Raw genomic sequence first — 71,176 nt, 5'->3', positions numbered from 1 at the left:
CAAAGAGGTTTTTTTCGCATTTAGTACCTCCTTTAACCTTTTAGTCACCCACCCAACCCACTTGTTGTTTGGATAAACTCTACTGGTCTTTGTTGGGATAACCACACCCACATAGTAGTCTGTGCAAAAGAATCCTCAAAAACGTTCCATGATGTGCATTCAAAACCCCCTTTCAGAGCCTCATCCCACACTCTGTAGGTGAGTCTAAGAAGGACAGTATTGTGGTCTGAGCCACTGTGTGTGTGTGTGGGGGGGGGGGGCTTGGCAATGGGTGAATATGCTTTAGGGATTGTGCCATAATTAACGCAGGTCAATTGTTTTATTTTTTTCTTGTAGGTCAGGTGACATACTGAGAATAAGTAGGCAGGGTGCCTTTGAGGGTGCCAATTATTAAAATCACCCATTATGAACTTGGGTTCATCTGGGGAGATTTCATCAAATTTTGGGTAATATTAAAAATATCTGCTGCTTTGTCAGTATGGATATAAACAATAGGGAGATTTTTGTGGGAACTCACGTGGACGATAGGAGGGGTGCAGAGACACTGATAAGAGTTCAATATCGGGGGTACAGATCTTCCTCACCACCATTGTTTTGCACCACCTGTCATTTGTCATGATGCACACGCCCCTTGCTCCTTGCCTGTGGTCTCTCTGCATCGGTCCATGCATGTGATAGTAAATCCATCTGGACAAATGTCAGTCTGGCACAGTCTCACTAAAGCGGGTTTCAGAAAAGGCGAGAACACAAGCTTCCCTGTATTCGAGTGTTTGCGCGAAGCTCGTCCACATTTCCTTTTAATTGATTGTTTGAGAAAATAATGGCCAGGAGCGGAACTTTTGTTTTCCTCCTTGGTTTCTCTCACACCCCTCCCTTCTTTCCTCTTTTCCTCTTGTGTCCATCATAAAAAAAACAACAACCTTGTAATCTCTGCAGGGATGTTTGCATCTGGCTGATTCCAATCACGAGCAGGAGCTAAGTTGTAGGGGGAAGTGTCTGCTGTAGCGTATGTGTGAATCCGATTTGCCAGCTGGTTCACTTGCAACGTTGACTCCAAACAAAATAACTCCTAGCAATAAAACTAATCCCCATACACTTGTCATGTTGCCTTGTTGTCCAATGCATGAACAAGCACCTCAACAAAAAAACAACAACTACCGAAGATTTGTAAAAACAAGAAACGATAACAAATGAGACTCGGGACAAACTGTGCCGCTGAACGCCGTGGTGCAGCGACCCTGAATGTAGTATGTGTATATCTCTAGCTTTTTATTATCGATGTTGGAGGGATTTTCATTTCCAATTGTATAACTGTGGCAGTGCCTTTTATTTAATCTGCATCAGGTGGGAAAAAAACTAGCCTCATATTTAAGGGTCAATGCCACACAGTTACAATATGAAGCACTTTATCGCAACAGACAGTAAATACACTGGTGTTAGTTTGATGACACTAGCTTAATTAAGAAATAGGTATACAGCAAAATGTAGGTGGCACACTGTCTTATGCTCCCATAGGCTGTTGAGTGACACGTCAGCCTTACCATCTGTCAAGGATTTTTCATGGATCATCATCCTGATGTAGTTTCTTGACCGGTCAAACGGTCGACGCGTTAATAACAGTCTGAGAGCATAACACGCCGTGAGCATTTTTGTGTTTTCACATTAACTTGTCTTTCTTGTCCCTAACCATTGTAATTGTGTGGGATGTGCGAGCTCTGACAACTTAAAGCAGCACCTGGTAAGTTTTTGCTTTAACATTTCATCATTAAATTCCTTCTGGTTGCGCAGTGTTATGGCTTGGGGAAATGACACTTGCAGTTCAGATCAGTTCCCCGGAAGCCTTGTTTTCACTATGCATTCTGTCTGCCAGCAGGCTGCAAACCTCCAGGGTAATATAGGCTTTGCTTTACAGCATGTAAGTATGGCAGTTTTGCCTTACCTCATTTGCGAACATGGCTGCTTTTTGTCCGCGACAGTCTTTTGAAAAGCAGCTTGTAAATAAACGCACGTCTTGTTGCTACGCTATCAAGGAAAACAGAAGTGCTTCGGTTGTTTGTGCAACAGTGACTTAAGACATTGCCAAAATCCGCCCAAAAATGACCTGGTTATGAAATAACCAGACAGATGGACAGATAGATGACTTTATTAATCCTCGGAGGGAAATTACAACATCATAGTAGTCGGATACATTAAGATACAAATGACAACGGGTATGTAAAGCAGAACGACTACAGAATGGATACGTATAAGACTAATAAATAATAAAGAATGTAAGGTCCAGTTAAAAGCTGTCCAGATATATTCAAGTATTCAGATATATTCAAGTGTTCTGGTAGTCCAGATGTGCAATGATAAAGGCAAGTTTAGTCCATGAGCAGTTCACTGTCAGCAGGCCTGGCAAAGGCAGATTAATTTTAGAGTCTGAAATCACCCGGCACAAATGACCCCCTGTATCGCTGCTGAAGACACCGGGGTTGAATGAGTCTGTTGCTGAAGGTGCTCTTTGGCTTGGTTAACATGTTGTGTAGGGGGTGGGAGGCATTGCCCGGGATTGCCAGCAATTTAGCCAGCATTCTGTCCTCCTCCACCACCTCCTCCAGTATGGCCAGCAAGGATCCAATGACAGACCCAGCCTTCTTTATAAGTTTACTCAGTCTGTTGGCATCTTTTGCTTTGATACCTTCATCCCAGCACACCGCAGAATAGGACATGGTGTTTGCAACAACAGACTGATTGAACATGTGAAGGATGTTGTTGAATACGTTGAAGACCCTGAGCCTTCTCAGGAAATAAAGCCGGCTCATGTGCTGCTTGTAGATGACCTCGGTGTTGGTGGACCATCCATTCCAGCTTGTCGTCCAGTTGAATGCACAGGTACTTGTAAGACTGGACAATCTCCACATCACTCACACTGATGCACACTGGAGAAGGTGGGGCCTTCCTCTTGCCGAAATCCACCACAGTCCCCTTTGTCTTGACATTCAGCAGTTGTGATAATAATCCACAATTGGCTGTGGCTTGCATATTTAAAAAAAAATACTTCCCATCTTTTCTTAAATCAGTAAGCACAGCCTCATTTTAAAACAGTGACATTGTAATAGAAAATACACAAGTTCAAATCATTTGCTTTTAAGCAAGCCAAAACATTAAAATCACCTGCCTAATAATGTGTAGGTCCCCCTCGTGCCACCCAAACAGCTCTGACCCGCCAAGGCATGGACTCCACAAGACCTCTGAACATGTCCTCTGGTATCTGGCACCAAGACGTTAGCAGCAGATCCTTCAAGTCCTGTCAGTTGTGAGGTGGGGCCTCCATGGATCAGACTTGTTTTTCCAGCACATCTCACGGATGCGCGATCAGATTGAGATCTGGAGAATCTGGAGGCCAGTGCAACACCTTGAGCTCTTTGTCATGTGCCTCAAACCATTCCTGAACAATTTTTGCCAGATTGTCAATGTTAGATTATCATACTGGAGGCTTAAAATTATCATATTTTGAGGAAAATTATTGTATGCAAGTCATAACCAATAGAATAGATATGTGTAAATGTATAATTTCAGCAAATGTATATTTATTGAGACGAACAACTTTTTGAGTTGCCACTAGCTGTAGAGCTAAAGCTAGCTGAGGTGAGCTAGCTAATTTTGCTACGCTAACCTGGTAGTCCGGTGGAGTAGGTCGCCTGCAACTTTGGCAGACTAATGTACGATACTGTATGGTGTGGAGTTTGCATGTTCTCCCCGTGTCTGTCTGGGTTTCCTCCGGGGGCTCCGGTTTCCTCCCACAGTCCAAAGACCATGTAGGTCAGGTGAATCGGCCGTACTAAATTGTCCCTAGGTGTGTGTGTGTATGTGTGCGTCAGCCCTGTGATGGCCTGGCGACCTGTCCAGGGTGTCTCCCTGCCTGCTGCCCAATGACTGCTGGGATAGGCTCCAGCGTCCCGCGACCCTGAGAGCAGGATAAGCGGCTTGGATAATGGATGGACGGATGGAACTTTTTGACACCGCCTAAAAAATCTAGCCACATTGTTTGAAAAGAAATTTCTTATGCAGTTGTATGATGTGTGGAAAGGTCTTTCGGGACTCAATCAAATAAAAATATCCCAACATTGAAAGCAAAAGCATAGCTGTTCAATAAAGGAAAGGCTGTAATAGTAAACTATAACAACACAAGTTGTAGCTTCTTAAGCATCTACATGGAAATTAAATAAATAACATGCTTACCTTATCAGCTCAAGTTCCGCATAGCCTACCATTGTGCATTCTTCAACAAGGCTATTCTGGGTTCCTCCCACCACTCGTCGCTCATTTGATGAGCTCATTTAACTTGTTATATTATAACGATAACTGCATTGCACAGGGTATATATAGTACTCGCCCGAAAGTTACTGCACTCAATATAGAATACCACAAATTTCTGATTCGTAAAGAGGATTTGATTAATGGTTAAGTTAATGACGGCCGTGCTTGTGAGTCACGTTCCTCATCACAACAAACATGATCGGCGGGAAAGACTTCACGTGAGAAGAGATGCGGAAACGCAGGATCCATACTTTACTATCCTGATGGTTTCGAGAAGTGAGATAGCCTAGACTGATTACAGCTACTAATACTAATACTAATAAGTGTCACAAAATGGTCAAATTATCGTGCATTATGGAACTTTTGGCATTATTGATGGATGATACATAGTACAGAGGGCAAAATTATTGTACAAATACGATTGTTATCGTACATCTGGCAACGCTGGCTGAGTTTAACGAGCCTGATGTCAGGCAACATGGCGGAGCATTCCGAGAGAAGGGGAAGTGTATTATATATGTAGTGAATTCAGGGGCAGCCGGGAATCCATCGCAGCCAGGGAATCAGACCCTGATAGCCCGGACCATGGGCGACTGCACTAACCAGTCAACTTAAGGGTCCAACCCCCTCCTTTGGGAAGCACACCCCTGCGCTTCAGCATACCAGCTCCCTCACACCTCTGGGCGCACGCCAAAGGAAGGGGTCGGACCCTTTAGTTGACTGGTTAGCGTGGTCACCCGTGGTCTGGGCTACCCGGGTTCGGTTCCCGGCTGCAGCGGATTCCCGGCTGCCCCTGAATTCGCTATGTTGGCGTCAGATGTGGGATGCTGAGACTGTGAGGCCATCAGAAGCATGTGCGGCCAGAGGGGTGAGGGAGCTGATATGCTGAAGCGCGGGGATGCGGGGACGCGTTTCCCGAAGGAGGGGGGTAGTGTAACGACCATGGATGACTAGACTCGCTAGCCCTTAGCTAACGAGGTCGGACCCTTTAGTTAACTGGTTAGCACAGTCACCCGTGGTCTGCGCTACCCGGGTTCGATTCCTGGCTGCCCCGTGAATTTGCTACATATACTACATGAAACCATATAAATCTATTCTGCCGTATTAATTAAATATAATACAGTTTCTTAATTCAATATCTCTAATTCGTCAACAATAATAAACCATTACTCAAAATACAAAATCACAATATTAAACTTAATGCCATTTCTCGCAAAAGGTGGCTTTTACGCCATATTTTTGCAACTTTTATTTCTAAAATAAAAGCTTTTTGTGATGTTTGTATGGCTAGACGGTGTAAAACCATGTTTGCAGCCTAAATTCCCTCTCGTGGACTACTTTTTCTCCCCTTCCCTCACCAGTTAACCTATTTACGCACACTCGGGTGATGAGACGAGTGCTGTGCGGCAGCCTGTAATTTCATTTCTGGTAATGAAAGGGTCAAATGCCAGTGAGCTATCCTCCCGGCCCAGGAATTCCCTGTGAACACACTCCTTGACATTGTTGTTAGTGTGTCGTACGGAAAAGATCTTCGGGGAGCCGTTGAGATGTTGAATTTTCATCTGACATTTTTGTCCCATTGGATAAACGGTTAATTGGTTCAAGATGGTTCAAACTTTCGTAAACTGAAGGATATATGAATGTCCACTCCTCGGAGTGTGGAGAAAGCGGCCAACTAAAATCCCACAAGTCAAAGAATCTCTGAAGAGATTCTCCTTTTTTGTCAGTCCAAGCTAATAAGACGAGTGTTTAAGCTGTTCTCTGCCTAAGAAGGAAGAAAGAGAGAAAACATGGAGGCCTGTCTCTCTGTTGGTCTCCTCAGACTTTGCATTTGTTGTCGCTTTCTCAGCCCTCACCAGCACAGTCAGAGGTGCTGCGATGCCTCGATCTTGCATGGAAGTTGCCCAGCACAAGCCCCGGTTGACGGATGAAGTCTAGTCGCCACGCCAGGATGACACACTGTGTTCATCATCCTCCGAGCCCCCCCGCGGACATATTTTGTCACCGTGGCCTGCTGCATGAGTCGATAGATGCAGCCGTGCCGCCAGGCTGTGTTGCTGTTTTTTTCTGTTTTTGCTTCCCCCCCCTCCAGCACATTAGTCACCTGCAGTATATTTCTTTGTATTCATTTTGGGTTTGATATTTTCACTTTGGTTCATGCCCTTTGACGTCCCAACTTGTATAATCCTGCAGTAGCTCCGAGCTCCATGTGAGATGCTCTTCTGTGTGTGTGCTTTGTCATATTGCAGGAGCTTCGGAGGTTGGAAAGCACCCAGGCCCATCTGTCATGATGCGTGCATTCTCTCTCTCTCTCGCTCTCTTGTCTCTCTCGTTCTTTGTCTCTCTTTCTTTCTCTCTCTTGTTCTTTCTCTCTCTCTGGCTCTCTCTGTCGCTCTCTCATTCTTTCTTTCTCTCTCTCGCTGTCTTTCTCGCTCTCTTTCTTTCTCTGTCTCTGCCTCTCGTTCTTTCGCTCTTTCTTTTTGTCTCTCTCTCTCTCTCTCTCTCTCTCTCTCTCTCTCTCTCTCTCTCTCTCTCTCTCTCTCTCTCTCTCTCTCTCTCTCTCTCTCTCTCTCTGTCTCTCTCTCTTTCCATCTCTGTGTTTCTTTATCACTCACACAACACATGCACACACACACATTGTGCAGAAGGAAGTGGTCCACATGGGAGTGTGTGCTCATGGCTTGTGCATTGGGCTATCATCACACAGAACTTGGCCGTCACATCATCCGCACATCAGTGCAGCATTATTTGTTCATGACAGGGCTCTGAATGCAAGGCAGCGCCAATGTCTTTCACCGCCAAGGCTGCGTATCACGGGGAATTTTCAATGTCAATATAGGCTGCAGCATGACTGTAATCCATTACAGTGCTCTCTCTCTCTCTCTCTCTCTCTCTCTCTCTCTCTCTCTCTCTCTCTCTCTCTCTCTCTCTCAGACGACAAATTGAAGGGTAGATGGATATAATTCTGGTGTTTGAAAGAAAAAAAAATCTTTCTTCTCCTGAAGGAGAATCATTTTATGCATGCGTAATTAATGTAAGTATTAAGATTCTTAAGTAGAGCCCCAACTGTTTTCCTTCATAACACCATTCTCTATCTTAAATTATTATTATTATTTTTTAGTATTTTTATTATGCATTTGAAAAGTGATGACAGTGGTGATTCTGTTGGATTAGTTAGTTAATATGACAGTAGAACATTGTGCAGATACAGTTGGATGTAGGAGCGAGAAGAAATAGACCTGTTTTGCAGCTGATATTCCCAGACTACAAACAAGATGTAGTTTCCCACCCTTGTAAAAATGGATTTTGGACCAAAGCTAAAACAAACAGTCTCATGTATTACGGACTATGTCATGCTACGTTGCAACATAGGTGTACAGTAATATTGATTGTCTAACAAAAGCATCGGCACATTGGCATCACAGTTCGATCTTTGCTCCTGCTGGAGTTGTTTCCCATATGTCTCTGCTGCTGCACCAGGGTTCCTCCTACCCGGTCCAAACATTTCAGCAGCGGTAGGGAGACTGGAGCGGGTCGCTAACCATGGGAAAGATACCCGTTGTTATATAACCCGACTCCACAGTCCAGATGGATGTAGTCCAGATGGATAAAGTAATGATTTATTAATGGGGAAAAAATAACAGATTTCAGTTTTGTGAACCCCAAATTACCCTAATTCCAAATAGATGATTTGGTCAGAAATCGGTGCCGCGTCGATAGGTACGGGCCTACAGCCACCTCTGCCCTCCGATGGGCAGAGAGACCTCGGGGCGGTTCAGTCATCCGACTGCAGATGAGGCATGATCCAAGGCTGCAACAGCTGCTCTCCCCACACAGCCCTGTCTGTGACTGTGCCTTTCCCAAGGCAGCTGCCTTCCTTTTGCTTCCCCACTGCTTCCACAGGGACCACCCCTCCTCCAAGTCATCCATGAAATCGGTTAATCATGGGAGGGGTAGTCCACAGTCAAACACATTGAACCACAGTCCCGTATGTGTGTGTGTGTGTGTGTGTGTTTGGGTCAGGTAGTCTGAGTCCCAGCAGAAGTGATGATTGCGGTGCTGCAGAGGTTCAGCTGCTGAACAACATCACCTCCAGAGGCCTGTGCCAGTTGCTGAATAGCAAGCAGTTCTTTGGAAAAAAAGCTGCATTCAGATTTGCACCACTCAGGTGTGAAGCTACTCTTTTCACCCTACATAGCGAGGCAGTTTTTTTTTTGCCGTGAAAGTAGGGCAACAAAGTATGACACAGAAAACATCCAGGTATGGATGTAATGGATGTCGTACAATGGAGGGTCTTACCCTAAAGAAGTGGGAGGGCTTTAGGTGATTACTGTGATCATCAATTGATCTCGTTTGCCTTAAGAGATTATACACGTTGTGTTAGCCGAAGAACCTTAATTTATGTTGTCCTCTTTCTTTTTAATTAGAAGGCGTATCCCAGACGGTGAAAGTAGAGTCGGTCTGACTCCTGATGGATGAGCAGACCCTGCACCCAGCCTGATCTTGTGAAAGTAAAACACTGACTTATTTCAGTTGCACCACAGTTCTAAATCTGTTCTGCAAATACCATCTTGTTTTCGTCATCTGCTCCATCTCTGTTCATCAAACTGTTTACAGACCTCCTGATTACCGACGGCGAGAGACAGATGGAATTAGGGCGAGGACGGGGCGGCTGCAGTTCTCAATCCAGTCGAGTCTGTGTTTTGTGCGCAATATGCCAACAGCAGAGTCGCCACACCATAGTATTCTGAAATCGACAAAACGCTAGTCACAAAACCTATGCACGGGGTCATTTTTAAGGAAACCGAAAAAAAAAATTACATTATTCCTGTCCTGCACTTAAGCCATCATAACCCTAAGCTAGCATTGTGCAGAAGTGTATTGACGTGGCTGAATAAAGAATATATTCTGTATCTTCTTCAGGCCGTGAGCGCTGATGTTGTCATAATGCTAACGTGACATTCAAGCTGCACATCCACCACCACGGTGATGATCTGCCATCTTCTGCACCTGCATGCTTATTTATGTCTTTATTAATTGATTAATTTATTCATGCTTGAATGCGAGTCATACCATGAAGTGCGAAGTCAGTTTTGTACGCCGCGTACCCATTTGCTTAATGGGCAGCATGGTGGCGCAGTGGTTAGCGCAGTCGTCTCACAGCAAGAAGGTCCTGGGTTCGAGCCCCGGGGTAGTCCAACCTTGGGGGTCGTCCTCTGTGTGCATGTTCTCCCCGTGTCTGTGTGGGTTTCCTCCAGGTGCTCCGGGTTCCTCCCACAGTCCAAAGACATGTAGGTCAGGTGGATCGGCCGTACTAAATTGTCCCTAGGTGTGTGTGTGTGTGTGTGTGTGTGTGTGTGTGTGTCTCTCGGCCCTGTGATGGCCTGGTGGTCTGTCCAGGGTGTCTCCCCGCCTGCCGCCCAATCACTGCTGGGACAGGCTCCAATATCCCCGCAACCCTGAGAGCAGGATAAGCGGTTTGGGTGACGGATGGATGGATTACCCATTTGCTCGTTAAATCTTCCTCGTGGACTTGACATACACAGAACAACAGCAAGTGAGAGGAGGTAGGCTTTTAGTATCTGACAGCAATATGACGAGGAAAATAATACTCGATCTTTTAAAGTCAGAATGGTGTATAATTTCAGAGAGTTATGTAGGTGCTATGCTCAGACCAGCATTTCTTGACAAAGACATAAGAATGTTATAGTATTGCAATTCTATTATCAAACCCAATTTTTGGAAGAACTACAAAAAAAACCCTACATTTTTGGTCTTTTTTATTTACAAAGAAATTATTTTACTTATCAAAAGCCATGTTGGATAACCGTTACTGTAGTGTTTTTGGTCAATTCTACAGCCCCACCTGAGAGGTGTTGCCTATCTGAGGCTGTGGTCTGGAAAAATACTCTTATTATAAAGACAGAGACCTTTTCTCTTGGCATGAGAGGGGGAAAAAAAATCAAAGAGCCATCCCCTGAATATTTCAGTCATTTGCGTAGATCCCTCTTGCTGCCTTGCCCCTCTGGGCCATATTAAAAATACAGGCTCTGTGGTCTCCCCGATTGCCCTCAAATCCTTCTGTTCCTCTCGGGTATCTGCCAGCCATCTCCATAGGCAGGCGGAAAACACCTAGCGCCATCATGGCAAACTCTACCAAGAAGGTGTAGTGATGTAGCCATTTCAGGGGGCAGCCGGGAATCCGCCGCAGCCGGGAATTGAACTCGGATAGCCCGGGCCACGGGCGACTGCACTAACCAGTCAGCTAAAGAGTCCGACCAATGTAGTGAATTCAGGGGGCAGCCAGGAATCCACCCCAGCCGGGAATCAAACCCGGGTAGCCCAGACCATGGGCAACCGCACTAACCAGTCAACCACAGGGTCTGACCCGTTAGCCAAGGGCTAGCGAGTCTAGGCATCTGTGGTCGTTACACTACCCCCCTCCTTCGGGAAGCGCATCCCTGCGCTTCAGCATATCAGCTCCCTCACGCCTCTGGGTGTATACACTTCCACTGGCCTCACAGTCGCATCATCCCACTTCTGACACCAATGTACCGAATTCAGGGGGCAGCTGGGAATCCGCTGCAACTGGAAATCGAACCCGGATATCCCGGACAACGGGCGACTGCGCTAACCGGTCAACTAAAGGGTCCGACCCCAGGCTGGGGGAGCCTGGGCTGCTGCGTCCGGTGGGCCCAGGGACCACGGCCCTGCCGGAGCTGTGCCCAAAGAGGAAACACCGAGGGCAGTCGGACAGGACGCAGAAGCGGGGCGGGTTAAGCTAACAGCTAGTCCATGCAGACCAGCAGTTCCGACAGTCATCCTGCCTTCGTTCTCTTGGACAGTGATTTTTTTGTAGTTTGATATATGTGTTCTTGTAATTTTTGGATATGTGTTGTTGTATTTGTGTTGCACTGCTGTGGGCTGGGGGAAATGATATTTCGTTAGAAATGACCAAGTGTTCCGGATTCCTGATGTTGTCTTGCTTCATGCCTGATGCCGTTCACTAGTTGCCCCTCATCTTGCCCCATCGTCCCAGATTTCTACTGAAACAACACCCTTTAATTGGATTCTGTCAAGTCCAAACCCATCTTATTTGGCTTTGCCTGTTTAGTTTCCAGCTTTCAAGCTCCTTTCTGAGCAGAGAGGCTGTTCAAACATTTATAGAGGTACTTATACCGTGATGTTTAGGGAAGGAGACTGTGGGAACTGGGAAATGGGGCCAGCTTCATCAGTCAGGCTGGTTCGGCTGTCTGGTGTCACCGGCTGGGCTCTAAACTCATCACCTACTGCTTGTTGTCCTTTGAACTTCAGATGGAGGGCTCCGTGCTGAGACCTGCTTGATGTAAACTGCTCGTTAATGCATGTGTGAGCACAGTAATGACATTTTTTAATGACTGCTCCCCTTGATCCATCCTATCCGTGAACACGTACAAAGGAGTGGATTCTTATTAGTTGGGCCATGCAATATTCATTTCTGTTATGGTTAAAATCCCTCTTAATTTGCAGCACATTTGACAGGTTCTGTGGCTACAAATCAAATTAACTGAGACTTGTATGCTAACAAGGACCGCTTTGTTCATAGGCAGCAGCAGTGTTGTGCTTGTTCTGTCATTACTTGCTCAGTAGTGCAAAAGGTTTTAATCTGGGTCATCAACTAGGCTGCGTATCAGCCTCTCACGTCCTGAAAGAGGAGCAAAGAACCCACCATTTCAAAATGTTGCAGAATTTTGGCCTATTAATGTTGAATAATATAGCACTGATTTTGACTAAGTAGGAGAGGATCTAATATATATATGTATATCCAAAGACCCCATTCGAAGGATTTTTTTCATCATGGAGTGAGTGAATTAGTGATGGGAAGAGTCTGACAGCCACAGGGCGTTTAAACCCGGAGTGATTGAATAACACAAGATTGGTCAGCGTCACGTCATCGGACGCAACGCAGACTTTGGACTGGAAAAGCACGTCACAAATCATATGTGAATTGCATTACCGAATAACGTTTAAAATGGGTTAATTCCTATTCCATTACAGTGCTTTAACGCAGCGCTTTGACTCGCTGTCCTGACCACACCACGTATCATTTGTTAGCATCAGCCCTAGATCCTGCCCTCGTGCACTCCGAGGATGTGAGAGTGAGCATATTATTTTCCATCCACCAGAGGAACATCAAAGGTACCCCCCCCAATACTGCAGTTAAGGTGCCTTTACCCATCGTCTTGGTATTTCATGACGGTGCAGCGAGTTGAAGGTAAAGCCAAGGGCATGCATCTCAAAGCTTGTGTGTGCATGTGCGCGTTTCTCCTGTGCTGCCTTTTCCCAACCAAACGAGTACAAATGGGCACCATGTTAACCTCCGGGGGTTTCCAAACCAACTGTCTCGCGGCATCCTGTCAGGTACTGATGACAGTATCCGCCCTTCCTCGTAAAGTGAGCCGGTGCCGTAAAGCTACAAGTGTGTACTGCTTTGAAGGAACTGCAGATTAGTGAGCCCCAAGCCACTATGGAGAGATGTAAGAGCAGGGCTCTAAATCGGAATGTGTATGACTCCAGATTAGGATTTGCGGCATTTGCCAGCGCCGTGTCCTTGGGGATCCCGGCGGCAATTAATCAAACTGGTCTGATAGGTGCCTCTGCGTCACTCCAAATCTCAGGCACACTGCAGACGAGTGAGGTGAGTTGAGTAAAGGCTCCCGCTGTCCCGAACGCCTTTGGAATTTGTAACGCACATTACGAGCCATTCAATAAATCTGTCAGTTGAATCCATTCATTTTCTGCAATCACAAGAGACCTTGGTCAATGTCAACTTCAGTCACCTTGTCTTCCCGTTTGGCTGCAGCCAATTTTTCTATTCCGTCAACATTTTTGGCATGGTGCCCTCCCTTCAGGAGCTCGTGCCCCACCTATATGTTTAACCCATTTATTGGCACTATAGCCCTCTCAGCTAGCTTAAATTATGTATTGGAGAGCAACTTGGCAATGTTCTTGGGGTTTTGAATGCCAAAGTAGCAGGGCGTCTGCTGAAGTTCTCTGCTCCTGGATGACCCAACTCTTCTTGACAAGACTGAGACAGGATGAGAATTGGTGGACTTTTTTTTTTTCCTTTCTATTTTAAACAAGGCGCTGTTGAACTGCTCTACACTATGCAAATAGAAGGTTATTTATGGAGCAGTGGTAATAGGCATGTGCCAGTTCTGTCTGCAATTGCTGTCAGTGAAAGTTGCTGGTTTGCAGACAGCCAGTAATATTGCTAGAGCAGTATCCATCTTCTCCCCTCTCTGGGCCGTTCACAGTAGGAATCCAGGTACAAGGGCCATGCTTCATGATGCTCCGTTTAGGAGGGGGCAGGGTGCATTCTCATCCTTGATTTTTTTTTTACCCCCCCCCCCCTTTTTTTTTTCTTCTCAATTATGCCCATCCAATTACCCTACTCTTCCGAGCCGTCCCAGTCGCTGCTCCACCCCCTCTGCTGATCCGCGGAGGGCTGCAGACTACCACATGCCTCTTCCGATACATGTGGAGTCGCCAGCCGCTTCTTTTCACCTGACAGTGAGGAGTTTCACCAGGGGGACGTAGCGCGTGGGAGGATCACGCTATTCCCCCCCCAGTTCCCCCTCCCCCCAGAACAGGCGCCCTGACCGACCAGAGGAGGCGCTAGTGCAGTGACCAGGACACACACCCACATCCGCCTTCCTACCCGCAGACACGGCCAATTGTGTCTGTAGGGACGCCCGACCAAGCCGGAGGTAACACGGGGATTTGAACCGACGATCCCCGCGTTGGTAAGCAACGGAATAGACTGCTATGCTACCCGGACACCTTTTACCAGGCTACCTGGACACCTTAAAAGACTCATCTTTTAGACACTAAATATCAAAATCACTACAAGGCTGTTAGTCCTCTCTGTATGTTGGCTGTGCCAGTCAGATAGAGGCAGGCAGTGGAGGGAATTCCTGTTTTTCACAGGGAAAAAAAAGTGAGTGAAAGATGGCAAATTTTTTTTTGTATTATGTTTCTTTTGGAGAGTGTTTAACTTAAATACGCAGGGGTAGAAGTTCCATGATCGCAGAGGGTCAGACTCGCCAGTAACCTGCTGAATAATTCTTCTGTCACTTCACAGAATTTCTGGCTCATCAAGAAAGCTCCTCTGTTTGCCAAGGAAAACATGAGTTCCACAACGTTTTATCTCTCATCTCTGGGGCTGTGTCGTTCTCAGCTGCCACTTTATCAAGTCTCTGTGTTGTGGCTTCAGTTGTGTATTTGATAAGACCCGTTTGGCATTTGGCTTATCTATCTGTTAACATCCTCAGGGCATGTGTTGTGGCATGATAACTTGAGTTCGGAGAGCAGCCTGGCTGTTTGATGTCTGGTTCACAGCTGGTCTGTTGGACAATAGAAATTGGTGCTGAAATTTCCCTTTTTATTTCCATTTGATTTGCCAGTGAAGTTTACCTATGTTTGACGATGCCAGCTATCTTCCAAGATCATTTTTGGTTGTGCGCTCCCCATATGTCCAAGTCTGAATTGTTCTTTAATCCATTCTTTAAAGATGTATACTCATGAGAAATGTAGTTCTTCAATTTTGCTGCATTTGTCAAGCATTTCTCACATTTGCTAAGCCATTTAAGGTGAACATGCCCTCACGAGAAATATTATCTTTTAAAGTAAAATTAAGTTTGGAAAGATAGATTTTGATATAAATTAATGATTCATGCTAATGGTTGAAACTGGAGAGCTTATACAACTAAGATATCAATCTCCTAAAGGTCTGCTTTAAAGCAGAATTGATGATTTCATGGGCACCACCGTTGAAACCATTTTAACCACTGAGAGAAATCCTCCTTGCATAAATTCTGATGTCATAACAGCTCTGCACATGGCAAGTAAAACTTGAAGCAAAAGGGGGGCGTCCGGGTAGCGTGGCGTTCTATTCCGTTGCCTACCAACACGGGTATCGCCGGTTCGAATCCCCGTGTTACCTCCGGCTTGGACGGGCATCCTTACAGACACAATTGGCCATGTCTGTGGGTGGGAAGCCGGATGTGGGTATGTGTCCTGGTCACTACACTAGTGCCTCCTCTGGTCGGTCGGCGTGCCTGTTTGGTGGGGAGGGGGAACTGGGGGGGAATAGCGTGATCCTTCCACGCACTACATCCCCCTGGGGAAACTCCTCACTGTCAGGTGAAAAAGAAGCAGCTGGCGACTCCACATGTGTCAGAGGAGACGTGGTCGTCTGCAGCCCTCCCCAGATCGGCAGAGGGGGCGGAGCAGTGACCGGGGACAGCTCAGAAAAGTGGGATAATTGGCCGGATACAATTTGGGAGAAAAGAAAAGGGGGGGGGGGCTTAAAGCAAAAGGCAGTATAAGTTATTGTCAATCATTAGTTTTAAAAAGCAGTAGTCTAATTAGCCTAATTCATACTTGCTGCCTTATAAGTCACTTTTTCACCATCTTGCTTGCAGAAGTTGATTTCGGCTTATGGGCTTTACCATGTTTGTATTTAACATTGACACCCGTGGACTTTCTCAGCATTGAGCTTATGTAGCAGCACGCATCGCTCTTCCAGCACACTGCATGGCGCCTCCTGTTACCATTAGAGTAGCAACACAAAGACACTCACGGCTTTCTCATAAATGGTTAAACATGGCTGGAATGAGGGCGCCTGGGTAGCGTAGCGGTCTGTTCCATTGCCTACCAGCACAGGGATCGCTGGTTCGAATCCTCGTGTTACCTCCAGCTTGGTCAGGGGTCCCTACAAACACAATTGGCCGTGTCTGCAGGTGGGAAGCCGGATGTGGGTGTCGCTATACTAGCGGCTCCTCTGATGGGTCGGGGCGCCTGTTCAGGGAGGAGGGGGAACTGGGGAGAATAGCGTGATCCTCCCACGTGCTACGTCCCCCTGGAGAAACTCCTCACTGTCAGGTGAAAAGAAGCGGCTGGCGACTCCACATGCATTGGAGGAGGCATGTGGTTGTCTGTAGCCCTCCCTGTATTGGCAGAAGGGGTGGAGCAATGACTGTGATGGCTCAGAAGAGTGGGGTAATTGGCGGGGTACAATTGGGGAGAAAAACGAGAAGAAGAAAAAAACCATGGCTGAAACATTTTAACGTTAAAATGCGCTGTCAATCTTACAAGCTACTAACCAGTGTATGTCATCGCATCACAGTTGCCATTCCTTTTGGTTATTCATGCATTAATAGGCAATAAAGTATAAGCAGCTCATTTTTCCAGAGCCCACATTCACAGTTTGAAAAGTTTAATTTCAAGGCCCTTTGAAGAGGGCACAGCTGATGTCCTTGGTGCTCATCTGGACCTCATTTTGATGAGGACTAGTGAAGATAATCCTACATCACATTTTGAGATGGACAGCTTCCACTGAAGCTTAGAACTATATAAGTCACTGATTAGGTCACAGCAGGAGGTCCTAAGTGAGGATTGTGGAAGTGGTTTTAGCATAGACCATGTGTCAGCAGTTTTTGAAAATGGGCTTTTTCTATTTGTTGAGCTTTTTCTATCTATCAAACTTGGAGAAAGGGTATATGAGAGGGGAAAAAAGCCACATGATTCTGCAATCTGGTGATTATGAAAATAAAATTCTCGAGTTGAGTAAGTTCCACAGACTGGAATTTCCTCACTAGAAACAGGATTACCAGCAGGATGTGGATGCATGAAGGCTGAGATTTGAACTTGAAATATCAGGAATAATGAAGGATCAGATTAAAAAATTCTGATGACCTCATCACTTTAGTGCTCCACTAGTTCAGAGTTTGCAGACTGTAGCCTTTTTCCATCCTGTTTCTGCGATGACAAATTGATCTGTTCTTGCCGTTGCAAGCTAAGTAACAAACCAAAGTATATGTATGTAGGAATAATTGAATCTTTAGCTTATGTGTTATTTGGCTAAAAATTTATATTTTGATCATAATCAAAGAATACTGTACAATAAGTTATTGTCAATTGTTAGTTTTAAAAAGCATCACAAAGTTTTAGATCTGTTAATATAGAAATCTAGGACTGTTCGTGAGACAGCTATAGATTAATTTAGTTTGCTCTAAAAGTAATTATCTGAGAACAGTTTGCTTTTGAATTATTATAGGCCTTAAACAATAAAATGCCAAGTAAATCTTTGTATAGAAGTTGTTTTTAATCATATTAACTTATTGGTGTACTTTTTTTTTACATCTTTTCCAGGTTCCTCTGTGGAAGAGAAGGACAATTTGGGAGCCCCATCTCTGCAAGAGTGTCCAGATTATGTATACAACACAAACAACTGGCCCACCACACTATCGGAAAGACCCACTGACTAGCCATGCCCTGCCTGGATCACCCCATAGGAGGGTTATCCCACATAGCATGCGGGATTATGTTCTGACATAAGTCATTATCAAAGTCAAACCCCACTGTAGAGATGAAATAAGCTCATTTAGGCTATCAGTTATCAGAACATTGGTGAAGCTGATCCCCTACGCAATACCCAAAGGATACCAAAGAAGAAATAATAAGCCCCAGATGACCTTTATAAAAGGAAATAGCTACAGCAATTTAGATCACCTCTAATGATTTAGTATACCTTTGCCTTGCTGACGAGGTCGTACCATGGCTGATGTTGATCCTCATAGCAAGGGTTCCCAAGTGAGGCCAGGAGTGGACTGAACAGGTCAGCGATGCAGCGCAACAGTGGTGGGGTTGGAGCTGGGAGTCAGCCATGGGTGCTGCGACGCGTGCGCCTCACCTGGCTCAGTTTCATGCTCTTTTTCATTCTTGTCTTCTTCCCTCTTATTGCCCACTACTACCTCACCACCATCGACGAAGCAGGGGGTCCGGACAAGCGTATTTTTGGGCCACGGCCTGGTGGCGAGCTCTGTGAGGCCAAACATGTGCAAGACCTTTGTCGAATCCGCGAATCAGTCAGTGAGGAGCTGCTGCAGTTGGAAGCCAAAAGGCAAGAGTTAAACGGGGAGATTGCTCGGCTTAACCTGCGCATTGAGGCCTGCAAGCGCAGCATTGACAGTGCCAAGCAGGATCTGCTGCAGCTGAAGAATGTCATCAGCCAGACAGAACACTCTTATAAGGAACTAATGGCTCAGAACCAGCCCAAACTCTCACTGCCAGTCAGGCTTCTGCCAGATAAGGATGACCCAGGTCTGCCACCGCCCAAGTCTGCTCGTGCCTGCCGCTTGCGCTCCTGCTTTGATTATGCCCGCTGCCCTTTGACCTCTGGGTTTCCAGTGTATGTGTACGACACTAATTCCTACTCCTGGGGAGAGTATCTTGACCCACTGGTCAAGCAGGCATTTGCAGCAGCAGTGAAGGGCAATATTTATATAACCGATAACCCCAACATAGCCTGTCTTTATGTTGTGCTGGTAGGGGAGCTGCAGGAGCCCCCCTCGTCCCCTCTACCATCTCCCGTGGAGCTGGAGAAACACCTGAAGGCCCTTCCTTACTGGAGGTCTGATGGGCACAACCACCTGCTGGTGCACCTCTCAAGGAAGACGATGACACAGAACTTCTTGTACAATGTAAGCACAGGACGAGCAGCGGTGGCCCAATCCACTTTTCTGGAGCAGCAATACCGTGAGGGCTTTGACCTGGTGGTATCACCGCTAGTTCATGCCCTCTCTGAACCCAACTTTCTTGAGGTACCCCCTCAGGTTCCAGTAAAAAGGAAGTACCTGTTCAGCTTCCAGGGAGAGAGGGTGGAGTCACTGAGGAGTAGCTTGCAGGAAGCCCCACCGCAGTCATTTGAGGAGGAGATGGAAGGAGATCCACCAGCCGATTACGATGATCGCATTATCGGTACCCTAAAGGCAGTGCAGGATAGCCAACTGGACCAGGTTTTTGTTGAGTTCACCTGCAAGAATCCCCAGCCAAGCTTGGCCACAGAGTGGGCCCTGTGTGGGGAGAGAGAGGATAGGTTGGAGGTCCTCAAGGCTTCCACTTTTGCCCTGGTGATCGCTCCTGGAGATGGGCAGTTGGTGGCCTCAGCAGGCTGTGGGATGAGGCTATTTGAGGCGTTGGAGGTAGGGGCAATACCAGTGGTGTTAGGGGACCACTCAAGGTTGCCTTACCACCAGCTTATCCGCTGGAGTGAGGCAGCTATTATTGTCCCTAAACCTCGCATTACAGAGCTACACTTCTTGCTGCGGAGCTTATCAGACAATGACCTGCTGGCAATGAGAAGACAGGGTCGTTTTCTGTGGGAGACCTACTTTTCCACCTCTGAGAATGTCCTTAGTACAATCCTGGCCAGTATCAGAACTAGCATCCAGGTTCCTGCTGCTCCAATCAGAGAGGAGCCAGCCCAGGAGATTCCCCACAAAGCTGGGAAGTTGGCAGGAACTGATGCCAACCTGGCTGACAACGGTGATCTGGACCTGGGTCCTGTGGAGACAGAACCTCCCTATGCCTCTCCACGCTTCCTCCGGAATTTCACATATACTGCTGCAGACACCTACAGAGCATGGAACCGTGCCCCAGGACCCTTCCACTTGTTTCCCCACACTCCACTGGACCCTGTGCTACCCTCTGAGGCCAAGTTCCTTGGCTCAGGTACAGGTTTCAGGCCCATCGGGGGTGGTAATGGAGGCTCAGGGAAGGAGTTCCAAGCAGCTCTGGGAGGAAATGTGCCCCGGGAGCAGTTCACTGTGGTCATGCTGACATATGAGAGGGAGGAAGTTCTAATGAACTCTCTTGAGAGGCTAAATGGGCTCCCATACCTCAACAAGGTAGTGGTGGTATGGAACTCCCCCAAGCCCCCTTCAGATGACCTGCTGTGGCCAGACATAGGCCTGCCCATTGTGGTGAGTGCTACTGTAAAATTCAAGATCAATATGAATCTAAACTAAGAAGTGTCTGTGAATGTTCTCATTCATCCAGGTCATGGTTATCCAAAGGAGTTGAATCAAGTGCAACTGGACTAGCTTGACTAGCTTGGTCTAGTCAGAAAGGCACGAACTGAGGAAGCCTCTTGGATGAGAGGCGAAACGTCTTCACGGATATATACCAAGTCCAGTTGCACTTGATTCAACTCCTTTGGATAAACTAAAAAGTGGTCGTTCTTTAAGGACCTGGTATTATGCCACCAGGTGCAGAGGCAACTAGTAAATAAAAGCCATTTGAAAATCTAGACAGTTGTGACATCACATTGGGAGGTGACCGATCAAATCGAGCCAAGCATTTCACACAGTCACTGCATTCTAACAGTGAGTATGGCATAATACCTGGTCTTTATTACCAAGCTCAGTAAATATAAACAAGTTTGTCTGGTTAGCATTGATAACGTTGGCACCTGGTTGTGTTGTTTAGAACAGAATATAATTTCAAACGTATATCATAATGCTTCTTTCTGAAATGCAAATGAGACAATCTCTTATTTTCTGCTGTCTAAGACAGTGTGACTTCTACTCAATTATGTTCCCCTGAATTGATCAGCTCTCTTCTTTTCTCTTTGAAGCTTTCCCTACCAACTGAAGGTAGCCAGGGAAAGTAGAGCTTCTTAAATTAAAAATGAGATGAAAACTAGGATGTCTACACTGCTTTTACCTTGAACCTGGAAAACAGATTATTTAAGGACTTCAAATGTACTGTCTCTCCCTGCACAGAAAACATTATGAATAAGAAATTAGCTGCAAGACAAGAGTCTGTCTTAACTATTTGGTTTCTGTTTGAGGATTATGTCTATGTAGTTGTATGTAGTTGTTTCAGCATTGAAGTATTTTTACTCCAGTAATTTGTTTTTGAGGAGTAAGAGATACATAGATGGATGGGGGACCTTCCTTGCTGTGATATCCATTTAAAGGGTCGATTCAGTTCTTTTGAACTCAGACCTCATCTCAGTGTTGGGCACCACTTAGAATCTTACAGACAGAACTTGCCTGATTGCTACAGTATTGAGAAACTCGCTGCACTAGCGCCTCCTCTGGTCAGTCAGGGCGGAGGCGAACTGGGGGCAATAGTGTGATCCTCCCATGCGCTACGTCCCCCCTGGTGAAACTCCTCACTGTCAGGTGAAAAGAAGCGGCTGGCGACTCCAAATGTGGTAGTCTGCAGCCCTCCCCGGATCAGCAGAGGGGGTGGAGCAGCGACCGGGACAGCTCGGAAGAGTGGGGTAATCGGCCGGATACAATTGGGGAGAAAAAGGGGGAAATTTTCAAAAAATAAATAAGACTAGAAGAGCATAATTGTCTGGATACACTGCAAAATTAAACTAGCCTATCATAAGACCACTCGGCTTCCACGTTTCCACATTTGAAATGGAACGGGGTTTACTCAAGATGCCCCGATTTGCAAATTAAGCCTTGGCTGCTGTTATGTTGACTGATCATGCAGTAAAATGATTTTAGAAACCACAGTCACGTGGCTATAGGATACATGTAGTGCCGGTGGCTCTTGAATATATAATATTTCACCATAATTCAATGTATTCAGTGAGTGGAAGCGATAGTCTGTGTACATTGCCATTCAAATTTTAGATCCCAATATAACATCGTTTAAAATGAAATTAGCCAGGCTTGTTTTATGTGATAGGGCAACCTGAAAAAGGAGGCTACAGAATGATTTTAACATATTTCTACACCACCAGTTAAACCCCAACCTATTCTGTTCATTACAGAACTTGGGCATGAGAAGCTGTTAACTGCTTAGACCTCATCTCTCCTTGCGTCTCCTTACACCAGCGAGCTCATGGCTGAAAGTGTGCGTTAGCGTTGCTGTCGCAGACTGGCAGCCCATATCCAATTTTTTTTTAACAATTTTTTTTTTATTACCATATCTGTTTCTGATTGCTTTTCTGTAGTCTGTATGTCCAAAGCCCACATGGAATCTGATTTTTCAAATCAGTTTGTAACCAAGTTCATATGAGGTTTGCTATCAAATTCAATTTGCATTTCTGTTGGTACGTCTCCGTTTGACAGCTCAAATCAGATCACACGCATTTCCCAACCACAACCTCCTGCACGTCACTTACAGCGCCACTAGACCAGAATGCTAAAGTACGCCCCACTGTAGCAAAAACACACCATGAAGTGGGTGTCTGGGTAGCGTGGCGGTCTATTCCATTGCCTACCAACACGGGGATCGCTGGTTCGAATCCCCGCGTTGTCTCCGGCTTTGTCGAGCGTCCCTACAGACACAACTGGCCGTGTCTTGCAGGTCGCTGCACTAGCGCCTCCTCTGGTCGGTCGGGGCGCCTGTTCGGGGGGAATGGCGTGATCCCCCCACGCGCTACGTCCCCTTGGGGAAACTCCTCACTGTCGGGTGAAAAGAAGCGGCTGGCGACTCCACATGTGTCAGAGGAGGCATGTGGTAGTCTGTAGCCCTCTCCGGATCAGCAGAGGGGGTGGAGCAGCGACCGGGACGGCTCGAAAAAGTGGGGTAATTGGCCGGATACAATTGGGGAGAAAAAAAGAAAAGGGGGGGGGATTATGAAACTCCAAATTGCATCATCACCAGCCATCAATCATGAGACAGGATACATGTCCTCTCTTCCATCAGTGATGTTAACGTGCCACATTTATGCTGCACTGTAACTCGACATCGCCATTGTGAAAATGGCGAGGATTAAAATCTCTATTCTGATAACTCACTGGACTCAGAGTTAGCGGAAACCGCACCACAATTATCCACACCTAGGAGCCCGCGTCGATACGGCAACAAAAAAATACAGCTGCCCGAATGCACAGCCGATCCGAAGGTTTGCAGATAACAGAGCAAACAGTCAATCTTAATTGGATTTAAAAACCCAGAAATCAGTTGCGGATCAAAATCAGATTTGTCCGCCGTAGCCGAGGCACGCTGTCTCATTTAATTGCTTTCAGGGGATGCAGTGGAAGTTTTGATGCTTGTGTGTGACAAGTGCAGTGAAAGCGGTTTTGGCGACACAAAAGTATTGATTTTGTATCAAATAAGATGTGGTGTGTTTGCAGCTCACAGAGGATTACAAGTTTAAAAATGTCACGTTGAAATCGAAAAGCGTTGCGATTTAATTCAGTGAGTTATCCTCCTGGCCGGACCTCTCCTAAGCTTGCTCACACACACAGTCGTTCCCCAGCAACATGGAGCTGGAGAACGGCACAGAGCAGGTGAAAAACCTGATGGACCATGCAACACCTTTGATTCTATTTATCAAATTCAAAAATGATTGACAAATGCAGGTTTGTTTTTTTTTTACTCCAGCAGAGCATTTGTCAGTCTAATTGCTCAATGCAATTATCAAAAGGTTCTGCAAGATACTTGATAGTCGATAGTTTCCGGTTTCCACTGGAAACCGGAAACTATCGACTATCAAGTATCTTGCATTATGTAAAGATGCAAGATCTTGCATCTTGTGGTGCTTGCAAGTATCTTGCATATCAAGTATCTTGCAAGATACTTGATATGCAAGATACTTGCATCTTGCGAGGTCATTAAGTACATGAGATGTGCTATTAGTGTGGCAAGTTTCCACACTAATAGCACATCTCATGTACTTAATGACCTCATGTTGAAAAGGAGCAATGCTCCGCTAACCTTTACTCAAATACCCGCTACAGGAGTAGTTGTAGCAAATAATTATTCACCTCTGAAAATGGGTGCAGCCCCACAAAGGTTAAGGGACAGCACCACAAATAAAAGACCTCTCAGAAATGCAGTGTCCACGCTAAATCCCGTCTCTCACTCCCTCAGGTGGTCCGTACTGAGAAGAACAGCCTCAACAACCGCTTCCTGCCCTGGGACGCCGTGGAAACTGAGGCCATCCTGTCCATAGATGACGACGCTCACCTCCGTCACGATGAGATTATGTTTGGCTTCAGGTCGGTGATGGAGACAAACTGTTCAGAGAAAATCCCATGTCCAGGTAGCGTAGTGGTCTATTCCGTTGCCTGCAAACAACGGGATCGCCGGTTCGAGTCCCTGTGTTACCGCCGGCTTGGTCGGGCGTCCCTACAGACACAATTGCCGGATGTGGGTGTGTCCTGGTCGCTGCACTAGCACCTCCTCTGGTCGGCCTGTTCGGGGGGGGGGGGGGGGACTGGGGAGAATAGCGTGTTCTTCCGGACCATCCCCGGATCAGCAGAGGGGGTGGAGCAGCGACCGGGATGGCTCGGAAGAGTGGGGTAATTGGCCAAGTACAATTGAGAAGAAAAAAAAAGGGGGGGGGGATCCGCCTTTTTTCTCATTTTCCTTAAATTATTCTCTCATAGTAAAATTACACTGTAAGTGAATGTGGCCGTCAGTTATTAATGTTGTACAGAAGACTGATTCCATCCCCCCTATGTTTCGACTGCACCTTCTGTACTCATTCGGGGTGGTAGCAGTTGGGGGTGGGGGTGTTGATTGTTGTTCTATATAAGACAGTGCCAGTTACTGAGTTTACTGTAGTTGGAAAAGTGACAAGAGAAAAAGAAGGGAAAATTTTTACCTCCCAACAGGAGTCAGCGTTCGCCCATAACCCTCGAAAAGCCTTTGCTCCACCGAACCAGCCAGACGCCGTCACCGTTGCGGGCGTCTCGTGCCTATGATTCACCTGTGTCTACTTCCCCAAACTCTCAACACGGAAGCCATATTTAAAACTACAAAGTACACATATAATAATGTTGGTTCTCTTCACCCCCCCCCCCCGCCTGAGTTGTCTGAGAGACTCCGCCGTCGCACCATGTCCAGGCAGGCAGAATGAAGCGGCGTGCCGCACAGGGGTCGTTTGTCATGAATTATCCCCGACGCCTCCTGAATTACCGAGGAATGTTTCTTCACCTCCGCTTTCTCCTCAGGAGTAAAATTCTACCACGTCTGACGAAGTGTTTGCTCCCAGCGTGGCACGATAGGAGCTCCAGGAGCTAATGGCAGTGCTTTTTGAGACTCCTTGTGTAGTCGCTGTGTGTGTTAGGATTGCCAAATATCTAATCGGATAGATTTAGAGGCTTATCTTTTCTCCCCCCCACCGAGATTTTCTTGTCGTGGCTCTGGTTATCCATCTCCCCAACTTGACTTTTTTTGTTTTGTTTGTTTTTTGTTTTTGTTTTGTTCCCCCCCCTGTTTCTCCCCAATTGTATCCAGCCAATTACCCCACTCTTCCGAGCCGTCCCGGTCGCTGCTCCACCCCCTCTGCCGATCCGGGGAGGGCTGCAGACTACCACATGTCTCCTCCGATACATGTGGAGTCGCCAGCCGCTTCTTTTCACCTGACAGTGAGGAGTTTTGCCAGGGGGACGTAGCACGTGGGAGGATCACGCTATTCCCCCCAGTTCCCCCTCTCCCCAAACAGGCAGCCTGAACGACCAGAAGAGGCGCTAGTGCAGGGACCAGGACACATATACCCACATCTGGCTTCCCACCCACAGACACAGCCAACTGTGTCTGTAGGGACACCCGACCAAGCCGGAGGAACACGGGGATTCGAACAGGTGATCGCCGTGTTGGTAGGCAACGGAATGGACCGCCACACTACCCGGACGCCCCCTCAATTTGACTTGTGAATGTCATTCTGGTCTTGGGTGTCTTGACTTTGTCATACACTGAAGATAACAGAAAAATTTAACAGACAGTTTTTTTTCAAAATGGAACGATTGGCGACTAGATGAAACAGACGCGTGTTCGAGCCCTAAAGAGTGTCATGTCTCGAGATATGCCTCGAAAATAATGACCTCAATTAATAAATGCGAGAGACTGTCACAGTGTCAAATATTTGAGAGAAAAAAAAGAAGATGAAGTTCATTAGTCATCCTAACTGAGCTGACTGAAAGTGAAGAGCGCTGACTGTGTACCGGTCTGTGTGTCGGGCAGGGTGTGGCGTGAGGCCAGAGACCGCATCGTGGGGTTTCCTGGGAGGTTCCACGCCTGGGACATCAACCACCAGTCCTGGCTCTACAACTCCAACTACTCCTGTGAGCTCTCCATGGTGCTGACGGGAGCCGCCTTTTTCCATAAGGTGAGACAGTGCCCCCCCCCCAACACACACACACACACTGTCCTTCCCCAAGGTCCTTCGCAATGTAACTTGATGCAAATTCAGACATCTCTGTAGGAGGCTGATTCCTCCTTTTGCTTCCTCATACCATTTAACTTACCCCCATTTTTGTTCAATCCCTTTCTTGCCCCCCTCCCTTGTGATTCACCCGCTCAACGTATTTGTGTGTGTGTGTGTTTGTGTGTGTTTGCCTGCAGTACTATGCCTACCTATACTCCTACGTGATGCCGCAGGCCATCAGGGACATGGTGGATGAATACATCAACTGCGAGGACATCGCCATGAACTTCCTGGTGTCTCACATCACCCGCAAACCACCTATCAAGGTGAGTGTGGTACTGTGGTATCCCATGCGGCGTTGCTGTGCTTACCACAGCAGTCGTGATAAGTAGGGATGCACGATGTGGATTTTTGTCAGCCAATACCGATAACCGATAATTACCTGCTTCCCATGGCCGATACCGATAAGATCACCGATAATTTAGAAATTTCACAGAAGTTCATAACCTGTAGTATATGCACAAGGCTCAGCGTTTTCGTTTTTTTCCGATTTTCACCGAAAAATACCCAGATTTTTTTTAGCTGATTCCCACCCGGATTTTATGTTTCCACCGATTCAAAAGTTGTTCCTGTTCGTGTGAGGTTATGTAACAGTGTCCTGTTGTGGCGAAATTCGGCATGCTGGATGGCTTTGAAAAATAAAAACCAAAGACGCTGAGCCTTGTATATGCATACCTGAGGGTAAGATAGGTTAAGACGGAGTGAGCAAAGATGGACGATTTAATATTCCAAAGCTCTGATCGAACCACATCTAACTGAAATCACTATCGTTAACACAACAAAAACAAAGAACAGTTCTGACTCTTCAGAAGTTCTTTTTATTTCTAGTAAAGTACATCAAAGAACTTCCAAGAATCCATCCATCCATCCATTATCCAAACCGCTTATCCTGCTCTCAGGGTCACGGGGATGCTGGAGCCTATCCCAGCAGTCATTGGGCGGCAGGTGGGGAGACACCCTGGACGGGCAGCAAGGCCATCACAGGGCAACTCCAAGAATATACTTTGGATTTCATAGAACATAAAGCCTATCAAACATTTCGCATAAAAATTCAAAATAAATTAAATTCCCCTTCAATTAAGTGACATGTCTCAAATCGGATATTTGTTAATGCTCCTCCGAGAATCGTCACCTTAACGTGGTGGAGGGGCTTGTGTGTCCCGGTGATCCTGGGAGCTGTGTTGTCGGGGGGCAATCGCCCCCGGTAGGGTCTCCCAAGGCAAATTGGTCCCAGGGGAAGGGCCAGACTAAGAGCGATTCCCAAAAAACCCGATGAATTTACACCAGCAGAGTTACAGCGCCTTGCCCGGAAAAGGGAAACCGGGGCCCCCTCCTGGAGCCAGACCGGGGAGGGGGGCTCGCCGGCAAGCATCTGGTGGCTGGGCCCAGCCCGAAAAAACAACATGGAGCCACCCCCCCGTGGATCTGCCACATGCGGGGATGAGCATTGGGGTAGGGTGCCGTGCAGCCCGGGTGGCGGGCAAAGGTGGGGACCGGGGCATGCCGACTTCTGGCATCGCAGATTGGTCCTCGGGACGTGGATATTGTCAATGTATTAAATACAAGTAATTGAAACAAAAAGTAAACTGCATCCCTCAATACAAAAATAAAGGCTTTTATAGAACCGGAAGCCCATGGACACGGCCATTTTCAAATGCCAGTCAAGTAGGTGCTACCGCGGGCACCTGGGTAGCGTAGCGGTCTATTCCGTTGCCTACTAACACGGGGATCGCCGGATCGAATCCCCATGTTACCTCCGGCTTGGTCGGGCGTCCCTACACACACAACTGGCCGTGTCTGCAGGTGGGAAGCCGGATGTGGGTATATGCTCTGGTCGCTGCACTAGCGCCTCCTCTGGTCGGTCGGGGCACCTATTCAGGGGGGCGGGGGGACTGGGGGAATAGCGTGAGCCTCCCACACACTATACGTCCCCCTGGCAAAACTCCTCACCGTCAGATGAAAAGAAGCAGCTGGTGACTCCACATGTATGGGAGGAGGCATGTGGTAGTCTGCAGCACCTCCTCGGATCGGCAGAGGGGGTGGAGCAGCGACCGGGGCAGCTCGGAAGAGTGGAGTAATTGGCCAGATACAACTGGGTATTATTAAAAGAATAAAAAATAGGTACTACTGTACTCACTTTGTTTTGTTGATGGTAATGGTTGTTTCGTATTCCTTCAATACATCTTCGTTGCGATGGCGACGTTTCAGGTGACTTATAAGATTTGCTGAGTCGAAACTCGTGGACTTTTCCCCTCCTCTCACAATCCTCCCGGAACATCGGCACGGCAACAGCTGCTGCGCTTGTTAAGTCAATGAAAGCAATGTTGGCTTCGTATTATCGGCTCTGTTTATTGGCTATAATTTCATTATCGTACTAACACATCATGATATACATTTCCCATTATCGACCGATCGGCCCGATATATTATCATGCGTCCCTAATAATAGACTCGGTATCTCCCCCCTGTTTGCGTGTTTCTACTTCTGCACACAAAGCTCTGCCATTACTCAAACTGACATGTCCAATATTCTACACAAATTATGTCAAACCACGGGATCGAACCGACGCACCATGTCTGGTGTCTGAGATTTTTATTAGGACGGCGTTTATTGTCGGTGTGTATTTATGACTATACAAATAATTACACCGTGGCAACACTGTTGCCAGTGGAAGGGTTCGGAATGGAGAGGCGGACAAAAGATAGATGGTGAACACAGGCTTTTATTTACAGTGTCTCTGTTTGCACATTTTTTCCTTGCACGGACCGGTGCGCACAGGTGCTAGAGCCGTTCCTGCCTCGCCCTCTCTGCGTCTTGTGTTGTGTCCACCTGTGTTCCCACCGGTGTCCGTGTCAGTCAGTGTCAGTCCAGGACCCAGCTTCACCGCAGGATATAAAGAGCGGTTTGTTTTTTGTCTCCCGTGACGCACACACCCCCTCCCCCCCTCTCCACCTGCAGCCGAGGCTAAACCACATCCCACTACCACATTCCCCCACTGCCCAACTTAGGCCGGGGCTACATCCGGCTGACAGCACCCCCCCCCCCCCCCCCCAAGTAGGCTGCAGCATCCGCAGCGTGTGGCCACAGCATGAGGCACTGTGTGGGCCGGTTCATGAGGCGCTCCGATATGGCTGTAGTGCCGAACGGAGCTGTCGTGAACTGGTGCAAATCGTCCGGCGTAGAGAAAACCGTTTTTTCTTAGACTGTGGAGACGAGGGAATCTGCCGTTAGACCTTGGTTGAATCCATCCAGTCACCCATTATCCAAGCCGCTTATCCCAATCGGGGTCGCGGGATGGGCAGCAGGCGGGGAGACAACCTGGACAGGCCGCCAGTCTGGTTGAATCCAGTGTCGTAAAAAAAGCAAGCAGAGCTGACCCGGTCAAGGCGTTCATCGACCTGCGGCATGGGATAGGCGTCAAACATGGATACATCGTGCACCGTGCGATAGTCTACACAGAACCGTACCGATCCATCGGACTTGTGCACAAGGACAATGGGGCTACACCAGTCACTGCTAGAGTCCTCTATTCATCCCACTCCCAGCATGGCCTTGACTTCTGCCTGAACACTGTGCTTTTTGTGTTCAGGCAGTCGGTACGGACGTGGGCGCACCAACACACCCGCAGATCTCACTGTGCGGTGCCGTATGAGGTTTGTGGGTCCTGGCAGGGGGAAGAACACATCAGCAATGCGCTGTTGCAATGCCCCAACCTCGGCTTTCTGGGGGGTTGAGAGATTGTTTTCATAATGGAAGGGGGTCAGGATTGTTTGATTTTTGGGACCTCCGGCCCCAACTCATCTCTGTCTGACACCACCGTAGCCAGAGAAACCGGTACGGCCTTGTCTCCGTGCTTTTAGGAGGTTGAGGGGATCTGTGTTACACCTCCCCTGTTATTACGCACAACCTCATGGTCGATATCCCCCACTCGTCGTGTGAGCTCAAAGGGCCCTTGCCACTTGGTGGGTAATTTGGAGCTGGATGTTGGAAGTAATACGAGGACTTTCTCTGCTGGTGAAAACTGACGCAACCGTGCTTTTCTTTTATACAGGCGCTGCCGGCGTTCCTGGGCCTGGAACCAGATTCTCCCATGACAACCGCCCAAGCGTATGGAGTTTTGCTCTCAGGTCCAGGACGCACCGTACTTCGTCTTTACTGGGGCTTGGACCGCTCTCCCAGCTTTCAGGTCCGACACACCTCGCAGCGTTCTGCCAAACGGCCATTCAAGGGGGGGAACCCCTGGAGGCCCGGGGCACCTCCGCACTGCAGATAACAGAGGATCTCACCGTTTATCTCAACTGCTGCTATCCTCACGCACGAACTTCCGAATTCTGGCTCCGAGTGATGATTACAGCTCCCCACAAGCCCATCTGTTCGGGGGTGGTGCACGCTCAGGCGGATCGATTTTGTGTCCCATAATTCATAGGGTTCGCATAGTGTATGTGACATGCATTAGCCGAGATGTTGCACAGCAGCACTGCGTCGGGATAGTGCGTTGCGTAATCCAATACGACTAACACAAGCACTGCAGCTTAACGGCCCGACGAGCGCCATGCCAATACGCTCAAACAGAACCTCAATCAATGGTAATGGGTGCAACGGTGCTTTTGGGGTGGCTGGCAGGTTTACCCCTTCTCGTTCCCGGCAAGACGTACAGCACCACGTCGCCATTAACGCCCAGCCAGTAACATCGAGCCGTTATTCGGGCGAGTGCGTCATCGTATCTGAGGTGACCTGCCATGGGGTTGTGATGGGCCGCCTGGAAGATCAGTTCCCGGTGGAACTGATCCTAAAAAGATGGCCGACATCCTGAAAAGATGGCCCATACTCATAACATCACCAGCCGGGTTAACGTGGCAGTCGTAGGTAATAGCGTGGTGGCAGACATTTCCTCTGTTCATGAGTGCTACACGAGTGGCTTGTTTTTACCGCTTGTTTGACCACACCGCCTCCTTTGCATGCCGTGTAAGAGAGTCATAAAAGCGCACTGCTGCACCTAAAAACCGCCTGTTCACGAGAGACAGGATTTTTTTTTTTTGAGATACTTTATTAGTCACCCTAAGGAAATTACTCTGCATTTAACCCATCCTAGTTGTGTAGCTAGGAGCAGTGGGCAGCCGCCGTGCAGCACCCGGGGACCAACTCCAGCTCGTCTCGCCATGCCTCGGTCAGGGGCACAGACAGGAGTACTAACCCTAACATGCATGTGTTTCTGATGTTGGGGGAAACCGGAGCACCCGGAGAAATCCCACCGCAGACACGGGGAGAACATGCAAACTCCACACAGGACGACCTGGCACGACCCTCCAAGGTTGGACAACCCCCGGGGTTCGAATCCAGGACCTTCTCTCTGTGAGGAGGGGCCACCGTGCCGCCCAATAGTGTGCCCCAGTATAGTGTCCAATTTAAGATTACATTAAAAAGCTTTCACTAGGAAACAAAATAACACTGAAAGTTATGTTTTGTCGGTTTGTGTCAGTCGTTGTCTTCGTAGCCGAATTACAAGGCCGAATTTAGAGGCAACATTTGCAGTTATATTTTCAATTACTTACTGTGGACCATATCTAAGGTCCAGTGTCAGTGTAATTGGTTTGATTCGTGGCAGACTGCCATTTGGAGTGCTTGAGGAAGAGGGTGATTGGTTCGAGTAGAAATAACCAGCGCTACAAAAAAGACACTTTCCCCCGAGAAATAACAGCCTCCTCTATTATACAAAGTTCTGCTGTCAAATGTTGCCTTGTCGACAGCCGTGCGTTTCTACCAGTCAAGCTGGCAATCCACTGTGTTTGTGCACGGCCATGAGCGGCCGGGGGGGTCGGTGTCGAATACACCTCAGTATTCATTGGTTTTCACTGGGGCCACCTTGGAAAATAATGCCATGGTAGAGTGTCTCCGCACTGTTCACTACCGCCACCTTATTTTTATGAATAATTTTTTTCCCTCAATTGTATCCGGCCAATTACCCCACTCTTCCGAGCCGTCCCGGTCGCTGCTCCACCCCCTCTGCCGATTCGGGGAGGGCTGCAGACTACCACATGCCTCCTCCGACACATGCGGAGTCGCCGGCCGCTTCTTTTCACCTGACGGTGAGGAGTTTCACCAGGGGGATGTAGCACATGGGAGGATCACGCCATTCCCCCCAGTCCCCCCCCCCCCGACTGACCAGATGAGGTGCTAGGGCAGCAACCAGGACACATACCCACATCCGGCTTCCCACCCGCAGACACGGCCAGTTGTGTCAGCAGGGACGCCCCGACCAAGCTGGAGGTAGCACGGGGATTCGAACTGGCGATCCCCGTGTTGGTAGGCAACAGAATAGACCGCCACGCCACCCAGACGCCCCCTTTTATGAATAACTGAAGATTACTGCAGCACAGGTTTTCTGTAGCGCAATGCCGTTTCCGCCAAGTCTTGTGAACATGGGCCAGTGTGTCGCCCAGCTGAGGTATTCGGCCGCTGTGCGTTTTCCATACCGCCGGTATGAAAGTAAACACGACAGATTAACAAATCTGCTCCTTGTCTCCATCTCAGGTGACGTCACGCTGGACCTTCCGCTGTCCCGGCTGCCCTCAGGCCCTCTCGCACGACGACTCGCACTTCCACGAGCGCCACAAGTGCATCAACTTCTTTGTGAAGGTGTACGGCTACATGCCCCTGCTCTACACGCAGTTCCGGGTGGACTCGGTGCTTTTTAAGACTCGCTTGCCCCACGACAAGACCAAGTGCTTCAAGTTCATCTAGCGTCCGGCACCGGGGCTCGGTGGCCTAGCAAAGAGCTGAGGGGAGAGCAGACGGAAGGACCGGCAGCGTGTTAAAAACTGTACGCTCCCACTGCCGGCGCAGGAGTGGACGGGCGGACGGGTGGAGGTAAGGATAGGTGGAGCACTCAGAAGAAGGAAGGAAGGAAATGTATAATTTAAGTACGGCTCGGCTTAGCGATAGACGCGGAACTCTTATAAGTTGTTTTTTCTTTCCGGCTGGTGCTTTCGACCCACAACTTTAATGGAGATGCCAAGGTCGTGGAGGCTGAGTGGGACCTGTGCCAAGAAGATGTTTTTTTAAAAAAAAAAAATTTTTTTTTAGTGGGTGTTGCCATCTGCCTTCCATGTTCACACAGCCTCCACCATCAACCACTACAGATCTCATTTGCACCACTCCGTAGGCCTGCGAAACAGCGGCTGGTTGCGCCCGGGGGGGGGGCGGCGAAGGGGAGCCCTCCGGTCTGAAACTCTTCCTCCCGCAGTTACTCGGCGATTGACAATGGCGTGGCGTTGCATCAGAGCTGGGATCTGGTTGAACCTGCTGACAGATGGGTCGTCTGGGGGGGGGGGGGGGGGGGGAGAGACAACAGTGACAAAGGCACACGGTTGCCGTCGCACTTTTATTTTCGATTTTTACACAATTGCAAACTGTACTTAAATGAAATATGAGACGAGCACTGACGGTCAGAAGTATTTTATTGAACTTTTCTTTTTTTTTTTTTTTTTAATTGTGCTTAAATGTATAAATCAATATGTGGAATGAACCGGTTTTTTTTTTTTTTTTTTTTTTTGTTCAAGAACCTCAACCTGTGGGAGAGACATAGACATGTTAGTCTGAAAACGAGACGTAACAACAACACGACAGAGTAAAGCCGGTAGGCCCGGCCATGCTTCTATTAGGATAGTTAGCGGTCATACTGCAATGGTCATCAAACTGCCTCCAAGTGTGGAAACCAGCTCCCGCCTTGACCTGCGCGGGGTTGGACTGCAGTCTCGGTAGAAACGGCCCGCTTGTGATGTGGGAGGGCGTAACCTGTCATCATGTGTAGACGTTGGGTTTAGGATTTCACTCTCTGGCAAAGTCCAAAATTGCTCCGTTTGAAAAATCAATTGCCACCAGAACTGTGTTTTTATCTGTAATGGGGGGGGGGGGTTGTGCATAAGGTCTCACCTGAGGGTTAGGATCAGGTTTCTGTACACGTTTTTATATCGAGATTAACACCCAAGTCCCGCTTCGGCTCAGGGCGAGAAGGTTACCAACCAACAAAAAAAAAAAAAACCCATTATGGTGTCAACATGGGGGCCACTCAATAAAAGTAGACATCTACTGCGAGGTTTATTTAACTCTTACCCACAATATCTGTGTTGTAGTCTCCAAACCTGGAGCGGGAACGTCACGTCACAGTTTAAAACCGCGTTGGTTTCGCCCCGTTGCTGTTTCTCGATGAATGTTTTTCTTTGCCAAATAGGTACGATGTCCGCTGACTTACAGCAACGTTTGCGAGATGCACAATGTGAATGCTTTTGTTTAGAGGGCGCGGTCTGGCGAACCCGCCTCCGCCTCGCACGGGGTCGTCCCGGGGAGTCGGTCCGTAGGGAGCCCCACCCTGTTGTGTCTTACCAAGTTCCAGCTTCCCTTTTACTTCACCGCGTTTGATTCAGCTCCAGTCATTTGACCAGATAAGGAAGGGCGGGTCGCACTCGGAAATATACCAGTAAATAGATGTACCGTGTCGTCTGTCTGGCAAAACACAATACGTTTTCGGCCATATGGTCTTCATCGGTGTTTCCGACGAAGGTCGGATGGCCGAAAACCAGACGGATGACATAGTAAATCTATCCATCCATCCGTTATCCAAGCCGCTTATCCCGACAGGGGCCACGGCGACGCTGGAGCCTATCCCAGCAGTCATTGGGCGGCAGGCGGGGAGACACCCCCGGACAGGCCGCCACGCCAGTAAATCTATCGGTTTGCTGTATTTCTGAGTGCGACCCTCTCTTCTTTTTACGGTCCCGTGCGTCTAGGATAACACAATTAATTTTTTTTTTTTTTTTTACCAGAGGAATCAATTTGAAATAATCCCTTTAGGAAAGAAAAAGAGTAGAAAATCTATACAAATTGGTATTTTTTTTTTCCTGTGATGCTCCTACTGTAAATCTGATTTTATGAAACAAAAAGGCATAAGCCCCACAAGTTGATGTGTATTTATTGAATATGTTATTAAAAAAGAAAACTCTGGAACTGAGGTTTAATTCTCAACGGGGAGTAACTTTCAAGACGGGTCACACGGCACACGCGATACAATCAACTGGGCTCCGTGGTTCATTATCTCGGGTGGCAAAGACGGGCCCGACCCGACGGATCCCCCTTGTATCTTGACAAACGCCAAAGAAAGCCAGTGTGCCGGGGAACGCCTGAGGCGGAGCCGTCGCGCTGGCCTCGGACCAGCGCACAGGGAAGGGTAACGCGTCGTGGGTGGCCTGCTTGTTGCGGAGACCATCCTGCAACCGCTGTCACAAGTTCAATCTCCTGGCCACCCTCTGCGGCCCATCCGTCTGTGGTATGCTGTGGTGTGTATTACGGTTGTCGGTGCACCGGGGCTCACGAGACCAGCCTGGGTTTCTTTGGATGAGCCTTGACGCGCAATTATCTGCACTTCGCCATCTCGCCGTATTTTTCATCGGCGCTCCGAGGGCCCGGTTATTACCCGGCTCCAGGGGCAGATCTACAGGGTGGCAAGGGGTGGCAAGACTGTGTCCCAGAGGTGGCAGCTGCCACCCCTTGCCACCCCAGGAAAAACTCTCTAGATCCACCACTGCCCGGCTCACCCTAAACCCGGCCTTGGGGCTGGACTAAGGTCAGCCGGTGTCACGGGAGGCATTTCGAAAGCAGCTCCGCGGTTCCCCCTCTGGGATCGGCAGCACAGCTGGTTTTCCGCGGCTCGGAAGCGGGGGAAAGGCACCGAGGGGCCACAGTTTGACTTGGAAGTGTTTTGTTTTTGTTTTTTTTAAAGCACGGTGAGGTCCCCGAGTCACCTGCCGGGCCGCCCGCCCCGCCCTGCACTGTGCCAGACTGGCAACTGACCACAGCATCAGAACGATACCGCTGAAGGCCGGATGAATGGAAATAAAAACGCAATGTTGGGTTAAACCATTTGACTTGTGTCCTTATTCAGTTGTTCCCCCTCCGACGCGTCGCCCTTCACCTTCTGATGTTCACGCGTGCATGTTTCCTATCGGACTACATTAGACGCTGAACTAACCTCAGCTCGGTTTCCACACGTCTGCAGCCGTGTTCATCACGAGCCCCCCCCCCCCCCCCCCGTCTTAACCGTGGCACGCTGCACACTGATCAGCCGAGGCGAACGATATACGAGTCTCTTTTAACATTCACTCGGAAATTCCCGGAGGGTACAGACTCAAAGGGTTGACTCCCCGAATGAATGAAGGGCCCTTGATCCCTACGCAGCAAAGCTCTTAAGTGAAGTGTGGTTGCGGCACCCTTTACCCACAGGGAGCAGGTGCCCAACATAGACAAGGGGCGAGAGAAAAGGTCTGGGGATGGGGGGATGGGAGGGAGGGGGGGGGTCAGTATTTGAGAGCGGCTATTAAAAGAGATTTGGATTTTTTTCAAGTGAATTTAAATTCTTCCCCAAAGAAGCTTTGTTCAACATTAGAGTCCATTGTCCTAAATGGCAACTGTGCTCGGGAGCACTCGATTTAGTCGTCCCCGGAGTCGCCTTTCCTTCCTCGAAGGGTTTCTGGATTCCTCGCGCATTCTTCAGACACATTCCTGTCAAAATAAAACAGTTATTTTCCCTCTATTCCCTGTCAAATATGCTCTTCCGCTCCCCGGCTCCCTGCACAGCGCGCCGCAGCCGAGTCTGCAGAGCGGCTTGCAGACTCGGCCGTGGCGAGCGGGCCTTTTTGCATGTTCCTCCTCAGCGGGGAAGCGCCGCGTTTCTACATGAATGAGCAAAGCTGGGTTGTCAGAAAGGCTGAATGGTGAAACTGGCCCAATCTGTAAAACACACCAAAGCGAAAGCTGCCGGGTCTTTGATAACAGTAGCGGGCAGGGGCCGTGTCCAATTCGGTGAAAAAAGAAAAGGAAATCCAGAGAAACTCGGCGAGCACAAAACTGAATTTAGTGCCTTTCATTCGAGTGATGTTGGATGCGTTACTGTTCTGGGTTATGCAAGACCGTCGTAAAAAAAAAAATCTGCACTTGTGTTACACATGCCCTACGCAGACATCCATAAAAATGGTAAACCTTTTCGACTGGTAATCCAAAAAACATGACCGAGGGAAAACAAAGACAGGGATATTGCATAATGTCACGTGCATGTAAACAAATTGTATAAAGCATAGCTTATAAGTATAGTTTGCAGCATGTTACAGGCTCTGTAAGAGTCTTTCGTGGCGTCCGGTGGCTGTGACTGATAGAGAAATGTCTGGTATGCTGGTGGCAGTCGGCTCGAGTCCATAAAAGCCCAGAAGAAACAGGGAGGAATCTGCTTGTCCGGGACCCAGCTCTTTGGTCCAAGATTCAGAAAGAGAAAATGTTTCATTGTACACAACATGGACGTCTCTCTGTAAACAGTTAACATGCAATATTGTTGTAGGCAGATTTCTTTTCAAAACATAATAACGACTCGTTATAAGTTATCTTTTTGATCATTTTTCTACCAGTGGGTTCAAAACTTGAGCTGGTCGTTGGCGCCTGTCGACGACAGTAATTCGCACAGACCTCCAATTGGGTCCTCTAACTAAATGAACCTTCTGTCAGCTGAAGCGCTATCTGGCAGACTCACGGGTATTCATGCAGTCTCTGAGAATGAGGACTGAAAATCAGTGCCAGTTTACAAACCTACTGTATACAACAACACTGGTGCATATGCCCCCCCCCCCCAGCCCTCTCTGAGGGTCCAGGAAATGTCCGTCCAGCCCTCAACAATTACTGCAGGTTAAAACCTCTCCCCACCTCTCCCTCCCAAATGTCTGCCACATATCTTTATGTGTCTGTCAGCGTGTGCCAGTGGCAGACCTGCTGCCCCTCGGCCTCCTTCATCTCAGTCCAGTGGGCCTGCTGCTCCTCGCCGGTGCTGTTGAGGCCCAGGGAGACCCAGCCCAGCCTTTCCCGGGGCTTCATGGTGCTCCGCCGGCAGAACACGGACACCACCAGGGAGACCTCGGACAGCTGGAACAAGGCCACCTGGAACACAAAGGTCTCCTTGTAGGTGGGGTTGGACTGGCCGCGACACACGGCTGTCTTGCACTTGGACATCTCCTTTCCCTTGGAATCCAGCATCGTCAGCTTCACATAGGTGTCTGACAGAGAGGGCAGAGCGGTGAGAGGGTGCCATCTAGCGGCTGGGTGCAGCTGATGGTGAAATGGGTTCGGGGCATTTGACAACACTGGTACGGCAATGAGAAGTATTTGTGCAAAAAAAAAAATTAAAATTTTTAAGTCAACTATTTGATGCTTTCCAGCAACATTTCTAGGGGGATACCATACCCTTGTTCATCATATTCTGAGATATTTCGCTAATGAGGAAGATGGATAGCCAACTCACCTCTCATGACATACAGCTCTCCCCCTATGAAGTGTTTTATACAACAAAACAGACCATCTGAGATGCACAGCATAGCGCACACGCACAGCAAGAGAGAAGAAATACAAAGGGTGAAACATCAGATCGACAGTCTCAAGGCAGCGATACACAGGGCAACTGTCGTGGCAACGTTGGCGTGACAGGTAAACGGTGCCAAACGGGTTACCTTAGCATTGTAAACTACTAATAAGACACGTTAGCCACTAGCTAACGGGTCTGACCCTTGAGCCCAGTGTTTCTCAACCGGGGGTCCGCGGGCCCCTAGTGGTCCGTGGTGTAATTGCAAGGGGTCCGTGAAAATAAAATATCTTTAAAAAAAGATCCTATGACATTTATAGAAATAGGATTATTTTACTCAAATGTGACTGAGACCTTTATCTACCTAAACTATAAAGGGTAACAGGACTTGAACTGCACCACAAGGCGACGTCACTAACCGCTCGGCTAAAGCAGTGGTTCTCAACCTTTTTGGGGTCCTGGACCCCCTGCGTATTTTTGATCTACCCTGAGGACCCCTCCACCTGATCTTGGGGGAGGGGGGGTTGCAATTTGATAGAAACAGTAGAAACTGCATTTTAAATTGCATTATAGCATTTATTCACTCTTTGGGGCAAAAATAAGAGCTGAATACATATTCTGTGTTGTTACATATATCTGAAAGTTACTGCGTAAGAATTCTGTTTTGTTAACTATATCTAAGTTACAACTGAAAGCTCTTATTTTTGCCCCAAAGAGTGAATAAATGCTATAATGCAATTTAAAATGCAGTTTCTACTGTTTCTATCAAATTGCAACCCCCCCCCCAAGATCAGGTGGAGGGGTCCTCAGGGTAGATCAAAAATACGCAGGGGGTCCAGGACCCCAAAAAGGTCGAGAACCACTGCTCTAGATGAGCGGTTAGTGACGTCGCCTTGTGGTGCAATTCACTTCGTATCGAATCCCGCACCGGGCAAGAAAATAACCGGTTACAGCATTATTGCCTTCTAATAGCATTATAGGCTCTTACGTTTTTGAGATTCTAATTTAGACCGTGTTTTATAATATTTGGTCAATTTCTTTCTAAACGCGAACAGCTGTCAGGTGAGTAGGAGCGCTGAGAGAAAGATTCGGTCTCCGTGGCGGTCTGCCCTTGACACAGCAAATGGAGTTTTTTTCCCCAAACCCGTTCTTTATCAGCCAATCAGGAGAGTGCTTTGAAAGCCGGCATCTCCATTGGTCCTTACTTGCTGTCAGTCAGATTGTCATGGGCAGCAGTGAGGGGGCAGGTTCTTCCGCCGGATGTTTCCAAAATAAGCTAGTTTTCGCTACCTCCTATGGCTAACCTCCACTTTAACGTTGCCAAAACAACCGACTAATGTATCGCCAGCCTCAGGTCAGAGATTTTTTCAAAGGGGGGCGTCTCTGAACGGAATATTTAGAAAAGCACTGATGCCATTTTGAAAATAGAAAGACCTGCCCCCCCCCCAAAACGCTACAAAGAGCGGACGCGTTCACACATGAGAGGCTTTCTTTACTCACTTGTGGGCTTGTCGGAGGATGTGTTTTTGAAGTGGCTTCCCTGGACGACCTCTGCGGACAGCCGTCCCGTTGCGGCGTTGTAGATGAGACCCAGCAGGATCTCGGGCATGGACGAGTCACCAGTGGACCGGTAGGACAGGGCTCCCGCGCTGCGCGACACGCTCACCAGCGAGCCGCAGCCCTGCCGGGAGGAACCAACCGAGAGTTTGTGTCGGATAATTTGTCTGGCAAGGGCTTTTTAAACCGATTTAGGCTATGACGCAGCGTCTCGGTGACGCAATACTGGGATTTTTGATGATTAGGAGCGCTACGATGAGAATTGTAACGCTCACGGATGAACAGACTCGCTAGCCCTTGGCTAACGGGGTCGGACCCTTTAGCCCAGTGTTTTTCAACCGGGGGTCCGCGGACCCCTAGTGGTCCGTGGTGTAATTGCAAGGGGTCCGTGAAAATAAAATATCTTTTAAAAAAAAAGATCCTATGACATTTATAGAAACAGGATTATTTTACTCAAATGTGACTGAGACCTTTATCTACCTCAACTATAAAGGGTAACAGGACTTTTTTCTCTAATTACATCTGTTTCACAAGTGTAATTTATTGTATTTTAATAAGAGATCTCGCTCCCGTTAGCATTGTTAAAAGTTACTGCATAAAAATTCTGTTGTTACATATATCTGAAAGTTACTGCATAAGAATTCTGTTTTGTTATCTAAGTTACAACTGAAAGCTCTTATTTTTGCCCCAAAGAGTGAATAAATGCTATAATGCAATTTAAAATGCAGTTTCTACTGTTTCTATCAAATTGCAACCCCCCTCCCCCAAGATCAGGTGGAGGGGTCCTCAGGGTAGATCAAAAATACGCAGGGGGTCCAGGACCCCAAAAACGTTGAGAACCACTGCTTTAGTCGACTGGTTAACGTAGTCGCCCGTGGTGCGGGAGACACGGGTTCGCGTCCTGGCTGCGGCGGTTCCCGGCTGCCCCTTGAATTCGCCACATTAGTGTATCAGAAGTGGGATGGTGAGACCATGGGAAGCGTATGCGCCCGCCCAGAGGCGTGAGGGGGGCTAGTGTAACGTTCACGGATGAATAGACTCGTTAGCCCTTGGCTAACGGGTCGGACCCTTTAGTCGTCGGGTTCGCATCCTGGCTGCGGCGGTTCCCGGCTGCCCCCTGATTCGCTACAGAATCCGCGTTTAGAGAGTAGTGTATTCCAGTTCCATGCATTCCAAACCTAACAAATTTGCTTTAAACAAAAACAAAAATAACCCCAAACTAAACCCAACCCAAACAGAGTGAAACAAGACTGCACATGTACTGCCTAGAGTAAATATTTGATGTATGAGCTGGTTCTCACTGTTAGTTCAGAGCCTGGCTCCAGCGTGACAGGCAGAGCCATCTTCCCCTGCAGGTTGAGTTTAGTCAGGTAGAACACCTTCTCGCCCAGGACCTTCTCCTTCTGCTTGCGGCGGACACTGTAGAGGCGGAAGCGTACGGCGTAGTCTCCCAGGGCCTCTTGTTCCACCCGGGAGAACTTGAAGGTCTCCGTGAAAACGGGACACGGGCCCTTCTGGACGCCCGTCTTGGCTCGCTGCTTCTTGGTGGGCAACAGAACAAGGTGCACCTGCCAGGAGATGTTGCCCGTCTGTTTGAGAGCGGGGATGTCCGTCGCCGCGGTGACGGTGACTGCCAGCCACTGCTCGCCGGAGTCGTACTCGAAGGCGACGTCCAGCGTGCCGTATTTGGCCAGCGGCTCTGGCTCGTAGACCGTGGGGAGTGGGGGACCAGAGAGGTCCTGAAGAGGAAGAAAGTAGGAAAGGAAGACATGAGAGGGGAGAAGGAGAGAGACCAAGGGGAAGCGTCACAGGGATTATGATATGACCTGTAATTTATGAACTCTCACAAATTTGCTTTTGCTTCTAGTTGGTTTTTCAAACTGTCATCTCACGAAGATCCGATTCAAATGTGTAGAGTTCAAATCAGGTCAGCTCAAATAATGACGGTTAAAGAAAAGCATACAAATTGACTCTCCTCTCCCGGGCGTTCCTGTGATTGTCTCAAAAGTGTCTGCTGTATTGGAACCTAGATAGGCTAGGCTAATAGGTAAAAACATTTTTTTTTAAAAAGTATAAAAACAAGTGTGTCATAGATTAACAGAACGATACAGGATCTTTGTCTTAAGTTTGTAATTGGAACTAGGTGTAGTGTTGACTATATTTTCAGTTAAGTAGTTAACGTTACATATTATTTACATCGTATCCTGACTGGACGCTTAACATTGACATTGTGAAGTAGATGTTCTTGCATCAGTTCAACAGAACTAAAGCTAGCTAATCTGAATCATGCTTTCAATTAATGGAAAACCAAAAGCAGCAAGCTGACACATCGGAAACACTTCAAAACGTTTTCTAAAAGTTTGCTTGATCATGTTAAAGGTGATAGAGCAGGTCTGTGCTATTGCCGTTTCTATAAAATCCTACCACGAACGAAACCACATGGGCAATCCCAAGTGTCTGAACACGGCGTCATACGTCAGTTTGTGAGTGAGTAGGTGAGTTAGAAGACATGTTCATGACGTGCTTCACAACTTACAAAAAGCTTTCAAGCCATGATACGGTCTGGCTTCTTGCAGTCCCGCAGAGATTTGTGAGCAGTCAAGGAGCTCAGGAACAAAGAAGAGCAAAGGCTTACCTCTGTTCCCACCACAGCCGTGCTGTCGCTGGGCACGTCCTCCTCGTAGCCCTTGTTGAGGTAGCTCTCGGTGTCCTGCTCCACGCTGGCCTCACTGGAGCACCGCGTGCTGGCACAGTGCTCGGGGGAGGAGCTTCTCCTCGCCCTGCGGCCCGAGCGTGAGTGGGACCCCCGCGATGACACGTCCTCGTCCTGATATGGAGGGGGCCGCAGCTCATTGAGGGAAGACTCTCGCTTTATCCTCTGGATACTGTTAACTGTTTTGACAACATTGAGAGAGACTCAGAGTACAACCCAGCCACTGAGGATGCACAAGCCAGTGCATTCTTAGTGCCAGTACCAAGCCTGGATAAATGGGGAGGGTTGCATCGGGGAGGGAATCCGGCATAAAACCTTTGCCAAATCAAATATGCGGATCATAAATCATATTTTCCATACCGGATTGGCCGAGGCCTGGATTACCAACGACCGCCACCAATACTGTTGGCCAGCAGGGTGCCAGTGGAAACTATGCTACTGTTGAGCGAAGGAGAAGAAGAGGGGGAAGGCAAGTCCAGAGGCAGCGGGAGAGGAGAAAGGGTGGGAGTGTGGAGGTGAGAGTGGGAACTTTGAATGTTAGCACTATGACTGGTAAAGGGAGAGAGCTGGCTGATATGATGGCGAGAAGGAGGGTAGGTATACTGTGTGTGCAATAGACCAGACGGAGGGGGAGTAAGGCCAGGAGCATCAGAGGTTCAAACTGTTCTACTATGGTGTGGCTGGGAGGAGAAATGGGGTAGTGGTAATTCTGAAGGAAGAGTATGGCAAGAGTGTGTTGGAAGTGAAGAGAGTGTCGGACAGGGCGACAAGTATGACGCTGGAAATCGAAGGTGTGACGATGAATGTTATCAGCATATATGCCCTGAGAGTTGGGTGTAAGAAAATGAGAGAGAGAGAAGGTTGAGTGATGTGGGGCTAGTGAATCGGAGTGCGGTGGATTAACAAGGAGGAAGTGAGGGCACCTATGAAGAGGCTGAAGAGTGGGAAGGCGATTGGTCCAGATGACATACCTGTGGAGGCATGGGGATGTTTAGGAGAGATGGCAGTGGGGTTTTTAACTAGATTATTTAACACAATCGTGGAAACTGAGAGGATGCCTGAGGAGTGGAGAAGAAGCATACTGGTACCAGATTTCAAGAACAAGGGTGATGTGCAGAACTGTAGCAACTACAGAGGTATAAAGTTGATTAGCCACAGCATGAAGATATGGGAAAGAGTAATAGAAGCTAGGTTAAGAGGAGAGGTGATGACTAGTGAGTAGCAGTATGGTTTCATGCCACGAAAGAGCACCACAGATGTGATGTTTACTTTGAGAATGTTGATGGAGAAGTATAGAGAAAGTCAGAAGGAGTTATATTGTGTCTTTGTGGATTTAAAGAAAGCATATGACCGGGTGCCGAGAGAGGAGGTGTGGTATTGTATGAGGAAGTCGGGAGTGGCAGAGAAGTATGAGGAGTGGTGCAGGATATGTATGAGGGCAGTGTGACAATGGTGAGGTGCATGGTAGGAATGATGGATGGGTTTAAGGTGGAGGTGGGATTACATCAATGATCTGCTCTGAGCCCTTTCATGTTTGCAATGGTGATGGACAGGTTTACGGACGAGATCAGGCAGGAGACTCCGGGGACTATGATGTTTGCGGATGACACTGTGAGCTGTAGTGAGAGTAGGGAGCAGGTTGAGGAGAGCCTGGAGAGGTGGAGGTATGCACTGGAGAGAAGAGGAATGAAAGTCAGTAGGAGCAGGACGGAATACATACACGTGAACAAGAGGGAGGACAGCAGTGTGGTGAGGGTGCAGGGAGTAGAGGTGATGAAGGTGGATGAGATAAAATACTTGGGGTCAGCGGTTCAAAGTAACCGAGAGTGCAGTAGAGAGGTGAAGAAGAGAGTGCAGGCAGGGTGGAGTGGGTGGAGAAGAGTGTCAGGAGTGATTTTTGACAGAAGGGTACCAGCAAGAGTTAAAGGGAAGGTTTACAAGATGGTAGTGAGACCAGCTATGTTATATGGTTTGGCGATGGTGGTGGCACCGATGAAAAGACAAGAAGGAGGCGGAGTTGGATGTGGCAGAGTTGAAGATGCTAAGATTTTCACTGGGAGTGATGAAGAAGGACAGGATTAGGAAGGAGTATATTAGAGGGACAGCTCAGGTTGGACAGTTTGGAGACAAAGCAAGAGAGGCAAGATTGAGATGGTTTCGACATGTGCGGAGAGATGCTGGGTATACTAGGAGATAGATGCTGAATATGGAGCTGTCAGGGAAGAGGAAGATGCAGAGGACAGGAAGAGATGGAAATGGATGATCCGCTGTGGCGACCCCTAATGGGAGCAGCCAAAGACTACTGATTACTGATTACTGAGAAATCAGTAATCAGATTTAACTTTTCATTTCTAAAAACCTTGAACAGGGCATAAAACATTGAGCGACAATTTATTTATAAATGCTTAATATATATATATATATATATATATATATATATATATATATATATATATATATATATATATATGTTTTTATACCTTTACCCATAGCTGTTCTCAATCATCACAAGAACTGTGAGGAGTGGTCTCGCCCTCAATAATATTGACGAGCCGACCTTTGAGCGACATGTACCAGCAAAGGTTGGTGGTAAGGGTGGGCGGAGTTCCATAATTTGATGATTTTATCTGATTGGCTGTGTGTAAATGACTCTGATGACATCATGAGTATGAGAGAAAAAAAAACTAAAAATTCTTTAATGTTAGTATTTCGACCTAGTTTAAGTGTCCCATATGTTTAAGGGTGTTAATTTCAAGGATATCTGTTTCAAGAGCTAGTCAGCAATAGTAATTGCAGGATACCGTTTAGCTCTAAATTAAAACAAATGAATTACAATCTTTAAAATTATACCGTGTCATTTAAATCAACAACATGGGCGTGAATGTGTTCCCTGTGTGCATCCTCTTACCCTGTCCACTGGAGGCCTCACTGCTGTAGCCCTCCTGTTCGCCGGACTGGGTGTGTTTGTTGTCTCCCGACACGCTGGAGGCGTTCTGCTGGACAACAGGCCGCACACCTCCTTCCTCCTCGCTGTCTGACGAAGCTCCTTCTGGACGAGACACACAGTTCAAACAACAGACGAAGCAACGGGTGAGTTACTCAGAGACACAGGGGGGGAGAGGGACGGGGCTGTCGCTGTCAGAGCACTGCAACACACAGCAAACCAACCAGCAAGGGGGAAGATCGACAAAGTTTTGATGATTAAAGACATGACTCTGATGGTCAAACATTAGCTTAAGAGTTAGACGGCGAGGGGAGAGGGGGTCTCAGAGAGGAGACCCCAGGAAAGAGTGGTGGTAAAAGGGAAGAGAGGCGGCACTCCTTCTGACCTTTGTTGGTTTTCTTCTTTTTCTCTTTGCTTTTCTTGCCTTTCTCCTTTTTCTCTTTATCTAATTTCTTTGAGGCCTCTTTTTCGCCTTTGCCCTTCTCCTTCTTCTTCTTCTTGTCCGACTTCTTCTTCTTTATAGGCGAAGGGAACGGGGGGAATTTGCCCTCCTTCTCCATGCTGCCCTCCTTCACCTCCTCCTCCTCCGTCTTATCTTTCCCCTGAGCTTTCTTTTTTCTCTCTTTCGACACCCCGCTTTCAGTTTCGGGACTGGCTGATGGAGGAGAGTCGTCATCCTGGCCATCGCTTGGATACTGTTCATTGGATTTGTCCCCACCAGTGCTGGGCTTTTTACACCGTCCACTGCTGGAGCCAGTTTCCTTCAATGCCTCACCCTCCTCTTCCTCCTGTATTGACTCCTGTTGAGACTGCTCTTTAGTCTTCTGAGACCTGGCCTCTCTCTCCAGCTGTCTCTCTATCCTCTCCTGTCTCTTCCTCTCTCTCTTCTCCTCCCACTCTTTCTGCTCCGTCTTCCTCTTCTCCTCCTCTGCTAACTCGGCCTCAGTTTTTTTAACCCGCCAGCACCCGTCCCTCCATTCCCATTCCAGTGAGCTCTGGACATGCTCGCCCTCAGCGCCATTGTTGGACGCGTTGCTCTTTGACACGTGGTCTGCACAACCGCCACCCTCCGTGTCCCGGGACGCCCACCGCCGGGCCCCAGCATGCTGGCCGCCCTCCTGGCTGGCTGCGTGCTCCCCGTCCTCCTCTTCCTCCTGCACCTTGTTGATGATGGTGGTGACCTGCTCCGTCAACTGGTCGCTGACTGTGTAGGTGACATCACTCACCGCGCTGGCCAGGTCGTCCACGCGACTGCTGACCGAGTCCAAGATAGATGAAATGTTGACAGATGGGAGGTTCTGCTGGAAGCTCTTGAAGAAGGCCATGTCTCAGTCGGGGGTTCCCTTCACCACACGGGCCGCTAAATCAGCATCCAAGGCACTGACACAGACATACGGTGGTTAGCAATGTGGGCTGCCAACGCCACTGTCAGCTGTGATGCCAATGCCAACACAGACTGTGTTATGCCCACTATGAAAGAGATTAAATCCAGTCTTGTAAAAACACGTTTGTTTTTTCATATACCTACTTTCATATACTGCATTGAAACCAGGTTATATGGGACTGTATTGTGTGAGGTATAGAAAGCCTATGTGAACAAGTGCATCAATATTTCAGTGATGAGGCCACTGTGAGGATGATCAGATTAAAATGCAATGCATGTAAACACTTAAATGTTTTAATGTTAACCTGAGATTGTTTATTCTGTGTTTAAGAGATGCAGACTTTGTCAGCTTTGTCTAGACATATGTCGTAATACGGGTACGCCCGCGTACCAGAGATATCACTGGATCAATTATTGTAATTAGTAATCACAATGGATTACTAATTACAAAAGTCGCCGTGTAACTTGTAACTAATGTAATCAGTAACTGACTACTTTTCAAAGTAATCGGACCCAACCCTGTTTGTGTGCGCTGGAGTACAGCTACCGTCTTAAAGGGTTGTGTTTACCTTGGAGGTCTTTCTTATAGCCATCCAGACATGACAGATCACTGGGATTCTCCACTGATAGCTTGTTGCTGAGGTATAGAAAGAAGAGAGCCATCAGCCCCATAAAGACTGCAATGGAGGACAGGACACAGAGCAGCTCGGGAGAGACTGGAGGAGAAGGAAAGGAAATAAAGGGATGGAAAACGAGATGTGGGGGGTAGAGAGAAAAATATGATGAGAGAATACGATAAAGGATGGAAAAGAGTAAGAGGGCAATAACAGATTAATAAAATTACATCATGGTATATGATGGTTACATTCTACAACAAAATATATCAGAACATGTAGCCCGACAGTTGTTTATTTTCCTCTGAAGAAATGTGTCAACACAAAGCATTTTCCATTCAGTGATGGGGAAACCACCGTAGTCCATAGTATGTGCTTAGCTAATGCATAATTCTGTAAGGTTAAGCTTATTTTCTTTTCTCTGTATATTTTGTGTATCTCACAGAATGAAACTCATTATATGTTGTCCTGTGGGAGGCGGGCCAATGGTTACTCAACATTAAAGCAGATGGAAGGGGGTATATATTCCCATTCCGCGGGCTTAACAGTCCACACACTGTATGTAGGCCAGCCATACTTCATGTAACTATGCAGGCCAGTGTTGCTGATGAGCTATTTTTATTGGAGCCCCAGTGGAGCCGCATCTAACTCAAACATAAGACACTACTGCCAGACCAGGCTGAGACTACACTTATCACACAATGTATCACACAGACAGAGCACAGAAACTAAAAACTGAAATAAAAACACCATTTTTAAACGCCAACTTTCTCATTGGCAGGGGAAACTTGTGGGCAAAAAAAAGAAGAAGAAGAAGGCTCAGAGTGTGGCAAGGCTGTCTGATATGAGGAAGTAATTTCAAACCTGAGGCACATGGATGTCTTGCATGTATTCAAATAACAATGACCTCAGATGACTATAAACTCTTTGAATGGTTAATACCCTGTCACTTGACGGGGAAAGTGTTCGTTTGCGTCGACACATTTACCAGCCCCAAGGGAAATGTCCTGCTGTATGTCTCATAACTGGCGTCCATTCACTAGGTTTTAAACAGGTGTGCGCTCAACCACGACCAAGGGTCACCGGTGGAGTTTCCACGCGCGAGATTAATCAACACAGTCAAAACAAATGCCCCCTTCGGAGTCCACCGAATACAGCATGGACTTCAGTACTAAAACAAAAAGAAGCCCACACGTTCCGACCCGTGGTCCCAGCCTACTATAGACTGAAGCTACTCTTATGGACGGCCTGTTCTCGCCATGGCAACGGTGAGAGAGAAACTACCACTGTCTGCTGCAAGACTGCCAAAATGATGAACGCTGAAATGTAAAAATAAAGATACCAAAGAGAGAGAGAGAGAGAGAGAGAGAGAGGCTGAGATAAGAAGTGAAGTGGCAGTTGAGGCTCACCTTTGCAACAGGAGCATCTTTTATCGAAAGTCAATCCCCTCAAAACACCAGCATGACCCCTTACACTGCTGCAAGGTGCACAGTGAAGAAAGAAGACAAAGTTGCCCGACAGTACGCTAACACGACCCGTAATGACTCCTTTATATGCTCCTTCCAGTCCAGCGCTCGCCACGGTTATCTGTCCATTTTCACCCGTGGTGCCTCTGTCTGATGGCGCCAAAATGGCCTGCTTGTCCACTAGCGCACCAGCACTCTGCTCCACAAATGAGCTTATGGCTCCGGCCCCTGGGCGTGGGCACACCTTGTACTTGGCCCTGCTCTGTAATGTCAACGACACTTGAATAATTCAGATACCTGAAGTAAGCAGATCCCCCTGTCAATGTATACCAACCAGCAAGGGGAGTAATACTACTAACGGTGTTTATCAACTCACGGAGGGTTTGGGAACATCAGTCAAGAGAGTGGCCAGAGAAGCTGCAAACCTGATAATAATAATAATAATAATAATAATGATGATGATGATGACGACAATAATAATAGTCATCATCATCATCATAATCATCATCATCATAATAACAAAATATTAATAATAATAATAATAATAGGAATGGAATGGGCCTGGTTATTATGTTGTATTATGGCATGAAGTCAAAGGAAATTTCTATAATAATAATAATAATAATAATGATGATGATGATGATGATAATAATAATAATAATAACGATAAATAATAATACACATACCCATAAGTCTTCAATGAGGTTGTTTCCAAAGTGGGGGAGAATGATAGAATGCCTGACCTCTCTCTCTCACTCTCTCTCTTTCTCGCTCGCTCTCACTCTCTCTCTCTCGCTCTCTCTCTCTCTTTCTCGCTCGCTCTCACTCTCTCTCTCTCACTCTCTCTCTCTCTTTCTCGCTCGCTCTCTCTCTCACTCTCTCTCACTCTCTCTTTCTCGCTCGCTCTCACTCTCTCTCCCTCTCGCTCTCTCTCACTCTCTCTCTCTCGCTCTCTCTCTCGCTCTCTCTCTTTCTCTCTCTCGCTCTCTCTCTCATGCGTGTCACGACAGAATAAACAGCTGTCTCTCTGTTCTCTTGCATATGTGAACTGAAGCTGAACTCAGGCTTCAGGACTGAGCCTCAGGGGTCAATCTGGTTTTCCAGGTGATGGCTACAAAAAGATGACTTAACAGACACTAAAGCCCGGGCTCTCCACCATTCTGCCCAGGATAGCAATCCAGTAATGACTCCAGCGAAATGTGAACATTTTGGACCAAACAATATAGCTAAAAAGAAACTACAACAAATTTAATTGTTTTTTTTCTTTTTTTGTTCCAGAACATGTTAATATTTTGCTTCTGCCCTGATGGAACACTGGAAATAACACGTGAAGGAGCAATGCATCCTGGGATTTCCTCAATGTGACCACTTCTACACACGGATGAAAAGTGTAGTTAAAGAGTTTGCTTTTTTTTTTTAATCCTATTTTTGACCAGTGCATATGGATGCTTATTTGAAATGTGGGTAACCATTCTGGAAATGTTGCTTACACTCGGACCTCTGGCTCGTAGGAAAACAAACCCTCCGCTGAATAAACCATGACTGCACGGAAGCCTTCTCCCGGTGAAGTGTGCTGGGACTTGATATGCCATGCATAATTCACACACAGACATTACGTTTTCTGAAAGGCATGGCTATAGGAACACGTTCCACGTGCAGAACGTTGTTGGGAACCTTAACGTGAGCTTCAAAGAGAAGAAGGAGACAGTTTGTGTGTGGATGTAGGCCACACTTGTGCTTCCAAATGGCCTAAAACCTTGCAAACGGTCACCCAGAGCACTATCATGCAGACTAGTGGAGATGCAAATACACATACAAAGCTAACACATACAAAGATGTGCAAACGCTGACACACACACGCGTTGTGGTTTTACCTCGTCTGGCACAGATGAGCTCATGCACGCCGCAGTTTCTCCCCCCACCTAGGAAATAAAAGACATGAAAGTCAGGGGGGGTCAGGTGTTAAAGTAGCGGCCCATGTGTCGTGACACCACACGCTCTGTCCTCAGGTAAGGAGAGGCGACAGAAGCCCACGATGACATAATTAGCCGAGAGCTGAACTGTGCAAACAGCCAATCAAATATTTAGTTGCAAGATCCATAAGCGACATTAACTCGCTGAACACCGGGTCCAGGGTTTCTGCACGTTCACTTTACTGATTTAACAAGTGAAACGCGTTTCGCATCTGCATCTTCGTGTCTTCTCTTGTTTATTTATAATCACCAAAGCAAAATACTGGCTTGCAACATGGCCGTCTCTTTCAAGAGAGGTACCACATTCAGGGCTGCAGTGATAGTTGAAGCGGTAGATGCAATACTAAGTAGGTGGATGCTGAGAAGGAAGTGAGTATCCTCTCCTCTATAGATCAGTGACTATTAGGTGGCAGGCGGGTAGACCCCAAACCGACAGAAAGAGAGGTGTGTATACTCTGTATATCTGCGTATACCCTCCACTACACAATAGGCCAGATCCGTAAGCAAGGGTTTGGAGCACGAATAAAGCTGAAGTGGGAGAATACCAAGTGCACTGCAAAATATAACACCCTTATGCTACATTTATATAGCCTTGCTGAAGCTTAAGTTCATGCTGTACGTTCACACACACACACACACACACACACACACACACACACACACACACACACACACACACACACACACACACACGGTCTACATGGTCACGTGAGAACAACTGGTATAAGGTTGACTTGGCAGTCTCTTTGTAACCTATATTGTAAGATAAAGCAGCCATGTTGTTGGGAGGAGCGGGGGGGTGTGTGTGTGGGTGTGACACAAAATTTACTTTCAGACCAGCAGCCTATTAAATATTCAACAAATCCGTCGTGGCTGAGCACTGCAGCATTGCTTACAGGTCGGGGGCACTGGATCCTGCAGGCAGGAGGGAGGCGGACCACGGCTCGGGTTCACAGTAAAGAGAAACCCCGGCACACAAGGCAACACAGACGGACGCTCGGTTTCTACGCAACTTCCCGGAAACAGCGGAGAGATTCAACGAAGAAGCGAAAATCTTCCAAACACTCCCCCCCCCCCAAAAAAACAAACACAGATGACAATTGTTGCTTTCAAACAGGGGGGGGGTCAGTCCTGAGTGTGCGTTTGGAAAGTTGAGCATCTCTTTTTGTTCTTACGTCAAATAAGAGAGGGGGGGTGTAGGGCTAAAGCTGACAAAAACATAAAGATGTTGTGTTATACTAGATATAGACACGTTAGATATTATCAACTCTAGCGGCAGCGCTTATCCGCACGGGGTAGGTCCCCACACCGCGCATGCGCGAACATTCTTCTTCGGCACCTTTTTGACGGCGAGCTCACGTGACGCAATAACGCACCGACCTTTACTCGCGTCCCTTAATTAAAGCCGTCGGGACAAAAATGCGCCGTCCGTCCAGCCTCATAAAGATGTCTACGCCGCGTGACGTCCAAGCCCCGCACGTCCGTCGCTGCGCGGCCCGCACACGGAAGGTTATCCGGGTTATCTAGTCCGCCGCTGTCCACTTCAGCACCACTTCGCGTAGACGGGGAGCGCCGCACCGTTGCGCCGCGTCCCTGCGTCGGTGCGGGTTTTTTTTTTTTTTACACCTCGGCCGTCCGCCGCTGCGGGACACCGCGTTAGTGTCCCTCCGCGGTCTTCCCCGGCGGATGGCTCAAGTCGGCTAAAATCGATTCGAGGCAAACGGGGCGCGACTACCGGAAAGCATTCGCCTCTCTGTCCCATACAAGTTAACGCGAGTCCCGCAGGGTACTTGTGAAGGTACTCACCATCGATCGCCATGATGCTCGGTCCCGGACTCTACCAAATCAAGGGGGTGATGAGATGGAGACATTCATGTGTCAAAGGGAAGTGTGTGTGCGCGTGTGTGTGTGCGCGTGTGTGCGCGCGCGGCGGGGGGGGGGGTTATGCCCACCGACTGATAGTTTTGGAGCAAGCGACAATATGAAGGCTCCATGGCAATATATAAACCCAGCTGCTCATGCGTCAACGTGTCCGTTGGCCTCAAGAGTTAATTTTGCGTTTTAATCAAACTTTTTTTTTCTTCTCAACTATATTGTCCGCTGTCCATTGTCTTGCAGAATGTCACTGTATGAGTTACCCTTTCTAGTGATATTAGAAGAAGAAAAAAGATGAAAAAATAACAGTTCAGGTATGAACTAGACAGAATCTCCCATTCATCAGATCCATCAGGTCTGGCTGTTCCCATCTTTTACATGAACGGTTTCAGTTTCTGCCAAACCCTCCTTATGCTTCCACCAGCTAAAACCAACAGGTGCAAACCCTCCTTTATACACTACTCAAAAAAATAAAGGGAACACCTAAAAACACAATATAGACCTCGATGAATGAAATATTTCAGCAGAAAATCTTTACTTATTAGACAGAGGGATGTGTTTAGAGCAAAATAACCTAAGAATGATCAATGGAAATCAAAATCATTAGCCCATTAAGGTCTGGATTCAGAATCATACTCAAAATCAAAGTGGAAAATGAGAACATAGGCTGATCCAACTTCTGTGGAAATTCTTCAAGACGATTCAAAATGAGGCTCAGTAGTGTGTGTGGCCTCCACGTGCCTGTATGCACTCCCTACAACGTCTGGGCATGCTCCTGATGAGACGACGGATGGTCTCCTGAGGGATCTCCTCCCAGACCTGGATCAGGGCATCGGTCAACTCCTGGACAGTCTGTGGTGCGACATCGCGCTGGCGGATGGTACGAGACATGATGTCCCAGAGGTGCTCGATTGGATTCAGGTCTGGGGAACGTGCAGGCCAGTCCATAGCATCAATGCCCTCGACATACAGGAACTGCTGACACACTCTGGCCACATGAGGACGAGCATTGTCATGCATGAGCAGGAACCCAGGGCCCACTGCACCAGCATATGGTCTGACAATGGGTCTGAGGATCTCATCCTGGTACCTAATGGCAGTCATGGTACCTCTGGCTAGCACGTAGAGGTCTGTGCGGCCCTCCAAGGATATGCCTCCCCAGACCATCACTGACCCACCGCCAAACCGGTCATGCTGGAGGATGTTGCAGGCAGCAGAACGTTCTCCACAGCGTCTCCAGACTCTCTCACGTCTGTCACATGTGTTCAGTGTGAACCTGCTCTCATCTGTGAAGAGCACAGGGTGCCAATGGCGAATCTGACAACCAAGATGTTCTCTGGCAAAGGTCAACCGGGCTACACGGTGTTGGGCTGTGAGCACAGGCCCCAATTGTGGACGTCGGGCCCTCATACCATCCTCATGCATTCTGTTTCTCACTGTTTGAGCAGAAACCTGCACATTAGTGGCCTGTTGAAGGTCGTTTTGTAGGGCTCCGGCAGTGCTCCTCCTGTTCCTCCTTGCACAAAGGACCAGATAGCGGTCCTGCTGCGGGGTTGTTGTCCTCCTGTGGCCCCCTCCATGTCTCCTGGTGTACTGGCCTGTCTCCTGGTACCTCCTCCATGCTCTGGACACTGTGCTGGGAGACACATCAAATCTTCTTGCCACAGCACACATTGATGTGCCATCCTGGATGAGCTGCACTACCTGAGCAACTTCTGTAGGTTGCAGATACCGCCTCATGCCACCTGTAGTGGTGAGGGCACTAGCAAAATGAAAAACTAACCAAAGATCGGCCAGAAAAGATGAGGACAGGCAAATGGTCTGTGGCCACCACCTGCAAATCCATTCCTTTTATAGGGGTTGTCTTGCAAATTGTCTAATTTCCACCTGGTGGAAATTACACAATTTACCAACAGGTGAAATTGATTCACAAATCAGTGTTGCTTCCTAACTGGACAGGTTGATATCTCAAAAGTGTGATTGACTTGGAGCTACATTGCATTGCTTATGTGTTCCCTTTATTTTTTTGAGCAGTGTATTCTCTGCCATCTGCCTCTTAAACTCTAGGAGGAAAAGGGGCAGCTATTGTTACCAGGGTATTTTCTTGCCCGGTGCGGGATTCGATATGGGGTGTGCTGCCCTACAAGGCGACCTCGCTAACCGCTCGGCTAAAGGGTCAGACCCGTTAGCTCGGGGCTAACGTGTCTTATTTGTAGTTTACACTATTTGCCTAATGTTTCTATTGCCTGCGTATTTTATTGTGCATTTATGTTTTTGGTCTTAGTGTTGTATTTATGTGCCCTGTGTTTTATGTGTACGTCCCACTGCGGTATAACCAATCGCCCCACTAGGGACAAATCAAGTTCTTGATAGACAGCATGTTTTGTGAAGAAGTTGAAGGCATAGAGCGAGGTTAGGATTATCAACAAACGCTTTGCAACTTTACGTATTAACATCTCGCCAAAGAAATCGCATCTGTTCCACCTCTGTCCTCTGTCCATGCCCAAGACCGGACGGGACGGAGGCACACGTCTCCGCTTTTCCGGCAGCGTGTCTCCGGGATGCTCCCGCCGCCCCGCCCCCCGCGTGTGCGTCATGGCTCAAGCCCCGCCCACCGCCTCCCTCTTCCAAAACGTTTCCGCTAAGTTTTCTTCGGCGTCGTTCGAGCTCGACTGCGAGAGTCAAAACATACAACGGCGCTTAATCCGCAACAATGAGTGAAATCGAGCCAAGCGCGGACAACGGAGAGGAGCAGGACTGGGCGGCGGCGAAAGTCTTCTTTGAAAATTTAAAAACTAAAATACCGAGACCCGTAAGTATTTCAAAGGGAACTTCATTGACGTGCCGCCACCACCCCCGGATGCGGTTATATACACGCGCCCACCTTTAGTTGGCACGCGACCTTCACCGTGATTTCATTTCATTGTATTTACGTTCCATCCTTGGTATCAACAGCCCAAACCCAGGCACGCCGTCACCGTGGCCGTCTCCTCTCGCACCTTATTCGACATGGTCGCGGAGAGGAAGCTCTACGAAGAAGAAGGGGTGGAGAGGTATGTCGCTCATCAAGTGGAGCACGAGAATACGCCGCTGATGCCCGGTGCCGCTTTCCCTTTTGTCAAGGTAGGGTCCTGCGAGGGGTCGTGCTTTTTTCAGAGGGGGCGTGGTGTTTTATTATTGCATATAAACGACTTCGTCGATCGGCCTTACCTGTCTCCTAAGGACCACCCCCCCCCTCGGATGAAGGCGCGCATCACACATGTGACAGCCCAGAGCGGATCTTCCTGCGGTTTGGCTTTTCGCCCTCCATGCTTTCTATGGGAGACCACTTGCAGAGGGTGTGGTGCGGTGATGAAAGTGCAATGTTTGCGTTGTAAACTGGCGTGTCCATTGCTCTGTGTGTCAAATCCTTCTTAGGCACTCATGACTGTCAACTCCAGACTGAGAGAGCTCTACCCAGACAGCGAGGAGCTGTTTGACATTGTGCTGATGACTAACAACCACGCCCAAGTCGGAGTTCGCCTCATAAACAGCATTAATCACTATGGTAATCCCCCCCCCCCACCGCAACTTCACTCACTCACTCACTCTCACACACACACAAACAAGCAAACCGACCAACCGGACTTCATTCTTTGTGCCTGTATGCACCCTGCACCCATTGCTTCAGCACAGTGGCGTATCTAGAGATTTTTTTCCTGGGGCGGCAAAAGGGTGGCATGAGGTTCAAGGAGGGGGGCAATGGACATTATTCTAAACCACGGGCGATTCTAGGATCAGAGCTTTAGGGGTGCTGAGCACCCAGAGTGCTGGCCGGCCAGACAAGATAAATTTGGGGGGGGTGGATCAAACCATTTCCGAAGCATGGGGGGGGGGTGCTGTGTTTTTGTTGTTAAAATATTACGTTTAAACCATATACTGGATATGGTTTTGACCTTTCTTCACCTTATTAAACATGGACATACAGTAAAACATAAAAAATCTCTTCAATTTTAGGGGTGCTGGGGTTCAATTTAGGGGTGCTGCAGCACCCCCAAAAATGGGCTAGAAATGCCTATGTTCTAAACGTATTATTATTCAAAACGGATTTCATCGAATGTGTTTTGTTCTCTACTGTTTGAGATGAGTTTGGTGCGGGTCTCATTGACCTTCACCATGCATGTACATAAAATATATTTTAAAAACATATTATCTGATTTATAAATGGGGTGGCAACAGGGGTGGCAAGACTGTGTCCCAGAGGTGGCAGCTGCCACCCCTGTTGCCACCCCGTAGATCCGCGCCTGCTTCAGCAGTATAGGCTCACTTTAGAGGCAGTCTAAACTCTGCTCGACCCTCACACGCTTCAACCTCTAGCTTTGGTTTCAGTAGGGATGCACTGGTACTGATATCGGATATCGGGGGTCAACACCAGACTAAAATGGAGTATCGGTTTCCGAGATTTTACCCAAGACTAAAATCTGATGCGGAAAGTCGTGAGAAACATATCATAAGTAAAAGCAAAATGGCTTGATTTACTGCTTTTTTTTCTGGGCACATGGAAGCCTGCAATTTTTTTCCCCCAATGGTCGAAAATAAAAAAACATACTCATCTCAATTACTTTGCCCTTTGACCCCAAACTAATGTTCCAATTCTGCGTTGTTCAGCAAAAGTAATGGCTCAGATCTTCACTTGGTATTGACCAAAACATTAAGAGTCATACTCGGAATCTGTATCAGCAGTGAAAAAGTGATATAGCTGCATCCCCAGTTATAAGTGTAAGTCTTGCATTGTTTCTGTAATACTGTTTTGGGACTGTGATAAGTTTCTGCTCCACTGGAAGGAACTACAGGGCTTATACAAAAATAATTCATAAGAATTCCACAATATATATCTCCAAGTTGATAACCTTTTTGACCTGTAAAACTGGTATATGGCTTGACTCTGACACAAAGTATACACCGAATTTTATTATTTATTTGGCAAAGAAAAATCTTACTACCTGTTAAAACTGTTAACTGTAGGTTAGCAACTCAGGTTGCTAACCTACAGCCCATGGAAAAGTTAACATATAACCCACAACAAAAATCAGACAAAACCTGGTATATGTGGTCTACATCACGGGATTTCCTTGAAAATATGCTAGAATAAGTTCACCAAAAAAATCATATGTAACTTTTTTTGTCTAAATTTAGTCTTATTTACCTTCTTCCTACACTGAACTGAAAGTGAACTTCCTCCACCCTCTTCCCTTTATTTCTTTTGTATTTATTCATTTTTTGTCCTTTTATATAATTAGCTCCATCCTTTGCCTTATTTTTATTTTATTGAACCGGTGTAACAGTGAATATTGCTGACATTGATAAATGGAAAATTGAAATAAAGGATTCAGCTTAAAGTGAATTGAAGAGACGTTTGGTTTACTTGGCAGAGTTAAGCGTGATTCACCTGTCTCAAACTTTGTCTTTGTTCTATCAGAGTTGACCATAGAGAGATTCTGTATGACTGGAGGGAAGAGTCCCATAGGCTACCTGAAGGCTTACATGACCAACCTTTATCTGTCTAAGGACTGTGAGAAAGTCACCGAGGCCATCAATGAGGGTAAGTGATTTCATGTATGGATCAAACGACTTCTGTTAAAGAACCTGATCAACCTTAGGTGCAACAAGAGCAGGCGACAGAAGTCATCGCTGTGAACATGAACGATGTCCTGTTTTGCCCGCCATCAAACTGTTACACACCCGTTCCTCATGTTTCCTTGATTGTGAAATATGTGGGTAACAATAAGAACGTTAAAAAAAAGGCCATTGTCGTCATACAAAAAGGATTACCAAACCATGGTCAGATCATCATGGTTTGAGTCTCAAGGGGATTTACATGCCCTCAATGCAAACAAGTGGATATAGTAAATAGCCATGACCTTAGACCCACAATGCAGATGAGGGAACATGCCACAGGACAACCAGTGATGGCTGACAGCAGAATGCCGAGGGTTTCCCCAACCATGACAAGAATTTCCAAAAGACACACACGCACACACAAACTTTGAGAAAACCTTACAGTCACCAGACATAGCAGACATTTCATAACCCCCTCCCATCTCTCCTCCCTAAGGCATTGCTGCAGCCACAATGTTCACTCCAGGCAAGGAGAACGAGTTGTGCGACAATGAGCTGAGGGTGGCCTTTGACGGCGACGCCGTCCTCTTCTCGGATGAGTCGGAAATCATCGTGAAGAAACACGGCTTGGACACGTTCTTCGAACACGAGAAGGAGTTCGAGAACAAACCTCTCGCTCAGGTAACTTGATAGGGCTATCGGACTCTTTGAGGAAATCATGACGCAATCATCTACCCTGTAGGCATCACGACAACATCTCTGAGTTTTCCACTGATCGTTTCTAAGTCTCAGTTTTATTTTGATGTCTCTTTATGACCAGCTCGAGAAGCTGAGTGAGAAATCAGTGAGAAAATCAGAGATTGCTATGTAAAGATTCCAAATGCATTTCTCTGGGTTAGGCTCCCTTGAAATCTGACAGAATTAATTCCAGCACACAGATGGGATAAACTATCACAATTACACATTATCATATACATTATCCACATTATACATTATCGCATCACTGTATATCTTCCAAATATATTTTTTTCACAACACCGCCAAGTCTCTCAATCTTCAAAAAAAAAAAAATACACCATCTACCAGATGGTGAATGCAGCTCTTTGTGACAGTAAAATTGTTTTTTTCCTGCGAAACACTACCACTATTGTTAGCAGCAACACACAAGGACAGCAAAAAATCCGAAATTCCTCGTAACAGACTTCGTAGTTTCCCCTAGAATTTTTTTCTGGCCTGGTGGCACGCACCGAAAACACCCTAAACAGGACGAGGCGTGCGGGGTGGCATATTGACGCGGTCGGCTTCAGTCAGATGGTGCAGCGGAGCAGATGGTCTGCAATTTATATTTGCGTTCAAATTTCTGTTCGCTCGGTATATTCAAGACTTAAAAAAAAAGTGATCCCGAGGAGAGGATGACTTAATAAGCTGCAGTTATTGCATTAAAAATAAAAAAATGTATAAAATAAAAAAAGATTATTGCATAACAATAAGCTGTGTTGGCAATTACCTTTGCAAAACAATTAGCACATCATGAACACAGGTGTGTGTGATACGGAGCTTTCCACAAGGTTGTGGAGTAGCTAGCGGTGGGAAAAAGTAGCCAGCTAAGGGTCACCCCCCCCCCCCCCCCCAGAAAGATTTGGACATAAAAGCACAAATTCGGTGGCCTCTGGCCACCATTCCATCATATACACTGATCTTAATTATTGCATATTCTAATGAATTTGCCCACCTAATTACTTTAAAGGAGAATTAGGCTCCTTGTGTGTTTTAGACAGTCTGTGAATAGCTATTAGTATTTAAAACCATGCCTATTTCTAACTGATCAGTACTTTTGTAGTTAAGAATCATTACAACTTATTTATTTTTCATTTATTTATTGACACCTTCACTCTAAGGTTTATCAAGACATGCCACAATGATAGTAAATTTATTGTTTTACTAGAAACATAAATGAAATGATATGAAAATAAACAAGGTTATATTAAGGGGGAACATGTTTTTATCCCGTGTCTTATCTAGTTTATGTATGGTTTAACTTCGTTTATTACAGTCGTCCAGGTGGTGTGGCAGTCTATTCCGTTGCCTACCAACACTGGGATCGCTGGTTCAAATCCCCATGTTACTCCGGCTTGATCGGGCGTCCCCACAGACACAATTGGCCGTGTCTGCGGGTGGGAAGCCGGATGTGGATATGTGTCCTGGTCACTGCACTAGCGCCTCCTCTGGTCAGTTGGGGCGCCTGTTCGGGGGGGGGGAGGGGGAACTGGGGGGAATAGCGCGATCCTCCCACGCGCTACGCCTCACTGTCAGGTGAAAAGAAGTAGCTGGCGACTCCACATGTATCAGTGGAGGCACATGGTAGTCTGCAGCCCTCCCTGGATCGGCAGAGGGGGTGGAGCAGCGACCAGGATGGCTCGGAAGAGTGAGGTAATTGGCCGGATACAACTGCGTTGAAAAATGGGTAAAAAAACAAAAAGGAAAAAAAAAAGCTTTACTTATTACATAAGTTTGCATAATTGGTTAGTGTTAAAAATACAGAAGTATTCTAGGACATTTTAAACAGTAAAAACAGTGCCTGTTTTAGTGCCTGTTTGCAATGCGTGTTAGAGATGCTCCTGCTGTAAAAAGCACAATGTAAATAAAGATAATTCATTCATTCATTTGTTCATTAAGCCCAGAAACGTCTGCGTGGCGTGTATGGTAAATGCGTTCATAAAACGTTAATAACGTCCCCCGCGTCAGAGCTTTTTTTCTCTGTAGACAGCGCGGCGCTTATGTTAGCTAACCTGCATCCCATACTCTCGCGCTACACAGTAATAGCAGTGGCACTCGCGGTTTCCCAGGCAACGACAGAGGTTGACCCACAGTTCGGAACAGCGCCGCACAGAGGCGCCCAAACACAAATGATTATTGATTTCCAAATGAATGGATATTTGGTGGCAGCACAGTGGCGCAGTGGTTAGCACGGTCGCCTCACGGCAAGAAGGTCCTGGGTTCAAACCCCAGGGTTGTCCATCCTTGGAGGTCATCCCGGGGCATCCTCTGGTGTGGAGTTTGCATGTTCTCCCTGTGTCTGCGTGGGGTGGGTTTCCTCCGGATGCTCCGGTTTTCTCCCACAGTCCAAAGACATGCAGTCAGGTGAATCGGCCGTGCTAAATTGTCCCTAGGTGTGAATGTGTCGGCCCTGTGATGGACTGGTGGCCTGTCCAGGGTGTCTCCCCACCAATAATGACTGCTGGGATAGGCTCCAGCATCCCTGTGAGCCCAATTGGGATAAGCGGCTTGGATAATGGATGGATGGATGGATGGATGGTAGCCTGGGAACCAGACGAATTTGCAAATGCTAATTAGTCTGGCTCCTCTCAATTAATTTTTTATTCCCAAGGGGCGTTTTCAATGGGTGCAGACCAAAGTGCCCTTGGACACAATTGGATAGACCTAATGCCAATCAGAGCAACGAAACGTGTGACGTAGTGCTTAAACTTTTACCAAATCCCGTCGGAAGTACGGCAAACACATCTTTCTTATCAACAAAAGCTTTAAGTGCAGTTGTTTGTTATTCCTTTAGAGAAAATGTACCATCTAGTTCAGGGGTGGGCAATCTTACCCAGAAAGGGCCAGTGAGGGTGAAGGTTTTTGTTCTAACAAGGCAGTTACACACCTGATCCCCCTAATCAACCAGTAGAGTCTTTGCTGAGGAACTCGATTAGGAGACACAGGTGTGTAACTGCTTGGTTGGAACAAAAACCTTCACCCTCACCAGCCCTTTCTGGATAAGATTGCCCACCCCTGGTCTAGTTCGTGTAATACTTTCACGATAGCCGGTTCAACAGACCATTCCACATCAGCGGCAACCAACGGTGCTCCTCGGTACGTCAGCATTATTTTTTTCCCACCCATAGTCCAGGAAGACCCGCCCCTACTCTGCCTCTGACTGGCTAGTACCCTAACCTCACCGTAGGGTGAGGTTAGGGATAGGCTTAGCCAATCAGAGGCAGAGTTCCCAGAACGCTGGTGGGAAGACAATTAGGCTGTATGTCATCGTATCAAACTCGTCTCATATTAGATAAATGGTTGTGATTGGCCCGATCCAAGTCAGGTCGGCTGGAAATCTGTCTGAACGGCAGGGTGGCCAGATGTATATGCCAGAGCTAATGTGAAACATGAGCTCGCAGATTCGCCTGGTTCCCAGACTAGATATTTGGCGTTATTTTTGGCATTGAAAAAAAAATTTTTTTTGGCCCGGCGGGGGCTCTCAGTTGCCTGGCGGCCTGCCAGGCCTGTACAATTACAGGAGAATCACTGGCCTTAAATTAAGTTAAATTAAGTTTCCTTTATTAATCCCCTTGAGGAAATTCTTGCTGTGATCTGTGTAGCTAGGAGCAGTGGGCTGTTGTTTTTATGCTGCGCCCGGGAACCAACTCCAGTTCTTTTCCCATGCCTTGGCCAAGGGCACAGACAGAGTATTAAAACCCTAACATGCATGGCTTTTTGAAGGTGGGCGAAACTGGAACGCCCGGAGAAAACCCACCGCAGACACTGGGAGAACATGCAAACGCCACACAAAGGATGACCCCCCCAAAAGGTTGGACAACCCCGGGGTTTGGACTCATGACCTTCTTGCTGTGAGGCGACAGTGCTAACCACTGTGCCACCCCAATGAAACGATAACAATGATATCACTAATGATGATCACAGTAAATTAAAAAGAGAGGGGGATTAGAAGAAAAAAACAAACGAGTCTTTTACATGAAAACAATGGGAAAGAATTGGTTCAAAATTGGTCTTCGCCAGATAAGCTTTATAAGGGTCCCAGATCTTAGAGAAAGTATTGTATTAACCAGTGTTAATTTTGTCAACGAAAATTTTGACAAAAATATTTCGTTGATGACCGTTTATTTCATGACTTAATTGTAACGACGAAGTAAATGAAAAAATATTTTACAATACAAATTGCGACGAAAACTTAAATCGCTGTGCACTGACGAGAAAAAACCAGAGGAAATTCCATGCCCTCTTTCAGCAGACAAGAGAGAACCTAGTATAGTTCAAAACATTGGTTGTTTTTCCTATTAACCGATCACTTGCATGCAAGAATCTGCAAGTCCAAGTGAACATTCTCATTGCCTTCATGCGTCCTTCTCATTGGATGGTTTGTCCCTGCTCTGTTCATGCCCACGCAAGTCAGTAGCACATTCTCACCCTAAACACATATTTCAAGTTATGCTTACTTCTAAAAGGAATTCATACAGCTAGAATGTCCTTCAGCAAAATCGGTACAGTATAGTAATAATTATGACTAAAACACTGACTAAAAGTAGACTACAATTAAAACAGAGGTCCACTGACGAAATCTTGACTAAAACAAAGCAAAACAAAAAGACTGAAATGTGACTTTAAACCTACTACAATTTCCAGTAAGCGACTAAGACTAAAACTTAATTTAAAATTCTTGTCAAAATTAACACTGGTATTAACCCTTAAATTAGTATCTGATCCCCTCTAAACCCAAAGACATCAGCAGATCTCAAAACCCAGTGTCTGAATGGTGGAGTGTCAGGGGATTTCCAGTTTAAAAGAATGACCCTTCTTGCAAGAAGCGTTGCCAGGGCCACCACCCCACGCTGAAGTCCAGACAGGGGCAAGTTTACTGGCAAAACACCAAATAACGTGACACACCAGAGAGGGTTGAATATTCTTGGGATTTAATTTGGAGAGCCATTTAAATATCCTGTCCCAGAGTTTGGCCACTAAAGGGCATGCCTAAAATTGGTGGTACAAAGTAGCAGGTTCAATCTTACATCTAATACAGGTTGGATGGAAATTGGGTGCAATATGACTTTTCTTATCCCTGGACCAATGAACTCGATGGAGTTTTCTGAACTTTATTAAATTATGTCTGGCATTGAAGGATGATGAAAATATCCGATGCAGTGCCCCATCCCAGATATAATCATCTTAATTCCTCGCCTGTGTCCACAGTCTAAGCACATCTCACTCGCAACATCGATGGGGTCTGGGGTCTGGAGCCCAGTAAGGTTGCTATAGATCTTTGAAATCATCCTATGCAAGTTTTAAAGCACTGAGATGGCTACATTCCATCAATGATCTCAAACACATATCTAACCTGTCTTTGCAAACAGGTTCTGGCCTTAAATGTGGGAATTTGAGATGTGATTGTATGTTAATCCTTTTTTTAGGGGGGGGGATTTTCTCCCCCTTTTTCTCCCCAATTGTACTTGGCCAATTTCTCCACTCTGCCGATCCGGGGAGGGCTGCAGACTACCACATGCTTCCTCCGATACATGTGAAGTCACCAGCCGCTTCTTTTCACCTGACAGTGAAGAGTTTCACCAGGGGGTTGTAGCACGTGGATCACGCTATTCCCCCCAGTCCCCCCTCCCCAAACAGACGCCCCGACCGACCAGAGGAGGCGCTAGTGCAGTGACCAGGACACGTACCCACATCCAGCTTCCCACCTGTAGACGCGGCGGTCAATTGTGTCTGTAGGGACTCCTGACAAAGCCGGAGGCAACACAGGGACTCAAACCGGCGAGCCCCACGTTGATGGGGATTGCCGCAATCCGGACACCCTGTTTTTTAATCATTAATCAGTTCTTTAATCAGTATTTATGCCCTTTGTAAGTCTGTTAAATGTGGTCTATAAATAACTTTGATTTGGCCTGGCTCTTTCAGGGTCCGTTAAAGGGTTTCCTTGAGGCTCTCGGAAAGCTCCAGAGGAAGTTCTATGCTAAGAATGAGCGTTTGAACTGTCCCATCCGTACCTTCCTGGTGACGGCCCGCAGTGCTGCCAGCTCAGGCGCCCGTGTCCTGAAGACCCTCAGGAGCTGGGGGCTGGAGATAGATGAGGCTCTCTTCTTGGCCGGGGCGCCTAAAGGGCCCCTCCTGCAGAAGATACAACCACACATCTTCTTTGACGACCAGATGTTCCACGTCGAAGGAGCCAAGGAACTGGGCACCATAGCCGCACACGTGCCGTATGGAATCGGACAGAAGTACCAAAAAGGGAAACTCATAGAGCAGCCCGCAAAAAATCAGTAATCCTCCAATGGTGGAGCGTATCATAAGCATGAATATTTTAACATGCATTATCTTACCACCAGCATTTGATGAGTTATATGCTTTGTCCCATTTGAAGCGAATGTAACACTCCTTCTTAAAAAATGATTGATGACAAGGAAGTAAAGCTGATAGTACTGCCAGTTACTTCCAAGAGAATAATTGTAAATTATTGTTTTGGGAGTGGAAAGTTGAATAATAGTCAACAATTGCAACATGGATGCTCTCTGTTTTGGAAAATATTGAGAATTGCCCCCCCCCACACACACACACACACACACTCTGACACAAAATGAATGCATCGGGTTTTGGAAATGGACTCCTAACATTTGCCGTTACTTACCTCGTTTTTATACTAGTCACTACAAGTGTCTTAATGGGAACATGGTATTAGGGGAAAGATACGAGTCCGACTGAAGAGCTTAGTGCTTTACATTAGTCCCACAATTTTGTTTCAGAGAGAGACTAGATTGGCTTCTTTCTGTGACTTTCTACCTTGCACGAGTGTACCTGTTTACCTCAACAAATGTGTTGGCACACAAGTCTTTAAACAGTTCATGCTGGGGTTCTTCCTGTTTCTTTTTTCGAAGCACCACGCTTACTTTGTTAGCTGTATTTTGAAACTTATATAGGGCCAGCATGCCCTGCACGTTACTGTAAACCTATTTAAGACGGCAAAACAATTTGATTTCTAAAGAGATTATCTCAACCAGACCATGTTTTGTATGTCATACGTTTCTGTTCAGAGGGTTTGGGATTTTTGCATTCATTGCAAGGTTTGATGCACTTAATCTTTCATATCTACTATGTTTTTTAAGCAGGGTAGAGTTGTTCTGCTCATTCGGAGCTGTTGTCTTTGCTACTTCCATGCTAAGACTTGGAAAAAATTCGCACGAATTAAAGTTTGTATTGTGTGTGTATATATGCACATTTTTTTTCCTAAAATGAAATTCACATCAGTGGTTTGGAGAGTAAATGGCTTGCTTCACAGTTTCTATGTAAACAAGCAGGAACACATTGTTATATGTTATGTTCTTTTAAATGTGTTTGGGGATACCAATATTTTGTTGCTCTTAAAAAGTAAACGGTGTATCTGTGCCTGTGTGATTCAGATTCAGACCACTTTGTTTACCCCGGAAGGGCAATTCAGTGTCTTGTTTGTGTTGTAATGCAAGGATATGCACAGTTTTGAACTTGTCTTCGCATCCTCCTTGGCCAAAAGGGAACATGATTACTCACTGGTTTATAAGCAAACCGTAGATGTAAATTTGAGTCGTTTTGTACAGCAAGCAACATGCAGCTCTGATGTTTTACTTGTGATTTGGTTTCACAGTGACACTTTTTTTTTTGTTGCACATTTTCTATTCCCACTTATTCTGCGCACACAAGCAGATGAATAAAGGGGCGCGTGGATGAACCTCTGCGGCCAATGTGTGTCTTAATACAAGTAACCGGCAGGGGGCGCCGTTTAGCCGGATTCGACTTCCCTGAGTCTTACTAACCGCGGACCTGTTGTTCCGCCGCGGCGGCGGCGTTCGAGCGCGCGTCATCTCACGTTTCCCGGTTAAGTGACGTTGCTGGGCAGCTCGGCTAGCAACACGCCGCGTGTAGAGACGCGTGTCCGTCACACGCGACCCAACCTCCGGCTCCCCGGCTCCCAAAATGGAGGCGCGAATGACAGCGGTTGGTAGTTCGGGACATTCGAGAACGCCGTCGCACCGGGGCGCTGTTGCCGACTGGATCCGGGCGTCCCCTGGTTGTTAACCGGCTGGCTCCCCGGGCACAACCGGCTGTTGCCATGGATACCCGGTGGCTGACGCCAGAAGGAAGCGTTGTAGGCTCGTTTGAGATCTAATTAATAACAAAAGGATTACAGGCAAAGGTAGCACAGGGCTCACTATGAGACGCCTAATCACACAGCTGCTATAATTAGCTGTGTGTGCGCGCGCGTGCGTGCGCGGGCCCGAGCCAAGAGAAAAGTTACTAAGGGGAGGGGGGGGAATCATCTGCGGAAATAATCTTTTAGCGCCGCAGCCGCGTTTACCTCCCTGACAAGCAATTTACTTTACGTTTGTTTTCTTGGTGGGTGGCCAGAAACGCTGCAGGTGGATGCTGTAAATGCAATGGATTTGCGCTGACGTCGCCTGACGTCGGTGCCTTGATGCCTGCACAACTTGGACGTATCGGGCAAACGTGTGATTTATTGCGACCCAACTGGTATCGATCCGGTAAACCGCAGCTTTGACACCGACGTCCGTCCTTGTGCGGACACGTTATCTCTTTATGCCCCATCCCTAGCGCGTGCCAAAATGATTACTCCATAATCCCCTCTACCCCCCTTCCCCCCCCTTCTCCTGGGTCCTGCCATTGCACGACCCCTAGTTGGGGAGGGCAAAGACTTCCAGCGTCATAACTTAATGGGAGGACTTGGAGTAATGGTTTACACCGATACACCGATACTGTAGTCAGATTTGTGTCACGTTTAATAAAAGTGAGAACTAATTGATTTGCCGGAAATGTGCTTGAACTTTCAGATTGACCCCCCCCCGTGAATGAAGTACTTTATTTCAAGTGACATACGACAATATCTTCAAATATTAACACGTGCAGGCGAATGCTCGCTGAATTGCCTTTAACAGAAACAAGTGATTTAGTATTAATCAGATTTGGAACAACTGGCCAAAAAATAAATCCAAAGATAATGATACCGTTGATTTGGAGTAAACAATGACACTGCATCTCTGAGTCCAGGTTAAGTTATTCAATTGCATTTTCCGAATTCCCCAGTCTGGGGATTCCTGCCGCATCGGCATTGTGAATGGCTTGATTCAGATCCCAGGAGAGATTTTAGCTAAAGCTCAAGTCCCACTATACGTTGCGTCTCGGCCGGACTACCAGTTTTCTGATAGCACGAACACTCGAGGGCCGGTGCTGCTGACTGGCAGGGATATGGCAGCCGCTGTTGACAGCAAGCTGTGATATTATAATGACATGTATTGAGGTCAGCTGGTCCCTCGCATGATTCTTATAGCCGTGTTATCTTGGTCGCGTTTACTTCAAAACAAGGATGGAAGCGAGTAGCTTTTAGATGCTTTGTCTTAATTAATGTAAACTTATGCATAAGAGGACGACTTATTTACATTTCCAGAAGCCTTTGATGCAGCACAAAGCTGTTGGTGGAGGCTTAGGAAGGGTTTAACTATAGACCGCTTTGTGTGTTAAACAGACTCCCGTCTTTGAAACAGATGCCTGTCCTCTTGTGCGATATGCATTGTGTGTTTCTGTAATTGCCTTCTGACTGATGTTATTTCAGACCCTCGCTGTGTCCTACAATGATCCTCGGAAACCTCTGTCTGCACCCCCAGGATGAGGTGGCCTTTATTCAATTTGGGCCGTGCTCATTTGATCACACGGTGTGGCCCCGTGAAAGCGGGCCCTCAGGTCCGTGGGCATTGACAAGCGACTTTGCATGGGATGGATTATTGCTGCCGCGCAGGCACCGTTTCCTCATCTTGACTCCTCTCAAGTGCACATGTTATCAGTCCATTGACAGCCACGGCAAAGATCTGAGAGGTGTGTTAGCCGGCTCCGTGCCAGAAGATCAGATATGCAAACCTGAATAGCAAACAGGAAAAGGCTAAAGACAGACTGTTGTATTGCCCGTGTTCAAAAAAGAAAAACCATTGCCATCGATGAAGCAGCATCCATCCCTATATCTACTTGACGAAAGCAAGTTCCCTCCCCCCTTTTTCTCCCCAGCTGTACTTGGCCAATTACCCCACTCTTCCCGAGCCGTCCCAGTCAATGCTGCATCCCCCCTGCCAATCCGGGGAGGGCTGCAGACTACCGCATGCCTCCTCCGGTATATGTGAGGAGTTTCACCAGAGGGACGTAGCGCGTGGGAGGATCAAGCTGTTCCTCCCAGTTACCCCTCCCCCCCAAACAGGCGCCCCGACCAACCAGAGGAGGCGCTAGTGCAGCGACCAGGACACATACCCACATCCGGCCTCCCACCCGCAGGACACAGCCAATTGTGTCTGTAGGGATGCCCGACCAAGCCAGATGTAACACGGGGATTCGAACTGGCGATCCCTGTGTTGGTAGACAACGAAATAGACTGTTATGCTGCCTGGATGCCCGACGAAAGCAAGTTTTAACTGACTTTTACCTTCTTGAGTTTGAGCAAGTTTGAGCAAGTTTGTGGAGTGGAGCTCTTGTCAGCGTATCGTGTGGCTTAGGGCTGCATGGCCAGACGGACAACAAGACAATATCACTGTAACAGCACAGGTGTGCACAGCCGTGCAGCTACTATATGGGCAGAGCTGGTCAACCTCGGCATTTAGTTCAGACCTGGTGTGGGCCAAGGCCCCGCAGATCTGCTGTCCCATGCGGGCAGGGATAGATCTGGTCAGCAAGGGGGGGGGGGGAGAGAGAAACAGTTCAACCATTGAACAAGCATCACCAATTATTTCCACCTCCACGCTTGTAGCAGGAATCCATTTCGGCACCATTACCCCTCAGCAGCTACAGGCCAACAGTTTCTCCCGTCAGGGTGATAGCTCTAAATTGGCTTCCACCCCTTCTCCTCCTCCTGAGATTGAAAAAGAGATTATTAAAGACATTCATCATAGCGGTGGGCTAAGCCTCCCTGAAAAGCCCGAGAATGGTGAGAACACGGTGGTGCAACATAGCGCGGCGCCTGAGCTAGGAAAAAAAACAGGAGGGGGGTGGGGGGGGGGGTGAAGTGATAGAGAGAAGGTGGGCTGTAAGCGTCGTGGGCTTGGCGCTCCTCCCTGGTACCAGACGGGGTGGTCCCCAGGGGACAGGGGGGGGAGACGCACAAGCCGTCTGGGCTATAGCAGCAGCAGGCAGGGTGTGAGCCCCGAGTCCATGTGGAACACATGCGCCCAAGTCACGGCTAAAAAAAATAAAATAAAAAAAAAAAATCCCACAGAACGGATGCTCCACTAATGACACCCCCGGAGACTTGAAACCGTCTGTCTCGAGCCTACAAGGCTGCTCCGTATGTCCTTCCTGTCTGATCTAAGTTGACTTCACGAGGAATCATTGTCGGGGGAGGTCAGGGTTCTGTGTAGGTTGTTCGTACTAGTCAACAAAAGCGTTTAGGCATTTGTGGCGCAATCACCAAAACAAGACTAGTTAGTTTGTGCCAGTTATACAGCATTACTAATGATTAATTAACCAATTGTAATATAATATTAATTAATTATTAATTAGCCAAAGCACATGCAAACAACTCAAATTCC

General features: G+C 47.4%; 3 protein-coding genes across 3 annotated transcripts; 2 read left to right on the top strand and 1 right to left on the bottom strand.

The window, feature by feature from the left end:
* Positions 1–17,969: 17,969 nt before the first annotated feature.
* extl3 (exostosin-like glycosyltransferase 3) lies at positions 17,970–36,290 on the top strand. The gene is made up of 6 exons (XM_056294846.1): positions 17,970–20,108; positions 23,971–24,098; positions 26,068–26,212; positions 26,449–26,577; positions 32,843–33,178; positions 36,087–36,290. Exons 1-5 carry the CDS (start codon positions 17,970–17,972, stop codon positions 33,050–33,052), a joined length of 2,751 nt encoding a protein of 916 aa, XP_056150821.1. The 3' UTR covers positions 33,053–33,178; positions 36,087–36,290.
* A 1,431-nt stretch (positions 36,291–37,721) lies between these two features.
* On the bottom strand, positions 37,722–47,241 carry LOC130125380 (synaptotagmin-14-like). The gene is made up of 7 exons (XM_056294938.1): positions 46,302–47,241; positions 45,890–46,021; positions 42,895–43,151; positions 41,561–41,998; positions 40,203–40,383; positions 38,646–38,702; positions 37,722–38,400 (listed from the first exon to the last, which is right to left on the bottom strand). Exons 1-7 carry the CDS (start codon positions 47,239–47,241, stop codon positions 38,084–38,086), a joined length of 2,322 nt encoding a protein of 773 aa, XP_056150913.1. The 3' UTR covers positions 37,722–38,083.
* Positions 47,242–55,875: 8,634 nt separating this feature from the next.
* On the top strand, positions 55,876–67,317 carry LOC130125128 (cytosolic 5'-nucleotidase 1A-like). The gene is made up of 6 exons (XM_056294590.1): positions 55,876–56,040; positions 56,184–56,351; positions 56,646–56,775; positions 58,687–58,809; positions 59,323–59,507; positions 65,526–67,317. Exons 1-6 carry the CDS (start codon positions 55,942–55,944, stop codon positions 65,889–65,891), a joined length of 1,071 nt encoding a protein of 356 aa, XP_056150565.1. The 5' UTR covers positions 55,876–55,941; the 3' UTR covers positions 65,892–67,317.
* The last annotated feature ends 3,859 nt before the right edge of the window (positions 67,318–71,176 follow it).

The sequence above is a fragment of the Lampris incognitus genome, chromosome 15 (genome assembly GCF_029633865.1).
Source record: "Lampris incognitus isolate fLamInc1 chromosome 15, fLamInc1.hap2, whole genome shotgun sequence".
NCBI classification, from domain to species: Eukaryota; Metazoa; Chordata; class Actinopteri; order Lampriformes; family Lampridae; genus Lampris; species Lampris incognitus.
The sequence above is the reverse complement of the archived record's forward strand: the minus strand, read 5'-3'. Positions and strand labels throughout refer to the sequence as shown.

Coding starts and splice junctions, on each gene's coding strand:
- extl3 (XM_056294846.1), top strand. CDS start 17,970: ATGCAGCGCAACAGTGGTGGGGTTGGAGCTGGGAGTCAGCCATGGGTG. Junction 20,109..23,970: donor ACATAGGCCTGCCCATTGTG/GTGAGTGCTACT, acceptor TCACTCCCTCAG/GTGGTCCGTACTGAGAAGAA. Junction 26,213..26,448: donor GAGCCGCCTTTTTCCATAAG/GTGAGACAGTGC, acceptor GTTTGCCTGCAG/TACTATGCCTACCTATACTC.
- LOC130125380 (XM_056294938.1), bottom strand. CDS start 47,241: ATGGCCTTCTTCAAGAGCTTCCAGCAGAACCTCCCATCTGTCAACATT. Junction 43,152..45,889: donor CTACAGCAGTGAGGCCTCCA/GTGGACAGGGTA, acceptor TTGTCAAAACAG/TTAACAGTATCCAGAGGATA. Junction 41,999..42,894: donor CGGCTGTGGTGGGAACAGAG/GTAAGCCTTTGC, acceptor CTTCCTCTTCAG/GACCTCTCTGGTCCCCCACT.
- LOC130125128 (XM_056294590.1), top strand. CDS start 55,942: ATGAGTGAAATCGAGCCAAGCGCGGACAACGGAGAGGAGCAGGACTGG. Junction 56,352..56,645: donor CCGCTTTCCCTTTTGTCAAG/GTAGGGTCCTGC, acceptor AATCCTTCTTAG/GCACTCATGACTGTCAACTC. Junction 58,810..59,322: donor CACCGAGGCCATCAATGAGG/GTAAGTGATTTC, acceptor CTCCTCCCTAAG/GCATTGCTGCAGCCACAATG.